Source organism: Jaculus jaculus, chromosome 8 (genome assembly GCF_020740685.1).
Source record: "Jaculus jaculus isolate mJacJac1 chromosome 8, mJacJac1.mat.Y.cur, whole genome shotgun sequence".
Taxonomy (NCBI): Eukaryota; Metazoa; Chordata; class Mammalia; order Rodentia; family Dipodidae; genus Jaculus; species Jaculus jaculus.
The window spans coordinates 14,464,548-14,536,636 of record NC_059109.1 but is presented as its reverse complement, the minus strand read 5'-3'; the positions used below and the strand labels follow the sequence as shown (position 1 = coordinate 14,536,636).

The 72,089-nt window shown below is 42.3% G+C and overlaps 2 protein-coding genes across 6 annotated transcripts; both read right to left on the bottom strand.

Annotated features, from left to right (window-relative positions):
• Positions 1–24,162: 24,162 nt before the first annotated feature.
• Tfap2b (transcription factor AP-2 beta) lies at positions 24,163–53,621 on the bottom strand. 5 transcript variants are annotated; one of them, XM_045157732.1, is made up of 10 exons: positions 53,329–53,620; positions 50,080–50,106; positions 48,431–48,889; positions 43,584–43,644; positions 35,604–35,823; positions 33,766–33,884; positions 31,552–31,693; positions 28,392–28,651; positions 27,266–27,328; positions 24,163–26,063 (listed from the first exon to the last, which is right to left on the bottom strand). In XM_045157732.1, the coding sequence occupies exons 1-9, from the start codon at positions 53,407–53,409 to the stop codon at positions 27,267–27,269; spliced, it is 1,431 nt and encodes a 476-aa protein (XP_045013667.1). In that variant the 5' UTR covers positions 53,410–53,620; the 3' UTR covers positions 24,163–26,063; position 27,266. The 5 variants fall into 5 exon arrangements, with proteins under 5 accessions (XP_045013667.1, XP_045013670.1, XP_045013666.1 ...); XM_045157735.1 differs by lacking the exon at positions 53,329–53,620 and adding an exon at positions 52,320–52,337 and having other exon boundaries at positions 24,163–27,328; XM_045157731.1 differs by lacking the exon at positions 53,329–53,620 and adding an exon at positions 50,494–50,670 and having other exon boundaries at positions 24,163–27,328.
• Positions 53,622–63,168: 9,547 nt separating this feature from the next.
• Positions 63,169–63,622, bottom strand: LOC101599697 (60S ribosomal protein L22-like). The gene has a single exon (XM_045157227.1). The coding sequence runs from the start codon at positions 63,605–63,607 to the stop codon at positions 63,221–63,223; it is 387 nt and encodes a 128-aa protein (XP_045013162.1). The 5' UTR covers positions 63,608–63,622; the 3' UTR covers positions 63,169–63,220.
• Between the last annotated feature and the right edge of the window lie 8,467 nt (positions 63,623–72,089).

Below are 72,089 nucleotides of genomic sequence, written 5' to 3'. Positions count from 1 at the left end.
TGACCAGGAAGCTGCAGCTTTGCTGAGGTGTCCTAGTACTCAGGAAGACAAGCAGAGGATGATTTATGACACTGATAATGCAGAAGGAAATGATTTGCAAAGAAATATATTATCAGATAAATACCCAAAATGGATTTGCCCTGCATATCATTTAAAGAAGAAGAAAAAAAAAAAAACAACTTTGTCATAGGAAAATTATTTTTATATCTCCAATCTTGCCTGCCACATTTCCATTCCATTTACTGATAATTTCACACACTTTTATGAAGAGTAATTCCAGGCCTCATTATTGTTTCAAACCCTGACACTCTCATAGAAAATGAAGTGTCCATAACCTTCCCACCCCCGCTCATAAAGTCCTAGAAGAAGTGGATAATTCCAAAGGATTTTCTAACTTAAGGCTCATTTTTATTTTATATAAATACCCCAGGCAGAAATAAGGAAGAAGTATTTCACACCCAATTCCAAATACCTCATGTGGAATTTCTCCCTGAGAAGAATGGAGCAGCTACTAATTAGCATGTCTCCATAGCTTCTGGAAAAAAAAAAAAAAAAAAAACATCCATTCACCAATAAATTGATTGAATAAAGCCCCCAGCAGTCATTTGACAAGAGAATAAAAATTAACAAAGGAAGCTAGATTATTATTTATGAAAATGCTTTCATAATGCATGACATTACAGAGTGAAAAGAGGGTGCATTAAGTCCACCTGGCTTATGCCAACTCTTTCATCTAACAGGTGAAAAAGCCAAGGTGGTTAAGAACACTGCAGAGGGCCTGTGGAGCTGGCTCAGTGGACTGAGTACCGGAGTTGATGTGCCCAGCACCTCAGTAACAGCTGAAGCACCAGCACATATCTGCAATTCCAGTGAGCCTAGAGCAAGACATCCATAGACACAGAAGACCCAGAAGCTCCTAGAACAGCTGTCCTGGCAAATGTAACAACCGACGGAAAGAGATCCTGCTCCAAATGAGACGGAAGGCGGAACTGAACCTGAAAGTTGTCCTCTAACCTATACGTGTGCACCCTCACACATGCATGTGTGTGGATACACACAAACACACACACACAGAAACACACACTACTAGGTCATGTGGTTACTTGTTTTAAAAGCCAGCACTGAAACCCAGGTCTCTGTATTACTGGCCTTCGTAGGATTGCTCTCATCCTGGAAAACTAATCTGGAATGTGCCATTCATTTTCATGAGTTAGAAGATTTAACATAGTAGGTTGTTTATCTTAAGAGCTTAACTGTACTTTGTAATTGCATATCATGGAAGCATCTATAATGTTACTAAAACATAAGTGTTGATGTCTCATTTACTTTCATTTTCTCACATTGGGCTGCTTTGTAGTCCAGTGGGGAAGAACTTGGAAAAGAGCATCCACAAAGCTCTGAGTCTGGTCACAGCACTGGGAAAAATAAATGAAGAAAAGGAAACTATGTACGATATCATTGGTGGTGGTTTGATTCAGGTGTTCCCCATAAACTCAGGTGTTCTGAATGCTAGGTTCCCGGCTGATGGAGATTTGGGAATTAACGCCTCCTGGAGGCAATGGATTGTTGGGGACGGGCTTATGGGTATTATAGTCAGTTTCTCCATGCCAGTGTTTGGCACACTCTCCTGTTGCTATTGTATACCTTATGTTGGCCAGGGGTTGATGTCCATCCTCTGCTCATGCCATCAGTTTCTCCTGCCATCATGGAGTTTCCCCATCAAGCCTATAAGCCAAAACAAACTTCTTTCTTCACAAAAGTTGCTCTTGGTCGGGTGATTTCTGCCAGCAATGTGAAACTGACTGCAACACCATAGCACTTTGTTCTCTGATGTTCTCATGGACTTCCTCATGCCATGATCCTTTCTTCACGTCCTCCCTTTCTTGCACTGTCTCTGACCTGTAATATATATCCTTTGCCTTTGTAAATCAATCGGATTCTAACAAAGATGTAACTGGCGGGAAATAAAAACAGAGTCTGAGATTCAAGAAAGTTTTGATATTCTTGACTCACTGAGCATCAGACTAGATAAGGAACACACCCAAACCCTTGAAAAATCTTTGAAGCTGCTATGAAGTTAGCAGTCCAAATGTTAAGCTTCGAAGCAGCCCAATTGGGGAGTGTCTTTCAAATGACTCATGGACAAAGCCATCATGAAGGCTGGTGTAAAAGAAAGATGTCACAAAGACAAGCTGCACCATTCTGCAATGTCACTGAACATTTGAAAATGAAAACTAAGGGCTAGATGTTAAGTGGTATAAGATGCACTCAAACTTCAGCCAAAACCCAGTCCTTACACTTAGAAATCACACAGTGGCTCTCTATCTTGACTATCCACTTCTGTGCACTTCACTTCCAGGATTTCTATGATAAGCAGGGGAATCCAACCCACCTGACACCCCTGGGCACTCTGAACAATAGCTCTAGCTCCATGTTTCAGCATGGAGCACATCGAAGATGGTCTCTCTAACCATTTCAAAAAGCAGGGGAGTTAATTAGGGCCCACGAGGTACCAACTCCTAGCATACATTTGCAGATTCTAGAAGGGAAATTTAGTGTGGGCTTGGGTTTTAAAAGGAATACCTTAGGGAGTGTTACTCACTGGGGAGTGTTGCTTCATTTTTCTGTTGAGTATCAAGTGGACAAACACTTCCAGTGAATGTGCCTTACTAGTTCTTTGAGTTCTTTGGAGAATGGTGAAATTTTAGAACTTAAACCATCACTCTCCAGAATGAGAATGTACTATTATCCCTTTGGGCTTCATTAAATTTCTGTCTGCTCTCTGCACTTCAGTTTTAAAGCATGACCAATACATTCTTATGAACCAATTCAATCTTCTGTACTTCAGACATTAGTCATCATCTGCTCCAATTTGAAATCCGTTTATTTGTACATATCAGTGTAGACAGAACTCGTTATTGGTTGAAGCTTTTTTTTCCCCCTTTTCAAAAAAAAAGCATTCATACCTTTAGGACAGAAAGTTGAAAGTATTTTATGAAAACTACAGGAAAAAAAAATTAAAATATGGCATGGCAAAAATCATATTACAAAAGTGTAGGGACCTTCAATGTGTTACACAAAATATTAACCATTTTCTTCTGGTACATATTTCTGGATTAAAAAAAAAACATGTCTGCAAATTCAAATAGTTTCTGAATTGCCCTTTGATGACAGACATCACAGGCTGAATCGATTGGATGTTAGTGGCCATAGACACTGAGATACTGTGCTATTGGGAACAATAAAGCAGTCCCTTCTTTTAACAACATCCTCTCCTTTTAACTTAGTGTCAAATAAACACAACTCCTGGGATGAAGATTTAACAGGAAAAAAAAAATGAAAATCTTCTCAACAAATAGCAGTAGCACGTAAGGCCCATCAGGAGTTAAGATGCCCCTCTGACATCAGATTGGTAATGAATAAATAGGAGCTCACTAATTTTTACTGTGTTTGCAGTAAAACAGACCACACATGCTTCCTCTTCTGAGGTCTGTAATCAGTGCTTTAAAGTCTGTACATGTCTTTAGCACCTGTAATGGCTTAGGATGTACAGGGATATCTAGAGGGAAAAAGGGTCTTGGGAATTTTCTTTTACACACACACAGTAAAAAATAATTTCCTGGCTGCTAGCTACCATGACCCAGAGGACAGCTTCAGGGCCAAACACCAGAGGTACTAGTCCCTACTCATCTATTATCTACCTTGGCTTTATTTTTAATGTGTTTCATCAATTACACCCATATAAATTCATCCTCCAGCCCTAATGATTGATATAAAGGCTCTCCATCCATGATAACATAATTTACAGCACTAACTTCCTTTCATCTACAATTTTGCATAGGTTTTGACTTGTATTAAGATCCCATACCACCTTAATTTTTCATATTGAATTCATTTCAAAAGCTGTACCCCAGGATGCCTGTTACACGACATCTCATTTTTAGAACAACCTGTAAACACTGTGGCAATTTGTAAACCAACTGGATGGAAATCTATGTATGCAGAGACCCCCAAGAAACTGCTGCTACAGAAGGGGTTCTCTCAATGTGACCCTATTGCCACATATGTGAGTTCCACCAAATCATTGTGTTCTGATCCTGGTACAGAGCTACCTCATATGCAGCAGAGTCCTCTGTTTTCTGGAGGCAAGGACAGGTCTACAGCCTATAGGAGTGGACAACAAGACAAGGATCTGACTGTTCATCTAGAGGCAGAACAAGCCCTATGTTCCCTCTTCTGGATCCCAAATTTCCCAATACCATTGCACTACATTCTGTATCTTGTATCAGGACAGATGTCTGACAGTAAGGAATTGGAGAAGCACCCTGTGGGTTATACACACTTGCCCCCATTAGCCTATAGCTCAATTTTAAACCTATTTTTACAAACAGTATGTGTCTTTACAGATTACAAGTTGAATCTGTGACCTTCGGGAAATCTCAGTGAAATCATGGGGTATATGTATGTGTGGCATATTTAAGTGAGCATGAAACAATTAAAAAGCAAAAGTCTATGGGGCACCAAATGGGCAGCATTTAACCAGGGGCTGCTGACGTCCTGGGGGTTGTTGATAACACAACACAGGAAGAAGAATGAAGTAAATTACTTTTGGGTAGTGGGGGTGAGATTTCATAATGAGAGCTCAGTCTGTAATTTGTGTTGTTCCCCATGCCTAAACTTCAAGACAATCTTTAAAACTTCTCCATTGCTTCAATGAGACAAATAAATTTATTTCTAGACAGCTATACAATAATCAAGCAAGTCCAAAGTAGCATTCTAAACCACACTTTGGCATTAAAGTGATTACACAGATTTGGAAGTAGAAAGCAAATAGCTAAAACCATGAAAACCAGCAGGTTAGGGCTTGGCCCTTAAAATACAGAGCTGTTGTGGAAGGTAGAGGAACAAAGAATTTGACATAATTCATAGGTATACATGAAGGCGGAAGTGGTGAGATCATCATGGGCCAATATAAGGCTGAAGTGCAAAAACATGGATATGACCTGGTTTGGACATCAGGTGGTCACAGATCAAATGAATGTTTGCACCAAAACCACAACCAAGGAATTTGCCCAGCCATACCTGATGTCTTCAATGGATATGATAAGAAGAAATTGACAAATAACACATTTACAGTTATGTTTATGCAAGCACATGATTTAGATAACAAGCCTATTACATTCAATTCTTAATGTTTTGAATTTGCATAAATATTTTAAACAACTCACTGCACTTAATCTTTTTTTTTCTTTTTTCTTTTCTCTTTTTTTTTTTTTTTTTTGCAGTTCTAGGGATTGAACTCAGAGCCCGTAAATATGATAGGCAAACACTCAACTACTGATCTATACTTCCCAAGCCACTTATTGTTTCAATTTATCACTTTTAAGCTATTTTGCTTGTGTAATATATAATAGTTGCTATCCAGTAAAGTTTACATAGTTATTTTCCCCATACTCTAATGTATTTCCATAAATATTTAAGTTTAAATTTTATAGAGTTTTACATAAAGAAACTACACATGGATTGGAGAGATGGCTTAGTGGTTAAGGTGTTTGCCTGTAAAGTCAATGGACCCAGGGTGGATTCCCCAGTACCCATGTACGCCAGATATAAAATAAAAGGTGGTTCATGTGTCTGGAGTTTGTTTGAAAGAGGCCCTGACATGCCTATTTTCTCTTTCTCTCCCTCTCCCTCTCCCTTTCCCTCTCCCTCTCTCTCTCTCTTTCTCTCTCATAAGTAAATATATAAAATATTTTTAAACACACATATTTCTTTTTATATGTAATGCATTAAGGGGTTTGGATTATAAACCACTGATAATTGAATCATAACACCATATAAGTGCCTTTTAATAGGGAAGAGGCTTTAAGCATCATTGCTTAGTCTTATAAAATGATGAATTGTAGACAGATTGATATTCCTATAATTTTAATTATATTTCCTATACTCTTAAATCATACTGCTTATGAAGTAACATAGGTGCTATGAAGTTTTCAACTTAAATTTAAATGAGTTAATATTCATTAGCCAATACATATAGTCTTTTTTTAACTATAGACTTTCCTACTTCAGAATTACTCCTCTAGAAAAAGTTGCAAGGAACAAATAATACAGAACTGCATCTCTTCCTTAAAGACCTTGAAGTATTAGCAACACAAAGATCCATGAAGAAACTGATTGAAATGTTGACATTTATTGGAGCATGTTTACTTGTGGAATAATCGCAAGTTGAAAAAAAATACAAAGGTTACATATCTCTTCTCTTCTTTCCATAATATTATTTATACTAAGAACCACTGAATCTTGTCTATGAACAACTGTTCTGCTTCTTTATGTATGAGACACGATGATGGTTCTACCATTGAGGAGAACTGGATAATCAACATCATGGAACTGAGAGAAGGGGATGGAAGAAACATGAAAAAATAAGCTGGCTTGACTTTTAAGAACCTCATGGTAGTCTGGAGAGGTTTCTCAGTGGTTAAGGTACTTGCTTGTAAAGCCTAACAACCTGGGTTCAATTCCCCAGTGCCCATGTAAAGCCAGATACACAAAATGGTACATGCAGCTAGAGTTTGTTTGGAGTGTCCCTGGAGCAACCATGTATTTTTCTCTCCCCCTCCTTGCAAATAAATAAGTCAATTAATTATGTCTTTTTAAAAAAGAGCTTCATGATGACTCCAAAATGTCATAGGCAACACCTTTCTTGTGTGCCTGTTCCTTTCCTATACTTGGTTATAGTCAGTCCCAGGCTTTTCGTCCACATGGGTTTGGCCTTTTTTGTCGTGATCAATTCAATCTTTCCTGCAATTACTCATGCATAACTTCACACCCATCCCCCCAAACTCTCCATCCAGGATTCAGTATGTATTTCACAATTAACTTGCTACTACTCAGATTCATTCTGGGAGTGAATTTTAGGTTAGACTGAAACAGTGATTTCATCATTAGTTAGGTGCATAGGGAGCACCTTTTTCCCAGCATCCTTTTGGTTCTTAAATAATTTATTTTTATTTATCTATTAGAAAAAGAAAGAGAGAGAGGGAGCACACCAGAGCCTCCAGGCACTGCAAATGAACTCCAGACACATGTGTTACCAAGTGCATTTGCCTTACATGGATCCTAGGGAATCGAACCTAGGTCCTTTGGCTTCACAGGCAAGTATCTTAGCCACTAAGCAATCTCTCCAGCCTCTAGTGTCTTCTTTAGTTAACATGTGTTTCTCTATTGCACATCCTTCTCTGGATAAGAATGTATTAAAATTAGAAGATTTAGGCTGGAGAGAGGCTCGGTGGTTAATGTGTTTGCCTTCAAAGCCTAACTACTCAGGTTCAATTCCCCAGTACCCACACAAAGCCAGACATACAAATTGGCACATGTATCTGGAGTTCATTTCCAGTGGCTACAGACTCTGGCATTCCCATTCCCTCTTCTTTCTCAGCTTGCAAATAAATAAATAACTAAAATATTTTTTAAAAAATAGAAATTTTACTCTATATCAGCCCTAATATCTCTTTTTATCTAAGAAAATATTTATTTCAGAGTGTTATGCAAAGACATCTTCACTCTGTCAACACTGATATGTCTTTGAACACCCTTCATTTTTGTGAGGCCCCAATTTAAATCTCCCTACTATTTTCTTTCCTACTTCTTTTTTATTCCCTGACAATAGTTTTGTCAAGTGTGCGATTTGGGGAGGTGGATAATTTTAAGTTCTGTTTTCTTATTGGCTCATCTGTGTCTGATCTTTTCATTGCCTATACTGATTTAGAGGCTTGAATGGTTTACTCCCAAAATCTTGGTTACAATTCAGAGAATTCGTTCTTCTCAGTAGTCTTGACTTTAGACTTGACTACGTCAGGTGGCTCCTCATTATTAGCCATTTCTTTTGTGCAGCCCACAATGCTAAGAAATCAGAAAGATCACTGCTTCTTCTCCTATAGTAAGGCCAAATATGATGCATCATGAAAGGGTGTTCCATCTTGGTTGTATGGGAATTCATGATTGGGATCAAAGAGCACTTCAAGGCCATTTTCTTTTCCCACCATGATAGCAATGGCCTAAACACTCATAATAACAATTCTCATTTACTCATTTTTAAAACAGATAAAATTCCAAATAAATATTCCTAGACTATGTGTTCTATCAAGATGTTTATCTCAACAACTTCAAGCTAGGCAACTATGTGTCCACTGGTGTGATAATGACCTGACAGTTTGGGGGTAACCAACTGCTCTCTGACTGGATATGTGGCCCATGCTCCATGGAAGGAAATTCCTACCTGTACTGAAAACTTAGTAAAAATACTGTGCTTTGGGGCTGAGGAAATGGCTTAGTGGTTAAGGCGTTTGCCTGCAAAGCCTAAGACTACGGTTTGATTCACGAGGACCCACATGAGCCAGATGCACAAGGGGGCACATGTGTCTGGAGTTCGTTTGCAGTGGCTGGAGGTCCTGATGCACCCATTCTCTTTCTCTCTATCTACCTCTTTCTCTTTCTCTCTCTTTCAAGTTAATAAATAAATATATAAATTTTAGAAAAAAAAATACTGTGGCTTAAAATATCACAGGCCTTATTAGAAAAGAAGCTACTATTCTTTTTGGCTAAATGGATATGATGTGCCCACCAAATTACCCTCCAAATACTGATATTTATGTTCCTTGATAATAATCTTTGTCAGAAATTATTCTTGTTTAATATATATTTTTTACTGATAACTTCTATACTTACAGACAACAGTCCATGGTATTTCCCTCCCCTCCCCCACTTTCCCCTTCATAACTCTGCTTTCCATCATAACCCTTCCCTCTCTCCATTAGTCTCTCTTTCAATTTGATGTCATCAGCTCTTTCTCCTATTATGGGAGCCTTGTGTAGTTATTGCTAGGCACTGTGAGTGGTACCCTTCCTTTGGCTCTTGCATTATTTCTGCCACCTCTTCCATGATGGACCCTGAGCCTTGGAGAGTTTGAGATATTTCAGTGCTGGATACTCCTTCATCCCTTCTTCTCAGCACTATGTTGCCTTTTGGATCATCCCAGTGGTCATTGCCATCTGAATAGAGAATCTTCTCTAACTAGAAGTGAGATTTAGCATTAATATGTGAGTATGAACAATAAGTACAGTGTTTTCAGGGCAATTTGGTGAGAGGAATATATGCTATTATCCAGACAAGAGCAGGTTTTGTACCCCTAAGCCTCATGACCTCCCTTGCCATAAACTTTTGATTAGATTTTCAGTACCAGGTATGTATTCCCTCCTGTAGAGCAGGCCTTACAATTAGAGAGCAGTTGGTTTCCCCCAGAGCAGACATGTCACTATTGCACTCATTCAGTCATTTAGGCTATCTGGCCAAACTTGAAGCTTCCAGTGTCCACTGTTTTCACCACTAATGACTTCTGTCTCCCATAAGGCTGCACACAGTGCAGGTTTTTCCAGCTTTCAGTAGGCTGGGCTACAGGGAGAAGGTTTTCTGCTCAGCACCAGCTTGATTTCTCAGTGACTTTGCCACTCAGGCATGTGAATCTTCAGCAATGAGATCTTACCATCTTTTTCTCATGGGAAACCAAGGGCCTTGGCAATAGCCTGTAATGTTTTAGAGGCAACAGGGACTTCCCTGTGCGGCAACTCACTGGAAGGCATCCCATCCCCTGGCACTAAAAATTTTTAAGTAACAATCTATGGCTGCTGGATATGCTATGGTTCAAGAAAGTAGATTTTCATATGTCTTATTAAAATTTAATTAATAAAATTTCATATGTCTTATAAATTTTGAGTGGCCCTGCCCTCTACCCTTCTTTTATACAATCTCTTCCCCTGACCTAGCTTAGGCCTTTCCCCTCCCTGTAGTGAGATCTTCTACTTACATATATACAATACCATCCCCTAAAGTCCTTCCCTCTCCTCCCTCTCTTATATCCTTTTTCAAGCTTATGGGCCTCTGCTACTGATTTTTGGTTCCAGTTCACGCACGTCTATACATTTGTAGCTAGGATCCACATATAAGAGAGAACATGTGTTTGGCTCTCTGGGCCTGGGTTACCTCAGTTAGTATAATCTTTTCCAGATCCATCCATTTCCCTATGAATTTCATAATTTCATTTTTCTTTACTGCTGAATAGAACTCCATTGTGTAAACATACCACATTTTTATTATCCATTCATCTGTGGATGGACATCTACACTGCCGCCATTTCCTAGCTATTGTGAATAGAGCAACAATAAACATGGTTGTGCAACTATCTCTAAGGCAGTGAGAAAAGTCATTAGGATATATGCCTAGGAGTGCTATAGCTGGATCATATGGTAAGTCTATTTTTAGCTGTCTCAAGAATCTCCACACTGGTTTCCACAATGGCTGTTCCAGATTACATTCCCACCAACAGTGTAGAAGGGTTCCCCTTTTACCGCATCCTCGTCAACATTTATTGACATTTGTTATCTTGATGGTAGCCACTCTGACAAGAGAGAGATGGAATCTCAAGGTAGTTTTAATTTTTTTTTTTTCAGATGATGGTGAATACTAGGGAGGCTCAAAACTTGTACAAGTGCTGAAAATAGGGGGATATTTTGGGGGCCCAGTACTAAATGAAACACCTCTATCATCTCCAGTGTCTGCTTCTGTACCATCTCTGAAAATAGCCATTAGAGGAAAAGGACAGTCTTGACTGGAATGACAAAATTTCAAAATATTGGAAGTATCCTAGTTTCCCCTGCTGGATTTCCTGGAGCCCTGTATCTGAAGAAAAAAATGAATATTTGGTAGGCTTGGTGATCTCTTTAAGGGGTAGAAAAAATATGGAGAATAAACATGTATGAATATATGAACAGGTACACACCTCTCATGATTTCAGTCATTAAGTTTACGTCTGAAGGAGGAAAATAAAAGAACAAAATATTCCTAGGTCTGGAAGTTCTGATTAAATATTCAAAATATTGTGCTACTCCAACAGAATTCCTTATGCCCTCCTGTCTTCTATGAAAATTACTTGTTTATTCAGTTGCTTATTTTTCTCCCCTAAACAGTGAGACCAAATGCATCCTCTGTGTTTTGCCTTCTTTAATGCCACTATTGTTCAGGGATTCACTTAAGTCAGGGCAGTAGTGTGTAGGTACTGATACAAAAAGGCATCATGTTCCACATGTAACTTCCAAAAGTCAGGGCTATCTCCACACTCCACATGGTATGGAATGAAACCAGACTTTGTCCAAAATTAAAAGCCCTGACCTGTGGGTCCGTCAAGGAGAGCAAGACTTTCCTGCACCGATGACATCTGCATTCTCTCCTGGATTTTGCTGCTTCTCTTGTCTCTACCATTATTTTTCTATATTCCCTTCTCTCTGCTGTAACTCTCAACATTAAGTTTGAAAATAGTTTCTCCTGCTTGCTTATGATTAACAGTTCAAAAAGAGGGAAGCTTATAATTTCTCAAATGGATATAGTTATATTACTTTCATAGGGTTTCAAGGCCCCTCCACCTCTGCCAGAAATTTTAATAAGCATATAGAAATAGCCAGCTGCCTAATCCTGAGAATATCCCCCTCCCTCTTCATTTTATGGAAAGATCCTGTGGTCAGGAAATATAAAGCTTTCAACACGCTGGCCGCAATTAGGATCAGAGACTCACATGGGAGAATTTTTTTCTCACTGTCTTATTCCGGGTGTTAGCAATATCCAGTCATCCCTCTTAAGGGTGATAAAGTCACCTTCACCCTTCTCACCAGGGAGAACTCAGAGACCAACTGTACTAATGAGAGAATCTGGAATTGAGACATTACATGCAAATCCATCAGTGTGATTAAAGTTAGCATGCACACTGTGTGTGCTCCGTAGTTTCAAAGAGCCTGGCTATTAAAATGGCTTCATATTTTTATACCTTTTGGCACCCTCATAAAAGGACTTAAGAAAACAGACTTTTTCTTCCAGTCCTACAGACGGACTATGGCAAATCTATGTCAAGAAGCTATAAACTAATTTGAAACATCCTAGGCTCACTGATAAAGCGGTCACTGTATAGAATACTTCCGAATATATAAAAATATAAATTAATAAGGTTGTACATGTGTGTGAAAGAAGCTATATGGTGCAAAGCCTATCAAGTTGTGATTAAAATATGACCTTATTAATTCAAACACACTTTATTAGAATTTTTGATCGGCTAAAGGTCTGGCTAAGCCAAAGTTTGTGTTTACCATATCAGTGGAGACAAGACTTGCCAAACAAATCACTAGTGCAAATAAGTAGAAGAAACTCATAAACCATCCAAGAAAAAACCCTTGTTTCAGTGTACTCACACACATGAGAAGCACCCCATTACACACAAATATGTATTCGTACATATTAATCAAAGCAGGCACTCTAAGAACATGTAAAAGGGATCTTTAATTAATTTAAGTCCACTTTTTCTTTATTAATTTTATGTAGGAAAAGATGCATCTTTTTCTAAAATTCTATAATTCAATTTCCTTACAAATAGAAAATTTTGTTTAGATAATGTAAGTTAATAAGCTGTTGTAATTTATATCATGCTATAATATGTTAATATGCCTGTCTGTTTTACTCTTCAGATAAAGAAAACAGTATGTAAATATTTGTGTGATATGCATAGACACAAGATTAAATTCAGAATGTAAGCATGGCAGTTTAAAATGATAGATACATCACTGAATTGGTCAGCTCTGGCACTATCCTGCAAGCTAGGATTCAGTCTCTACTTAAGGGTAGACTTACTCCCCTATGTAATGAAAAGTGGTGCCTTTGCATCTTGGCTCTTAGATTTGTTATAAGAATCAAATTGATCATTTTTAATTAATAAAACTTCTTCATAATGTAGAATTCAAACATTATAATTTTGGGACTGGAGAGAGGCTTGGCTGCAAGGCCTAATGACCCAGGTTCAACTCCCCAGTACCCACACAGAGCTAGATACACAAAGTGGCCCATGCATCTGGAGTTCATTAGAGTGGATGGGAATACCCAAGGCATCTTCACCCCACGACCCCATTGAGACTGACCAAGGCCTTTGAGACTCCACAGTAAATCCCATAACCCCACAGAGGAGAGCCCAGGGAAATGCGAACAGGGGAGAGGAAATAAAATAGTACAATCTGTTAAAAGAAAACAAATAAATGTAAATTTAATTCACCATGGTAAAATGTTAAGAACACAGGTTGGAAAAGAAAAAATGTATGCCCCAACCACTTCCCTGCAATCTGGTTTATCAGCCCTAATGTAGTCAAAACCTAGGATAAACACGTGATGCTAAATAGTTATGTCGTGTGTGTGTGTGAGTGTGTGTGTGTGTGTGTGTGTTGCACATGGAAATGCAGATGATATGCATGGAGAGGTTAGAGAGAATATTGGCTGTCCTCTGCTGTTAATCCATGTGTTACCTTGAGGCAGTCTGTCACTAAACCCAGAGCTAATTCTTTGTAGTCAGACTAGCTAACTGTGGGTCCTGGCATGAGTGGCCTTGCCCAGTTATGTGGGTGCTGGTATACTATGAGTACACTGAGCCATCTCCCCAACCTCAACAATTATTTGTTTGACTGTGATGCCTCTTGGTGAGCTAGCGCCAACCCAGTAGAATTGCAAATGCAGGGACAACCTCCTTGCCTTCAAGGACAAAAATAACTATGAGTTCATTGATTAATCCATACTCTTTACACTTAGAGTTCATTCATATGAAGTGGCCAGAGAGACAAATTTCTATGGAAATATAGACTCAATGAGGTCAGCAGGATGCTAGGAAATAAAATGCTGTGAAAACAGAGAGCATTGTTTTACTGTCTTAGATTCACAATGGAATCCCCAAGTAATCATTTGAAGCAATATTCTGCTCTCAGATCAAATATGTTATATGATAAGACTTAAACAATAGTATTTTCCAAAGCTCTTCTTAGGTGCAGCTAATGTATGTACCCGTTTTAGTACTGTGAGCAGAAAGTTAAAGAAATATTATACTAAGAGGCAAAGAAGTTAGCAAAGAAAAGTTTTTTTCTCAGACGAGTTTCATGCATCACTTTATACTGTATATATTTGTTTTGATAATTCACAGAGCCCTGAAAAAAAGTGTATTTTTTCCTTTCCATATTTCTAACAGAGTGCCTTCTTTGGAGGCTGTGAGAACCAGCCATTCCTAACCTTTGAAGTTCTAAATCCCAAGAACTTTAAGTGGTATTAGAGAGTCTTAAGAGGCCAGATCATGCTGCACTTGGGGGAAAGATTCAATATCTCAATCTGAAGTAAGGCTAAAAGTTAAAGGAGAGCAGGGACTTCGTGGTTCCCAAGTGGATGAGTTGCCTGATATTATCCAATTTTCTTCACCTTGGGAATTCTTCACATGCAGTCATATCCAACAGTGTGAAGTTTCATGAATATATAGAGGTCTGGTAAGATCTAAGAAGCCAAGGTGCTACATTTATGTCTTATTTGCAACCATATTCCCTGAGTTATGTTATCATTATTTTTATTTGTAAAAACAAAAAATAAGTAAACAATCTGGTGTAGCATAATGGGTAGGAATGCAATGAGTTTATTAGCATATTATTCTGATCTTTCTTCCCAACCAAGTTGGAAAAACAATTTCTGTCCTCTTCCTAATAATACAAAAAGCTGATGCTAACAATGTTTTTAAAATATTGTACTTAGGTCCTATGATATCAGAACTTTTAAGGTCTTCTCCTTCAACATTACCAAAATATATTTGTTAAAAACAAAACTGACACAAATATTTAAAGTAAAATCCCAAGTCCTGAAATCTATTGTAGGGGAAGAAATTCTGTGGAACCAAAGCCCTCATCGTAGTTCCACCAGGACTGATGTGCATGAGGCTAGACATTCCATTCTCTAAGCAAAGGCAGAATAATGAGTTTGGGTTGGTGATGGTAAAGTTTCCAAGAGAACATTAAATTCAACATGTTAGCAAAAGCACCAAATGCATCCAAAGCAAGCAAGATAGTATCTGAAGCTAAGTCGAAGCTAAGCATCCCCTAATGCTTCCAAACATGACTTACAGATGCCGACATTCATTATTACTTGAAAAGAGGATAGAAGCAGAGCCCACTACTCCATTGCATGTGTAGCATCTTTGCACAGTTCTGGGTTTGATCGACACCACAAATTCTAACAAATAAAAGTAAGTTGAGGGCTGCAGAGATTGCTTAGTGGTTAAAGTGCTTGCCTGCAAAGCCTAAGGACCCATGTTCGACTCTCCAGAGCCCCAAGTGACCCAGATACACAAGGGGATGCCAGCACACAAGGTCACACATGCGCACAAGATGGCACACTGACTGTAGCCCAATTACAGTGGCTGGAGGCCCTAATGCACTAAATCTCTCTCTCTCTCTCTCTCTCTCTCTCCGCCTCCCTCTCTCAAAAAATGAAAAAATAAAAAATGTCCAGTCTGTTGGATTTGCTTCAGAAAAAGAAAAATGTTACTTGAAGCTTGGGTTTACCACCAACCTCTCTGGGTAGAAGGGGCTTTCCAGTATCAATATAAGTTGTCTAAATATTGAGGCAGTTCTACCTGGGTAAGTTATACAAAATCCTAGAATAATATTTCATATTGGATGAGTTTAGTTAGCCCATATGGACTCCATTAATTCCCAGAAACTTTGCCCTACACCCCTATCATTCATCTCAATGAAAGAGCCATAGCCCCAACTAACTTACATGTGTATAAAATGAACAGATTGCTAGACAGTGGAAGGCAACATTAAAAATAAATTCTATCACTGCTATTTTAGGTGCCACCATAATTATCCAAGTTTACTCAGTGAATTAATAAGGTTCATAAGGGCTGGAGAGATGGCTCAGCTGTTAAGATGCTTGCCTGCAAAACCAAAAGATCCACTTTTGATTCCCCAGTATCAACACAGAGCCAGATGCACAAGACGGCACCTGCATCTGGAGTTCCTTTACAGTGGTTAAAGGTCCTGGCATGCCCATTCATTCTCCTCTTTCTTTCTCTCTCTCTCTCTCAAATAAATAAATAAATAAAATATAAAAGGAAAGCATGAGTAGAATGGCAGGAAAGCTCAGTCCTGAAGACTGCAAAGTTTCAAGCTTCCAATGAATGGATCTAGCAAGCGTATTCACCTATAGGTCTAACTAAAACCTGAGAGAATTCAAGACCACAGTTGCCTGTGTTAATTCTGAAAACTTGCCATTGGAAAACTAAAAACTGTCCCTTCCTTCTACATGTATTTCACATGCCCTTCTTTGAGATTAATGAGATATAAATATATTATCTATAAGCTCCTTCTTATATCCCCTGTACAGCTAGGTGCTTTTGACCCAAAGATTTGTCAAGAAATGGAAAACCAGTATCACATGCATTTGATTGGCATCGTGAATTATATTATTAAACCAGCCCAGGGTATGGGTGATGGCAGGTCCAAAAGAGCATTAAAAATCACCCCTCTCTTCCCCATAGCTGAAAAGGGCCACAAAGGACCTAGCTGATTATGAGGTTAGAAATTATGTTTTAAAGTTCCCATCTGGAGGCATGTTTGTTTCTTGCTGTGTAAGTTTGCTCCAGAGTTCTTCAATGGACTGTTTTGAAAGGGTGCATTGAAACAAATGTCTCTGTCTTAAGGACTTAAAAAAAAAAAAAATCATTGAAAACAATGTAGGGATATAAATGTCTGTGCCCACAGCCAAGATTAAAAAAAAAAAAAAAAAGCTAAGTCTGGGCCACCTTGCCTTTAATTTTCTAACTGCTGTTTTGTAAGGCTGTGTCATGCTTCTCAGTTCAAACACACTTGGGCTCTTTATTATTCATGGGCCTTTTTCTCAGTCAGTGGTGTTGAATAATAAAACAGCCCAGGATCAAATGGGCCAATTCTCCACGCCTGACACCAACTGCTACTGTTCACTGGGCTCTGCCAAGCGTTGCCTCTGATAATGAGTGGGATTTGGTTAAACAGTAAATTAATGAATAATGAAATATCCAGGTTGATCAGTTAGAGAGCACGCTTGCTTTGCCCTGGGCTAAACGCTTGGGGCAGAAATTACTCTCAAACGGCACTTGCCTGGCTGCTGGTCTGGATAACTATTTTACAGCCTATTGCTTGACAGAATGCTGGGGAGGGGGAACTCAGTGGGGAAGAGAAAAGGAAGGACAGAGTTATTAACAGTGGGAGAGAGAGATAACCTAGTTATCACCTTGTAGGCTTCTAAACTGCATGTGTGAGAACAGATTCACAACTATGATCTGGGGAAGTCTGAACTCCAAGATTCCCAACACATGTTTAACATCAAGAGGAAATGATGAGTGAGAACAATCTTTGTGTGCTTGTGCACACACATGATTAAAAGTAGAACCAGTCAACTGCAAACTCTGGTTTTTGTGTACACATTGGGGTGGTAACAAGGAGAGCTGCCATCCAGAACACGGGTGACAGACCAGCTCCAGGTTCTAGTTCTTGGACACACCCTTTTATATAGAGTTTAGAATATTAAAACTAAGATGGCTTTTCCAAATGTCCTCCATTAGGAAAGTAGTTTCACAGTAACTGAGATTACTGGAGACTTATACATACAGAGATCCAGAGGAGGAATGATGTTTCTACATTAACTTTACTGGGAAGTTTTTAATTGTTATATAGTTGCATGCATGCATAATGTCACAGCACTGCTCTGTGGAGGTCAGAAGTGTGTCCTTTACAGGAAATGGGCTTTGGATCAACAAAAACCCATAGTAGTGTTGTAAGAGCAATATGTACTGAGAAACAGGGTTGTTTTTTGGGTGGGGGGGGTCACTATTGACATTAGTTTGGTACATAAATTTCTATAATAGGTTATCTCTGGAATGTCTCATTCTATCAGGTCTTTGACCCTCTCAGCTCAACTCAAGATTAGTAGACTTTGCAGTTTTCCACCCTGAAGAGTAATGTATATTTCAATGAATAGCATGTGGTGCATGTCTGTGTTTTCTCCACATGTTTTGGTTTGGCTTGTGGAGTGTATTTAGATAGAAGAAAGTGAGGTGTACACTAAAAAAAAAAAAATTGGGGAAAGTGAGAATATATCTGGGAATTTACTTAGCAGCTATCACAAGAATAAAAGCCAGAACAAGGCTGACAAGGGGGGGGGGGGCATTGCTTTCTGCTCGTGGTGTAGAAGTGACAAATGAATGTTTAAAAAGAAAAACTAATAATAAGAGAGACTAATAGAGAAAAGGAATTTCTCGTACCTTCTGTGTATATAACCACATAACCATTCCTCTGGGCATGTGAGGTTGAAAGTCTGTGTGAATGCTATTCCTCCACCTACATTCTGCAAAGCAGTGGCATCCACTAAGATTTAACCTCCCTACTCTAACACCTAACCCCTTTCCAAGAAAAACTAAATAAAATGCTCTAATTGTCTTTATTACTTTCAGACATTGGCCACCAAACACAGATGTTCACTACTGAGAATTAAAGAAAGGGGAAAAGGTCACTAGGACCCTGATCAGTTTGATCCTTTTTGGGATTACATGGGACTATTGTCTTGAGTGGCCCTTACCATTGGAAAAGGAAACAACACGTAGATTGAACATAAAATCAAATGACTCACACAGTGGACCCATTTTGTTAGTAAGGCTCAAGTCTATAACACCTTCCTGCACCTCTGAAAACAGCAAAAGGGAAGGTGTGTGAAATACAGATTTGTTTCTGATTCAAATGTTGATAGGTGCTTGTCTTTAGAAATCCATAGGCAATATTGCCAAGGCCCTTGGTTTTTCATAAGAAACAGATGGTAAGACCCTATTGCTGAAGACCTCACATGCCTGAGCATCAAGATCACTAAGAAATCAAGACAGGACTAAGCTGAAAACTTCCTCCCTGTAGACCAGCCGAGTGAAAGCTGGAAAATGCTGCACTGCGTGCAGCCCTATGGAAGACAGAAGTCATCAGCAGTGAAAACAGTGACTGAATGAGTGCAATACTGGCATGTCTGCTCTGAAGGAAACCAACTGCTCTTTATTTGGGCTGGAAATCAGCTCTATGGGAGGGAATACATACCTGGTACTGAAAACCTAATCAAAACCTATGGCAGGGGAGGCCATGAGCCTTAGGGGTATAAAGCCTGCTCTTGTCTGGCTAAATGCATATATTATGTTCACCAAACTGATGTGTAAGCACTATACTTACTGTTTATATTCATATATTAATGTTATTCTCACTTTTGGTTAGAGAACCTTCTCTTTTTATTTGGCAGTTGACCACTGGGATAGCCCAAAAGGCAACATAGTGCTGAGAACAAGTGATGGAAGAGTGTTCAGCACTGAACCATCTCAATCACACCCTCCAAGGCTCAGGGTCCACTGCAGAAGAGGTGGCAGAAAAAAAAGTAAGAGCCAAAGGAAGGGTAGGACTCCTTACAATGCAACTGTCCAGGCAGAAATTGGCCTTGATATCCATGACCTCCCAGTACCTAGCAATACCTTCACAAGACCCACATAATAGCAGGAAAAGGTGATGACATCAAAATAAAAGAGAGACTAATGGAGGGAGGGAGGGGATATGATGGAGAGCCAAGTTGTGGAGGGGAAAGTGGGGGAGGGGAGGGAATGATCATACTTTATTGTCTATAAGTATAGAAGTTATCGATAAAAAAGTTAAAAGAAGAAATCCATAACCAAAAGAATTCTATCTTAAATAAATATACCCAAGTATAACAATTTTTGTTTTTAATGAAAGCTTTCTTGGGCACATGGCACTGTCAGGACAAAGAAAATTCCCACTGGTAAACACTGCTTTCTTTGTGGGGGCTGTTTTATGTTTGATCTGGATAACGGGGAGTTACAATATTGGGCCAGTCTGTTGCATACAGTTGCAGCAGTAAACAGTCCTCACTACAATTTCCAAAGTCACCTGGCAAAATCGTTTGTCAGGGATAACATTTCCACAAAATTCATTCTGGTCCCAGATTGATACTTTGGTCTGATAATTAACAGTGACTCTGTGTGTGTGTGTGTGTGTGTGTGTGTGTGTGTGTGTGTGTGTGTGTTTGGTTTTGGTATTTGTTTGATGAGGGATAGCCAAAGGAAGGTTGAAGTTTGGTTGAGTTTTAGGCATGCTTGTTTCCTTTGCACTGGCATGAATTGCCCCAGACACTTTATACAGTCCCTACGTGCCCCTTTGTACGTTTAGAATAAGCAGTGGACAAGTGAGAAGTCAAAATCCAGTGCTGTGTAGAAGCTGTCTAAAACCCCATTCCCTTAGAAACTCCATTAATGGGTCACACTCTCTGACCCCCTGAACAGCCAGCAGTCCTTTAACGCAATGAGGGATGTCCATGTAGGATTCCACGGTTCCGGACCTGAGGGTTTCTAAGGTACCACTGGCAGAGTTTGATCACACAATCCTGGCTCCCTCAGTAGACCTCAGATTTGGGGAGTTTCCACCGAATGAGCATTGGCATGACTCTCACACCAGTCTCAGTTGGAGTGAAGTTCCTCTCCCCACACCTCTGCACCCTACTGCTCACAGGACGGCTTCCTCATCGCAGCCATCTGATAAGTGTCCTTAGGTGGGACACTTGTCCATCAAAGTGGACAAATTCTGACACCCTCCCATCAAGTATTCTACGCCCATGTCCTATGTGCCTTAGCTATTCTCTGAGTCCATGGCTCAGCGAAGTAACGGGCCAACGACATCCGACATCAGTACCCTTGAAACGTTGCTAATATCTCCGCTGATCAAACAAGTCTTGGACTTTACAGAAATGCTCTTCTGGCGGCCTGGGCAGGTCACGCTTTGGTAAGGCCACTGGCCTTTCTATACCGCTTTTCTAAAAATGTAAAGAGCTTTATTTTTATTTTTATTTTTTTAATGCACAGAGGTTTCTCTCCAGCAGCAGGTGTGTGACCCTCCTATTTGGGCCTCTAAGCTTCTCAGCCTGAGTGAGCTGTACGCTGCAGGCTGCAGCCCTTCAGAGAAGAGGGAAAAGCAAAGCGGGCAGGAATTAGTACGTTTCAAACAAGCGGACAGGAAAAAAACAAAATCACCTCCAGAGTTTGCTAGCGTGACACCATCGGGTAAGGCCTTGTCCTTGCGTGACAAAACTACTCCAATCATCGTCCATGCCCAAGAAGCCTGGGGGATGGAGCCGGGGATGTAGGTGGTGCCTTTGCAGTTCACGAGCCTAGGGGCTCGGATGCCCTGGGCGCAAGTGAAGACCCTATGGGTGGCGGTGGGGGACCGCGCCCGGAGCCGTCGCGCGGGTTGGGACGGTCCCGGGGCGCGTGAGTGGGCGTGCGTGGGCATGCGCGCGTGCGGGCTGATGTCACCAGTCGGACATCCCGGGGAGCGCGTGCGGGTGCTCGTGGCTGGCGGCGGGCAGAGGCGCGCGCGCGTGTACACACACACACACACACACACACACACACACACACACACACACGAGCCCCGCAGTCGCTGCCCGGGACCCTTCACAGCTCCGGGTGACCACTCTACACATCCCTGTGGGCTGTGGCGTCCTGGAAACCTGGGGTGTGGGGGGCAAGGCATTGAGGAAAGACACTGGGGATGAGGGCGCCAACCTGTGATCTTGGAGAGGACCATGGAACGCCCCAAACTGCAAAAGTGGGCAGGGAAAGACCTTTGACTGGATGTCACCTTAAAGCAAAAATTCACGGTGTCATTTATGAGAGCTCTCCCCAAGCTATGAGACAACGTGCAGTCTCAAGAAAGCTGTTTATGACTATATAAATCAACGTGGGCTTGAGATGGAGAAATTTGGGGTAAAAACAAGGAAAAGTTGAGGCGGGGTGGGGAAAGATTTCCACCCTCCCTTTTCTACACCTCCCTCCCCAACCTGGCTGCGTGCACTTATTTATTTATTTATTTATTTATTTATTTATTTATTTATTTATTTATTTATTTATTTATTGTAGGAAACCACAAGTGTAGGGACAGACAGAAAAGTGTGCACACCCCTTTGGAGATGGAACCGGTCAGAATCAACCCCCTAGTTGACAGGAGAACCAATGGAGGGCCAGGGATTACATGTAAATAAACAACTAGGAAGATTTATGAGAAAGACCTGAATTTTATAGGACTGTATTTATAGAACCCTCGCTGGCTCACTTATAAATAAATTAATGGGAAGCTAAAATGAATGGACTTGTGAGCTGCACGCTTAATTTCGGGGTGGGGGGTGGTAGACGTTCGCCCTTGCCCTCACAGTCCAGCACGGAAAGCAGCTTGGGCACCAGAACCCGTAAGAGTCCTCAAGAAGGGAGAAGATCCCATAGGGCCCGATTGTTGGTGCCTAGCGTTGAGGTGACAGGTCCCCAGGGAGCATCCCAAGACCAGTGATTTATAAATAAAGAAAAGAAAATACCCTCGTTTTAAAATCTTTTTTAAAAAGTCTTTCTCCTAGTCCATATCTAAGCGGGCCCTTGAAGCTGCTAATACTGGCTACCTGGAGGGTTGTGGGATGCTGTAAACTTTACATTTCACTTCCCACAATTCTGACCCCTCAGTACCTGGAGTTTTACCTGTAAAGGTTGTCTCCTTGCCAAAAAGGGAGGAGCACGGTGGTCTGAGGGTGACTTGTGGGATAATAGGTGACGTGACTGTTTACCCAGGACTGGTGTTCACCTTCTGCATTAAAACCTCCCTATGGGATGTGAAAATTACCCACAGCTCTCATGATACAATCCCCTCCCCGCCCCTCCCCCCCCCCTCCGTTGACCAACCTCCAACTCTGCAAAACAAATGAAAAAGAAATTCGATGTTAACACGATTGACCCAGAGACTGGGGCTTATGAAATGCCTTCTTTTAAACGATGTGGCCTCACGATCACAATTCCCTTGGTTTTCTTTACTTCGTTTCATTTCCCTTCCCCTTTGACTGTTCTTGTTCCATTGACAGCAGTCCTGGCCATGACAACTCTCTCCTGTAAATTAATAGATACTACAAGGAGAGAGCCCCACATGCAACCAACTTCACGGTCCCTTCAGCTTTTCCCTATAGGGAAGTTGCAGAAAAAAAAAAAAAAAAAAAAAAAACGACTGGCTTGAAAGCCAGAAAACGTATATTGTATGCATGCTATTAGTTAGCTGAGCGCCAGCTACATGTGAAGCCCTCTTGTGTAATAACATTTCCGCATGCGAGCATGTTTCCCTGTTATAATTAAGCCAGTAGACAATGCTGGTCCAGAGAACAGACCTTAAGTGGGCTGCATCTCACAGATAAAATGCAGGAGGCCCCCCAAAGAAGCAGAGGTTTGTACAAAACTGCATAGTATCTGGCTTTCCTGACCTCAGGGACGATACCCCCACCTTGACATAAAATACAGATTGAGATGTTTAATCGTTTAATCACAGTAGCTTATGAGGGTTCGGCCAAAGTCCATTAATCCAAGTGAGAAAAGATGATTTTTAGGCCACGTCTGAGCCTTAAGATAATAGGCAACCTCCCAAAGTGTGTGCACCTCTGTCCTCTTTTTGGCCAAAGGACCTTTGTCCTCATTTATGTTTGAACACCCCTATACTACTGATGAGATCAGGGTCAGATGGACCCCCTCTAGATCCCAGGTTATGTAGCACAGGAGCCCACACTCAGGCCTGCACACCACCTGGGAACAGCTAGCCCACCCACCACTCTCCTAGCAGTGAGAGGTCAGCCGTATGTGTGTGTGTGTGTGTGTGTGTGTGTGTGTGTGTGTGTGTGAGGTAGGGTCTCACTCTAACTCAGGCTGACCTGGAATGCATTCTGTAGTCTCAGGGTGGCCCTGAACTCATGGCCATCCTCCTACCTCTGCCTCCCAAGTGCTGGATCAGCCATATCTTTGACTTGGACCTAGAATCCTTTAGTGATGGGAGGTAAGTTTAACACCTCTTCTTTTAAAAGGGCAAAATAACCAAAAGATGGAGTTACTATGAACTTTTATTACAAATCTGATTGGGAATAAGGGAGAAAAATGGTCTTTCTGGAATTTTAATGGTAAGAAGACACCTGCTGAAAGCCAAAAGCATTTTTTCTTCGGATACGAAAATTTTATTATATTTCTGTTATAACAAAAACACTATCTACTTCAGTAAGGAGAGCAAAAAGAAAAGTTTAGGTGGTTTTTTTTTTTTTTGTTTTGTTTTCTATATCTCTTTTCTGGCTGTAGAATTAAACAATGCCCATTTGTAAGAAACTGAGGATGAAAACACAACAAAAACACAACAATCTTTTTATTTATGTAAATCAGGTCAACACTGGACAATAAACCATTTTCTACCCAATACCATAACAGCTTGTCTATAAAGAACAGAAAAACTCAGATAGGAGTCTACCTAGGGTCTAGTGGTTTTGTAACCACCCATTCACAGAGGTATAGATTCACAGATAAATAATCCCAAACTACTTGCTCGCCATATGTACACATTCCCATTAAATTAAGCATAAATAAATATATACAAACTTAACACAGATACCCTCCAGAGCTCTTCTCAGGAAGAGTCAATAGGTTGATAGTTCTTGATTGAGTGTCCAAAACAATGTTAGTGAATTAGAAATCGACTCAAAAGAGGAGTCAGTTTTGGCATTTAAAGAAGGATAGTGTTCATTCCATTAAAAAAAAAATTTCAATATGTCTCCTTACATACTCCAATAATTTAATATACATCGGCAAAAGAGGGGAAATACGGTTGGCTCTTGAGGCAATGTCAGATGGCTTAAGGTCATTATTTCCCTTCTACATAATGGATTATGAGTACAGGATATCAGATGTGATGACAAATTTTTCTATAAACACTAACTAGGAACGCGTCATACCAGAGGAACAGTGTTTTAGTTAAGTTTGAGTTTCAGGTTTTCCATTCAACCAAAGTTTTTCAGAGGGTAGAAAATAATCTCTTAAGAGAAAGTGATTTCCTTAGCCAATGAAAACAAAAGTGAGGGCTTTTTGTGTGTGTGTTTGTTTTGTTTTGTTTGAAAACCTATTAGATTTGTTATGTGGGGCTGGGCAAAAATAAGAATGCTGAGATTAGCAAGAAGGGAAAGGAAATGCAAGATAATTCAAGGAAGAGGAGAGAAGAAAGTCACTTTAGAGTTGAGAAGAAAACTAAAGGACCCCACACCACACAGAATAGAGTCCTCATAGAAGCCCTTTTCGGGCTCCCAGAGAGCAGAATAGAAGTGAAGGACCAGGACCGGACACCAGTCTTCCTAAGTTCCTGTCCTGTGAAGGAACTTGCGAAGTTTGAGTGCTTCCGCCAGGTCCTGACTTCTATCTTAGCTATTTTTGTTGAGGAGCATTTAGTAGTGGGTCCACCAGCCTGGATAAAACGTCTTAAGAGTGCCAGGGAAAGGGCCACGCTGCAACTCACCTGTTTAGTTTGAAAACAAGGCTCAAAGGGTTCTGCCTTCACTGTTTTCCCTTGACTTAAAAGGCGAACTTCCTTGCGTTAATCCTACTGTTTATTGATTTATAAATGCAAGGAAACCAAATCTTCTAATAACTCAATTATCAGATAAACTTAGAGGGGCCTAGCTAACGAAAGCAAAGGGAGGGGAGGGGGCTGTCTCACGTGAAAGTTGAAATGAGGGAGGGAGAGGGGAGAGCTGGCTCAGTCTACAAGGCAGGGCGGATTGGGGAGCGTGGTAAGGACGCACAGAATAGGGCACCTGGCAAGGAAGGGAGCCAGCCTAGCCAATTGTGCCACTTGCCATTCTGTAGGCACGCTTTCAGGCAGTGTGAGGGTGGGGAGAGTTTCCATCCTAGCGGAAGAGAAGAAGACTTCCTAAACCCCTTTACGGCCGTACACTCTCTGGGAATAACCTGCCCCTGGGTGATTACGCATAGCCAAAGGCTTGCTCAGTGTGGAGATCCCTCCCCGCCTACAGTCCCCGGGGGAGGACGCCCCTTTACCTAGTGGAGAACAGGGGCTTTCTTGGTTGCCTTATCCCTTAAGATGAGACTGAGAGCTGGAAGGGCTGGCGATCCCTGCAGCGGCTGATTTTATGTCCTCAACCACGACTGGGCCCGAGTGGCCCACACGTTCTCAGGACCTGCACAGTAAGAGCAAGGCGCTTCCATCGCGTCTCTCGCGGTCACACGCGTGGGGCGCGTTGCCCTGCAAGGAAAGGATGGTTTTTCAGTGTGGTTTCTCCGGGCCTTGCCAATCAGAACACAATTTAATGCAAGCGTCCAGGCAAAAGTGTGAACATCTAAACTGGGGAGAGAGGCTTTTTCTACACTGTCCAAAATATCTCTTTCCTTGTCCTTTGTATTCCTTTCAGCACATTCAGAGCTACAGAAAGAGAAGTAGAAGATGAGATGCAGTGTGACGTCAGCTGTTGCTTGGACTCTCAGGGTAACTAAAACCAGTTCCATAGCAAATACCCCCCCCCAAAAAAAAAAGATAAAAAGAGACGTCTGAGCAGGTTCCTAAAATCCTGACCCCCTCCCCTTGGCCCCAGGCTGTGGAGAGGAGGGTTGTAAATCCCAGAGTCCAAGCCATTTGTAAGGTGCCTGTCTGTACCTCATGAAGAGCATGTGAATCTTTCTCTTCCACGGATTCTGCACAGGGCCTGCCTACTTTGTTGAAAAGCAAAGTTGGTATCTACACTAAATTAAGACCTACCTCACCCATTCTGTACCTCAGGGGAATCTCACTGCTTTGGGAAAGCTGAAAACATGGATTCCAGATTTTATTTCGTGATAACGTTAAGAGAGATTCTGAGTAAGAAGCTAAGTCGGGAGAAGTGAGAACTAGTAATCACATGACATTTATCCGCTGGGAATACCCCCCCCCCAATATATGTAGACCAGAATTGAAAATTGAACTACATGTGTCAGTTTGCATTTTTTTAACCTTTTTATGCCAAAACAGGTGCATGTCTGTGTCTGACAAAGGAAATGCTACATTCATAAAGCATTGTGTAGGAAAAAAAATTGTTGCAGAAGTATTTTGTGCAATCTTCTTCCCTGATTCCACCCACAAAACTGCTTCTTTTTCCCATTAAAACAGCAGTCACCAAAGAGATCAGGAAAAAGAAAGAAAGAAAAGGGAATCCATTTTAAGTGAGGACAAGCTCTGTTTAATGCAGGGTTCCCAGAAACCTTTCTCCTTTTCCCTTCAATTTCATGCCGCACCCCAACCCCTAGCTGGCACCCCAGGTTGAGGTGTGTTGGCACCACTGCCTCCGCCCTGTGGCCTCTTCCTAAGTCACTCCCTTTGAGCTTCTTTAAAGAAGAGCAACTGCAGGATTCTGACACCGGCTTTGATTTAAAAAGGTTCTTTTTTCATTTTATTTTATTTTTTTTTCTCAGTACCTTATAGATTGTGTAGGAAGCCCAAGTCTTCTTTGAAGAAGCTCATAAACCAAGCGGGTAAAGCTTTGGGAAACAGAAGAGAATGAAATGGTACATACCCCTCCGAAGAAATTACATACTAATCAACGTATGCATGTGTTTTTTGGTTTTTTTTTTTTTTTTTTACTATACTTCTTAAAATGGACAGGTGACACAAATATAAGAAATGCAAGGTTCTCTGTGAGCAGGTGCTGGCAAGTCTGGGAACTAGCAACGTTTCTGAAATGAACCGATGATGAATCAACTTATTGGTCTGCGTTTCCTCGCCGTGGCCAGAGCCCCAAGCCCGAGGCAGGCCTCGCAGCCCCCGCCCCGCGTCTCCGCAGGCCCCCCGTCCCGCCCTGGCCCTCCCGGACTCAGGACCTCTGGACGCTGCGCGCACCCCCAGCTGGGGACCACGCGAGGCGAGGGGATGGGTACCAAAGGAAGAAAAGCCAAGTAAAGGAGATAACCCCACTGATTTTCATCCCTGTAGATTCCCGGAACAGTGGGGGCGGAGGGGGGTGGGGGAGGGTGCGTAGGAAAGGGCGGGAGCGGCCAGGGAGAGGGGTGGGGGGAGAAGAGATGGAGGGCGGGGACTGGGAGAGTTTCCTAAAAAGTAAAAAATATTAAAAATTTGAAAAGTTGGTGCGTCTCAGTCAACCAGCTCTCAAAGCAACGTTTCTCCAATTTTCTTCCAATAATAAGTTAGCGTTTTCTCAAGATTAGTCTTATGTTTATTTTCCAAAGGGGGTAGGGGAATCATAGTTTTCTTTTATCATCAGTATTACTAAAGAACCGAAGTGGGTAATCCGGACGGTTGTTTCCAAATGTATCTTGAAACCGACACTGAGAGCCCATATTGTTCCGTCGTATGCCTCAGGGTTTTTTTTTTTTTTAAGTTATTTAGCTTTCTTTTTTTTTTTCTAAAATTTTTGATTGCATATGTATTCTACCTAATATATTTCTTCCAAAGCCAATCCAAATATGTTAAAGCTAAAATTAATTTTTTCTGTTTTTCTTTTGTATTTAAAACATTTTTCCTTCTTTTTAATTTTTTTTTTTTTTCATTTCCTGTGTTTCTCCTCCTTGTCGCCAGTTTTACTACCTGGGCCTTCCCCAGACGTGTGCCTGTTAGTGCTGGCGGTGTTCAAGAACATCTTGTCCATGCCTTTGAGGGCCTCCGTAAGATAGTTCTGCAGGGCCGTGAGCGCCGCGCAAATGGCCGGGGCGCCGAAGCCGTGCGTGATGAGGCTGAAATGCGTGAGGCAGCTCTGGATGCCGGGCTCCAGGATGGGGCTGGGCCTGCTGTTCCCAATCGGCGTCCGGTCCTGCGCCAGCAGATCCGTGAATTCTTTACAAAGTTGCCTGCAAAGGAGTGGGGGGGGGGGGGGAGAGACAGAAAAATCATCCTCAGTGCCCTCATCCCTGACAAGAGAAAGGAGATGTTCGCACAAGCCCAGAGGCCAGGCTAATGAGGGTGAATCCGCTCTATTTCTTGCGGGTAACACTCCCTCCCCGAGCAGCTGGTACTGGAAAGGAAGTGGGAGAGAGAGGGAGAGAAAGAGAGAGAGAGAGAGAGAGAGAGAGAGAGAGAGGGAGAGACGCACTCCTCCCACCCAAGCCTTGGCTGGTTTCTCCTTTAACTAATTCCCCCTTTTCTATTTGGAGAGTTGGCTTTTCTTAGTATTTGATTTTATATAGTCTTACCTGACACTACTTCCCACCTTCTCGCCCCTGTCTTTCCAACCTCTTGGTGATCAGGCTCAACCCCCTCTCTCCCCGAAAGATTTTAGCCCCCTCAGCCAAAAGCCTGTCCCTAGCACCACACCACCAAAGCAGATTGCAAGAGTCTTGCATGGCCCAGGGCAAGAAACTGTTTATTCTGGGAGAGAAAGCTGAGTCCATTAAAGCAAAATCTGTTTACCTGCAGAATTTCATAACTGAGATATCTTTCTCATTCTTAAAAAATGAATTGTTTCCCCCCCCTCCTAGTTTTTTTTTTTTCTTTGCAAGTGTGGGCTACTGAAAAAAAATCTTTGTATGGCAAAATTGTCAATATAAGAGGATTTCCACATAGTTTAAATAAAACCCAAAGGGAGACTATTAAGACACAAGGGAGGGTGGATTCTTATTTGTTGAAGGCTTTTATTTCCACAAGGCACCTACAATTTAGAGAAATCTCTTAGCCTTAGGAATTCTGTGTGCCTAACTATGAATTGAGCTTATTTGAGAAATTTTTAATAAAGGAGAAGAATGGGAGGGGAGTTTGGCCCTGAAGGTCAAATGGCTTGACCCTGCTGACAGCCAAAGAGGCATGGTGTTCCAGAAGCCACAGTCAGCCAGAATCCTCCTGTCCACCTGCGCCCACCCAGCAAACCTAGCCCACCTACTTCTAGACACCCATGGGAAGGCCTGAGAGACACTTGACCACTGAGACTTGGCCTATCCATCAGGTAAACAGGACAGGTTCCTGGGTTTGAAGATGCCTTGCAGCGTCCTTTCCCATTGTACTACTGTTTTGCCCAGGGTAGTAATTAAACGAAAATGGGGAATCCCTTCTTCTCCACTCACTGGCAGTAGCTGACAGATTGTTGTTTTCAAAGCTGGTAGACAAACACTAATATGTCCTCTCTTTCGACCCTCTCATGACTCCACTCAAAACATACCCATATACCTTCACAGCTAGGAAGAAATAGGTAAATGTTCTCACCTTGCAGGGCTGTCCCTCAAGAAAAAGTTTCCTTGAAATCACCAGTAGTGTTCAAACATGTTCTCCTGGGCTCCATGCACCTCCCCCCCCCCCCACCAAACACCATTCCAATTTGAAGGGTTTGGGGATAGGCCCAGGCACAAGTACAAGTACATAGAGAAACTTCCTAGATGGCTCTGAGACCACAGGTTAGAAACATAATGGCCCTAAAAGTCACAGGGCTTCAAGGTGAGAGGCAGTTAGAATCACCACCAAGGAAAGCAGGGTTTTCAGAATACTGCTATCTACTGGACATAATTGAGTCTTATTTTCATTCCTCTCTAAAGTACCCTGCCTCCTTGACTACACAAAACTTCCTCCACCTCCACACCCCAAAGCAAGGGGTGTGAGAGAGACCCTCTGACAAAGATCTATTATCCTGCTAGCTGTGCACTGGAGGAAAAGAGGAAAACCCAGTACAAGGGTGGCTGCCAGGTTTTGATCATTGGGAAGGATGCTTAAAGTCTTTCCTTAAGTTTGTACTCATTACCAAAGTGCCAAAAAGGAAATTCTGTAGTGGGAAGAACAAATGCTTATGAGTGAAACATTTTAAATCTTCAAAGCCTAAACCAGGGTCTGTAAGCAATTAAAGTTCTGGGACATTAATATTTTTTGACCCTGCGGAAAGGGGCAATCAAATTCCAATCACGTCTCCAAAACATCTGGACAAATTTGAGCAAATGATTTTTCAGCCTTCCATATATTTCTTTAAATTACGCTGTCAACGGAACAAACCGCGTCCCCGGAGCACTAAATAAATGAGCGCTGCTGTTTAGGCAGTGCCTGCGAGAGAAACGTGCGGGCGGGCGCATACCCTTAGCACCCGCCCGCCTGCCCGCCCTGCCCGCCCACTGCAGGCCTGAGCGGGCCATAAAACACCAACAATATGACACCGAAGCCAAAGACAGGAGTAAATCAAATAAATAGAAAACCCACTGTAAAAGTTCAAATGAGCTCTGGACCTAAATTTAGCCAGAGATTTACTATTTTCCCCTCTGGAGTTGTAGTAAATTTTACAAGTCTGTGGAAGATGACAAACAGGGACGTTGGAAAACGGAGTAATTAGAACTGTGGGTAGAGAGATGGGCACACGTGGGTGACATATAGGTACCCTGAGCAACCATGCAAGACTGCAAGGAACGTGACAGGGAGAATGATGTGAAACTCAGGCAGAAATATGCACCCAGGGGTTCAGGGAAGAGAGACTGTGTGACATTCTCAGGGTTGTGGAAGAGAGCTGTAAAAAGCTTGCCTTCGGATTATAAAGATAGACTTGGAAAGAGAGAAAGGGTGACAGACAGACAAACCCGTAGTCCTTCAACTACGTGGGGCAAGGGGGGGGGGGGCGCTAGGATGGCTTCCTAGCTCTGCTCTGCTATCTCAAGACAATTCCCAGAGCTTTTCAACCACACAAAGAAGATGGACCCTGCTCCCAAGTTCTGCACAGCTTCCTAAACCAGAGCTGGCCCAGCAGGGTGGGAGACTTGGAAGTCAGCCTGGAGCCTGGGGCACTCACTTGGTGGCCAGCAGCATGTTCTTTCGGGAGTGTAGGTCACTGGGGTCCGTGTGCTGCCTGTTCAAGTACTCGGACACAGCTTTTGCCGGAAACTCCGTTTCACAAATGTACCCAAAATCCCGAGCTAAGTGTACTGCTTCTCCTGAAAACGCAAAAGCAGAGAATGAGCACCCTGTCTGTAAACAGTGCAGAGCAGGAGCCGCACACTGGTCATCTCTGTTAGCATGGCCAGAGGAGACCAGGGGTGGGGCAATGCAAACATAGGACAGAAGTAACTGAAGAGACCGAATGAAAGCGAAGGAGACAAACTTTACTATTCTTTCTAGCCTCTCCCTGAATCAGGACACACAAAGACATCCCCTGACCCACTGTCAGATCTGCTATAACCTATAACCTATTCACTTTGGCTTGCCTATAGAGTCAAGAGCCACATGACAACTGAATCTCGACATTTGACTGGATATGCAAGCTGGACTCGCTCCTGTTTAAAGCTTCAGTTATATCTTCTTTAAATAACATTTAAAGGTCACCACTATCTGTATAATTCTATTAGAAATAATCTCTTATTAATAACCAATATCATAAACAAATCCAGACATGTTAATGACCACAAATATGATGACTACATAATTATAATTACTATGTAAATAAAATATGTAAGGCAAAAAGAGTATTTCTATTCAGCAGGGAAACAGTTATTCTCCTTGCACTATTCTTGCAGTCTTCAGAGTTCTTTCATAGGTTCCTGTCATATTGTCAACACTTTAAAAGTTTCTACTGTACAGAGATGTAACCAGGGCAAAAAACCAGGGCATGCAAAATATTCTAGAGTCTGTGAGCCAGACCCTTTTGAATAAAGCATTATTTCTCTTTAAAGCAATGCTTTAGGGGTTTGAGGAAAGATCACAAACATGAAAATGAGGTATGTTAAATTATCCCATAGTTACACTATTTTTAAGGAGTATGACTTATTTTTAAAGAACATTATCATAATAACACAAGACTTCAGACATGGTGCTTGCAAATTCATAAACCAAAAAAAAAAAAAGAAGAAGAAGAAGAAAAAGGTGCTAATCAAACATCCCTATTTCAGCGGGATTTCCAGTTTCTTCCCTTCTCCACCAAAATCCCTATCTCATGCTAAGATTGCCTTGACTATTTATCAAAATGAGGACTGTGCTATTAGCAATTCCCTAAAGGGCAAAATGTGAAAAACCCCCACATGATATTAGTAAACTGCAAATAAGTGGGGTCTGGAAATTTGATAACTGAAGCCCCTTGGAGGATAAGTTGGGGGCCAAATAACTTTGCCTTAAAAATGACAAGGTGCAAAGACCTCTAAGTCTTTGTTGACTTTATGGCTGTTGTTTAAGTAGTCCAAGACACCCTCCTCCAAAATTCAAGTCACTTCAGGAGTGTCATAACATCACACCCACTAAAAAACAGAATTACAAACAGCACCAACAAGCAAAACACCAAGGAGACAATTCTACCCCTTCCTCCACTACCATGTCACCATGGCCCCTATCTCCCATCTCACAAATTCAAATGCAGATATTCTTGTCCTAGACTATGTAGATCCTCTCATCTGTCACACATCATACATATTGTTTCCAAACCCAAACTGACAAGCAAATTTAGAGGCTGATTCTTATGACCATTGCATCCATGGCTGATGAATCTACACTGAATAAGCTTACTTGAGGGTGCTTCCTGTTTTCTCATAGCTTCCTTCCCAATTTTCTCTTAGGTGTCATCAGTCTTCCTAAGGTTATCAATAATTAAATAAGTCCCAGGAGACAGAGCCCTGGGACTGACATGAGCTTAAAAATAACCATTTGAGTTCATGAATGCCATTGGTTTTCTTTGTCATGACACTTCAGAAGTGAAATCTGGAGAGGAGAAAGGGGTCAGGGTTGCTGCTGACAGGACCGCTCCTGCAGTAGTTCTTACAGACGTAGGCATTCCCTCCTCCGCACTGACGTCTGATGGGGCACAGGAACCTTCACACCCATCCCATCACCTATCCGCTATTGCTGGCTCCGTCTAAGTAAAAAGACCTTTGAACTTTTCTCAAAGAGTCGCTTGACACCCAACTCATAAGGGCACAACAATCACAGTCATTTCCAGTTAATCACGAAACGTGTAAAATGTCAGCCTCAAGCTGACAGTTAAGCCCGGCCACTTGGAGAAACGGCCACACATCTAGCTTACCTTCCACCAGGGAGGTGAGTAACGTGACATTTGCTGCTTTGCGTCTGCCCGCGGGTAAATTCAAACCGATTTTTTCTAGCCTCTCTCGCAAAGATCTCCCCCCATTTTTCGATTTGGCTCTGAAATGGCAAGAATTAACATTCTGATTAACCTCAGAGTGTTCCTGAAACAAAGTTTAGACTTAGCAATCTAAAGCCCAGTGGAGCTTGAAGAGGTTTTAACTTGAGGTTAGCACTCCTCCCTCCCCTCTTTTTTTTTTTTTTTTTTTTTTTTTTTTTTTTTTGGTTATTTGCTGATAGTTGCTGAGGTTTGCTAGATTTCTGCAATACAGAGTACAAAAAAAAGGACAAGTCATTTTCTTCTTGTTTTAATCTTGTGAAGTAGAAAAATGACAGCAGATGGGAATAATTAGGATGTAGGTTGTAGGTCTAGAGAAGGTAAAAAATTACACACACACACACATACACACACACACACACCTTCATTCCTTGTCACGGAGCCAATGAAGAAAGTAGATTCTAGGCACAGGCTGTCGGAGAAGAGGAAATTGACCAGGTGGTTCTTACAGAAACAGGTGAGCTTGTAAGGAAGGGCTAGAGAGGTGCTGTTTTACGGAGTTCTTTGTGTTAGAAGGGAAAGAATGCTGACATTTGGGATGGCTAATGCTCACCACCATAATCACAGAGAGCGAGCTTGTCTGAGATGGTAGTAAGATGTTAAGGTTTCTGAACAGGCTACCTAGGTGCATACATTTGATACACAAGTGCTCAGAGTGGAATGGAGAGCTTCCCCACCCTGAAGCTCAAGGGGACTCACTTGAAAACTAGACCAAAGTAGAACAGAAGAGGATTCAAAATAGGAAAGTCCCCGGGTGTGTGTGTGTGGGGGGGGAGTGCGGTCATATCAAAAGCCTTTAGTTTCTCTTGAAGGCTTTCCCTGTGTACTAAGATCTAGTTGTTGTTTTTTTTAAGTGGAGGGGGGGGGCAACTCCAGGTACCTCTGTTTCATTGTAGCTCATCAGCCACTCCGTTTGGGGAAAGAAAGGAAAACCTAAAATGGGTTAACTTTATAAGTTTTGTGTCAAGCATAGTCCCTTCAGCATTTGAAAGGGTTTCAAGTATTCAGGCGTTAGCAAGGATCGTGTAGAATTTTAAAAAAGTTTTTAATAGTCATTTCCTCCCCAGTTTCACCAAGACGAATAAGTCCGTGGGTTGGAATATTTGGGGGCAACTACAGAGCCCCAAGTAGTGTGTATGAAAGGTTATTACAAGGCAGTGGTAGTGCTGGTGTTATTGAAAGAGGGAAGTCACGAATCCAGAAAGGACTTTTTTCAATGGGCGGAGTGCAAATGCATTAATTAGTGAATTGGTCTTGAGACCCGATTGAGCTGGTCTCCGGGTGGATCTTAAAACGTATACTAAAATAGAGACGCGTCAGTGTATCTGGAAGGCATGCAGAATTTCTGTTTTAGATGAGTGTGATGGAAAGAGGTAGGGTTCTGGTTGCACTCAGGCCAGAGAATACCCTGCAGGTGTGTTGAGGTAGGCAGGAGCTCGGTGCCATGCGCAGACAGGAAATAAGATGGTTCCCAGGACTGAATTATCCAGGGGCAAGGGAGACTGCGCGTGTGCGAAGCGCCCCGCGGGGCTCGAGTGAGAAGGCGGCTGCGTTGGAGCTGCAGACTGCGAGCACGTGGCGGCCGCATCCCTCTGCACGCGCTGGTCCTCCGGGTTGCTAAGCAACTGCATTGAACTCCCTCCGTCCCCCCCTCCATCACCCCCGCCCTATTCCGCCAGAGCCTTCTTCCCCAGGAATAGAAACTGATTTGGGAGTTTTACCTTCTGAGGACGCCGCCAAGGAGAGATGCATTGAGGCATTCAGGCGGTGAGAGTCGTCTCTGAACTTCTCCCACAGTGACTTTGTATTTTGAAGTCGAACTAAGCAGGGACAAGCGGCCTGGGACTGAGCAAAATACCTCACCGGTGTTAACTGACATGCCTCCCAAGAAGCCATCTTTATTCATCATTAGAGAAGTCACAGATTTGGGAGGAACTGGAACTAAAGAGAAAAACAAACAACAACAACAGAAAAAAAAAAAATTCCATAAAGGTGACCGGTTTTTGACACTGCTTACCAGCTGATGGGATGTGTCATTGGGTGAAGCCTTGGGGCAGATGCCAAGGGCAACCTACGACGGAGGCGGGGACAGAGAGGTGGTGTTTGCTCCAGCCGAGCACGTTGAACAGAAATACCACCTCTCTGGAAACTTACCCCAGATGAGGGGACACATGAGTGTCATTTGCCATAGCCTTGCTGCAGCACACAGGTCAGAAAAACATTCAGCCCAGAGCTTGGATCCTGCTGAGAAGCTAGAAGTTTGGTCACGGGCTAGCTGTGTGACCTTAGCCACCTTACTCCCAATCTGTTTTGTGATTCATCTCCTGAGGAAAATACTGGGACTGCTTGGGTGTTGGAGTGCAATATGAAATGTTAATGTCAATGGTCTTTATAGAAGCTCCTTCCTCCACTCTAATTGGACCCAAATCTGTGATCATCACCCAAGAAAATCGGGCGGGGTGGGGAGAGGCATCACCATCGGATGCTATGTCCAAAAAAAGGCAAATCATGCTTGGGAACTGGGCCCCAAAAGAGTAAATCCTCACCTTAAAGTGAGACCTATTCTCCTGCCTTAACAACAAAACAAAAAAAAAAAAAAAAAAAAAAAAAACAGCAATCTATGTCCTAGCCCAACCTTTAATCCCAGCATTGGGTAGGCAGAGGTCAAAGAACTGCTGGGAGTTTCAGGCCGGTCTGGATCTAGACCCTACTGGGGGGGGGGGGGGGAGCGGGGAGGGGTGCAACAACACAGTCATTTACAAATGAACCCAAAGGCTCATCTACCGTGAAAACAATTCTTCAGTGACATGAATTTTGTTTACAAAATAAAGAAGCACCTGGCTGGTGATTGTTTGGAACTGTCAGGATTTACAACAGGTGCCCTGATCAATCAACCAATCACTAATTCATATGAGTGGCGGTGGTCTCGCCTTGCCCCAGTTGTTTCATTTCGGCAAGTAATTGATAACAAACCGCACTCAAGGTATGTTTTATGCAGAAGTTAATAAGATCTGACAGCTGCTTGCCACTGCTACCCTGGCGCACTCAGCCTCTCCAGCTTGTATTTCTGTTTAATTGTGTTTCAGAGTCATCTGTGTGTCAAGAAGAGGCTGAGTGGGTGGAAGGCTGGGGAATGGGGAACAGTGAACAATCAGCCTCCCAAGTTCCTGGAAGTCTTTACCCCTTGGACTCCCACACTGCCCAAGCCCATTTTCATTCTATAGACTCATAAACCATTGAGCAGAGCCCTATGCGGTTTAATCCCAACACTCTGGAGGCAGAGGTAGGAGGGTCACAGTGAGTTCGAGGCTACTCTGAGACCACATACTGAATTCTACGTCAGCCTGGGCTAGACCCTACCTCACAAAACTAAAACAAAAACAAGCAAAGTAAATAAATCACTGGGCAGGTGTCTCCTTGTGACTTGTCTCTCCTATATCTTATCTTTTCCCATTTGTAAATGAAGCCCCAAGTCTTCAAATAATTCAATAGTTTAAGAAATTTATTGAAATGTTATGTCCGGTGTGGGGGGTGGGGGAGAGGGGGTAAAGAAGCAGCCCATTCTTGACTTTTTAATAAATGACACTGGCTCACCCTGTACACCTGATGGGAAGACATTTACTCTCTCCCATCTGGGGTTTAGAACTGTAAATGTGAGAAAAGGGCCTAACATCCTTTGTGTGGAATACACAACACAGCATTTTTGTTGAAGTTTTATCTTTCCACCACATATTCCAACTCTGGCCTCCAGGATAGCTAATTTCAGTCACAAGCCTTTTATTTAGTATGAATTTCATTTGACCTTTAATAAACACCTTGCGGAAAGAACTTTCCTGGGAGAATGAATTTGGACAGTTTTACCATGTTTTGGTATGCATGTAGGTTCTGCCCCTGTTCATGACGCCCAATATCTTGTCCACATGGATGAATGATATTGGGTATCAGAGTGGAGCTTCTGTACTGACTTGAAGTGGGGGATGGCAGAGGGATTTTCCTTTTTTGATTCCACTCGTGTATTCATTAGTGACACTGCTTTCCATTTGTGAATGAAGGAAAAGTCCAAATGTGTAAATCATATTTGAGTAAAATCTGGACTTAAAGCCACTTAGTTAATGGATGATTAGTACAGAAGCACCGTGTCATTTATTTATTTATTTTGCAAACAATATCCATGTTGATTTTTTAAAATCTTCTTTATATTCACAAGCAGAGAAAGAGAGAGAATGAATATAGGCACACTAGGACCTCTTGCCACTGCAAATGAATTCCAGAAAAGTGTCCTTTGTGTATCTGGCTTTCCATGGGCACTGAGGAATCGAACCCAAGCCATCAGGCTTTGCCTTCAGCTGTTGAGACATGTCTCTATACAATGATTGTGATCTATTTTCTTTTGATAACATCCCTGATGTCTATCTATAGTTTACATCAGTAGTCAAGGCACTAAAAACAAGCTATGTCCCTGGAAGTTGGTATTAAGTAATTGTGGAAAAAAGTTCTCCAAAATACAGATAACTCTTGAAGTTTGAATATGATAAGAACTACAGATATAAATTGTGTGCAAATCTCACCTGTGACACTCAGCTCCTTATGTTTAAAATTGCTCAAAGTAGTTTAACAGAAGAAACCCCACAAACCTGAACATTACTAAAACCAGTCAGCTCCTGCTTACTTAATGAACAACCAACATCTCCTAAGGATTGAATTTTACCTGCTTCTCTAAGTCCCAGATGGAAAATCCTTGAAAATCCAGGCCTTTGTAAAGACTCTATCATCTGTCCTTTAATTTCACTATTGTTAATTGTCTGATATTAGCTGGTAAGTGCTGGTTCCTTTGGGGGGGGAGTGAATCTATATCACTCCCTTCCCTGGGCTGTGCCTCTTGATATACATTATTAGTTAAATGTCCCCAGTGTTCTCCACTCTCTATGGCACACTGCCATCCTGGGTAGATTTCCCCCAACAATATGGACAGAGGTGTTTTACATTATAGTCCCAATTTCTAACATAAACATCAAAACCGTGTTTCTACATTCTACATCCTCCCTCCTGTATTTCACTTAGGGCTCTAAACCTCCCCACCGGTGGCACACTCATTAGTATTGATCCCATAGACCAGAGTACACATTCCTGCTTCCAACTTCCCTTTAGGTTCCTCGAATGGGCTACATTCCATTCCACCCTCTCACCTGCTTAGCTCAGCTGATTAACCCCGTATTTTGTTTTCTTTGTCTTTTCCCTTCTGCTTTCCTCCAGCTTATCAATAAACGCAGAGAACAACAGGGCCCGGTTGATTTGTTAGTAATTATGAGCCCACTGTTCCTGCTCAAGGAACTCAGAGATGACCGAAATAGGTTTAAAGCGACAGCAGGAAATGGCAAGGAAATGGAGCATAGCAAGTCTCAGCATGCAGTGTTTGGTTCTTTACATGTTGACAAATTCTCTGTGCATATATTAAAAGTGCATTTTCCCCTGTTCTGATTTCAGCTGGATGGCAAAGTCAACTTCTGGAAGTTACCACCCACACAATTCACTCCCCCTCCCTTTTCCATGCAGGGTTCCAAGAAAGAAACAAAAAGGGGCTTACAAGTTGATCAGTATTTCCTCACAGTGACTGAAGTTTTAAGAGAGAGGAAGGAAAAATGATTAGAGAAAATGTTATTATTCATTAGTGGAATGTAGGGCGATTAATAGGCTATCTCTTCATCTTACATAAATAAAAAAAAAATCTCCAGCGTAAAGCCATAGCTCTGAGAACTTTTGTTTGACAGGATCTGCTAATGGACGAGGGGAAGAAATGAACCTGCCTCCCAGATTCAAGGAGCGAGTTTGAGTCTTTCGGAAAGACACTGACTGATTCACAGTGACATCTTAAAATGACATAATTACTTCTCAACAGCAGAGAACCTGCTCCTGAAAATGACATCCTTCATCTACCTGGTGGCTTAGTTTTAGGCCACATGTATATAAATGTGGGCACTGAAACACACACACACACTTTCAGTTTAGAATCCTTAGGGACAAATTTGGTCTCATCGTTTTCTTGTTGCCTTGGACTTTAAGATACTCATCCATCTTCCACAGTCTGTATGGTGGGGCGGGGGGGGGGGTCTGACCATTGCAGTTTTGAAATTCTTTGGACTTTGACTATTCACTGTGTGCCTAGAAGGTATCTCTACAGCTTATGGAATCTAAACTAGCTCAAGAAATGCAAGTTTTTTTGAGAGAACACAAACTTTAGGGGGTGGTAAATTTGACAGATTCATGATGCTATATATCTTCCAGGTAGGATGGGAGAAACTCAGAAGAAAACACTGGAACTGAGATGTGCCCCTTTATACATACATACATACATACATACATACATACATACATACATATATAAATTCTTTCTACCTAAGAAAATCCACATCAAAGTGTTCATGTGGAGAAGGGGTCAGAAGGAATGCAGGAAAATGTGGGAGCAAAACTGGAGATTGAATTGAAACTCATCAAACAATATTCCTAAGACCAGTGAGAATCCCCACAGTCACAGCCTTTGAATCTTGGATGTCCAGCCTCACTACGCTTTCTTAGAAATCCAGGCATGTGCTCTGATATCTAAGGTGTCAACCTGAATGTATATTGGTCTCTGGTTGCTCCCAAACCTTCTTTACACTTGGGTAATCCTTTTAAGTTAGGCTATATATGAAGGTTGCCATGATCGTTTGTAATAGCAGGACACACCCTCTCCCCCGTCCTTCCCACATTCCTAATCTTAATGGAACTGAGAGTTAAGAATGATTTTTTAATGTCTTGTTGGATTTTTAGACTGTTAATGTACCGAATCCTTCTCATTATTACTTTATTGATTGCTCATTGACCAGCCCCCTTCAAATCGTATTAACCACCCTCTGCCGGTTTAGATTAGGAGAGTTTAAAAAGCACCTTTCATTACTCCCCTCCCCTCCCCAACTCCTACCATGGAGTTAAGACTACGCAGCTTAATGGGAGCTCTAATGGGGCAGCTAAGAAGAGAGGGGCCACGGTCCCTGCCGATTGCATTAATAGCTCAAAGGGGGCCAATACAGAAAATTAGCCGTAAACGAGCTCTGGAGATCTTCAAATGAAAGAGCCATTTATCACGCTGGCTACCTTCACTCCACTCGTTTGCTCTCTCTACTGGGAACAACTCATTTCCTCTTAACTAAATTACTTCAGAAATGTCAGCTAAGCTCAGATACAAAACATAACAAGAGAGGGAGTGTATCATCTATGAGGTGATATCAACACCAGTGAAAAATTAAACAGGGTAAATTTTAGGAGAGGTCATGTCCTAATTGAACACAGAGACACAGAGAAATAGATCCTTTATGCCTAGGTCCTTAGTCTTCATAAACATAAAGGGCAGAGACAGTCACTCCTGGGCCTGTCATTGCCTTTTGTTAATGAGGAAGAATTTTCTTTTCAAACTTGTTTAAATGCCTGTTAGAAACAAATTAAGTAATTAAGTTTCTGCACAGTTGTTGAATTTTATATTGTTCAGTTCAGAAAATTTTCTCAACTCTCTATGAAATAAATCTCATAGAGACATCTCTCATGGGAATGGGAATAGGGTATAGGCAGAGGGGAGACTAGAGGCAGGGAAGGGGCTAATAAACCCACAACTTTATTTTAAGTGATTCATGGTGTGTTAGAAAAATAAATCATACACTTGTTCATATTCTGCCTGCGGCTTTTTGAAGATGAAAATATGATACTAAGATCTTCAAGTAATAAAGCAAATATTTCAAGTATCAAATAATGGAATTGACCTAATTTTTGTATTCATACCACTCTCATTGAATCAATTAAGGTGACTTGGGTGGTACTTAGATGTTTTAGCTGTTCATATATATTTTTAAAGCTTTGGGGATGTAAAATTTACTCCTGTCTATCAGAAAACAAAACTTGAGTCAATATTCTTTTCCCTATTTAAGAGAACCTTATGCATATACATAACACTCATGTTTCTCTGACAATCATATGCAAGTACTACATCCAACCCATGCATTCCACATCCAAGAGTATTTTGAGCCCCATTTTGCTAGACCAGCTGAGTTCCAAATATTCTTATTGGCTTGGCTATCAATAACATTTCTGATTGGTCATCTGGTTGGGCATGTCCCACTGCCAACCCAAATGAGGTTGCTTGGATACAGAACCTTAAGCTAAGTGGTTCTAGCTTTCCATGAAAAGGGAAGAAGAACTATAATAAGACAAATAAACAAACAAAAAGGGAATGGAGAAGCTCCTCCCTAGCCTCACCCCACCCCAATCAGCCAGCAATTAGCTAAAACAGAAGATCTGAGAGTAAATAGTAAAAGTGAACGGTCTGCACAATTGCCAGTCTAAGCACCCATCCTCCGGGTCCTAATAAAAGCTGGTATTAAAACCAGAAATGATGGTATTATCTAAAGCACAGAGGGAGAGATGTTGGGAGCAACATTTAAAATACATGGTTTTTCAGAATACTCATTCCAAAATTAAGTGGTGTCATTTGAAATACTGTTTTCTGGACCTGCCGCTCAACGCTACTTTTCCTGACTTTGCAAAGGGAGAAAATTCAGCAGCACTCACCTATTTGGAATCCTCATTCTCCTACTCTTGTACTATCCCTGTCTGAGTCAGGGTAGATTACATCCCAGAGTATCTTTTCTTGTAATTATTTTTATGGATGTCAAGTGGTCCAAGTGAGTCATAAGTGACTGAACCTTGGGATTGTTGACACCAAACACAAAGATAGACTTTTTCCAGCACCAGTGAAAAAGGGTCAAAGTAGTTAAAATTATGTTTTCCATTATCAGTTATTGGGATAATTAAAGATTGTACATTCAAACTCCTAAATTTGTGAGTGACATTCAAGCCTCTTAGAAGCCACATTTATTGCCAGACATTCTCTCAGTGACTGTCAGAGAAGAGCAGACAGAGAGAAAAAATAAGCAGCTGCAATACGCCTGAAATGAGTTATTGTAATTACATTTAATTAGTTTAATTAGTTAATTATTTTGCTTACAGCTGTACAAGAGACTGCAAACATTTGTTAATATCACATGTCCTTTAACAGTATGGGGTGATCCCATAGTCACACTAAATCATGAGTGTATGTGTGTAGGAAGATTTAGATTTGTGCATAGTTCGTCTGAGCTTCTCAGGATGCACATACTTAGCAAAGCATTTGGCACAATTAAAAAAAAAATAAAAGAGATAACCTAAAAGATATGGAGAACTGGGAACAACATTATCACGGCGGGGGAGGGGGGAGGGAATCATGGAAAAAAAAAGCAGTTTCAATGACAGAATCTAAACGCAGCCAGCTCCAGTTATCAATGAAATAATTATAGCACTTTTTTTAAAAAAAAAAACACAGTGTTTCCCAGGCCATTCCACATGGGGCTTATTCAGTTATGTGAGATGCATTAAGAATGACTCCTGTGGCATTATGAGAACTATCGCTACCGTCTGGGTTCTTATTTTATCCAGATTTCTTGTTGCGGTCTTCACTCTGCCTTGTCCCATTTCCCCCTTTCCCAGCATGCCTTTTACCTCATCTGAGAGCCAACGTACTTATTTGAACAAACATTTGTATGATATAAAGATAGTGAATTCATCCAAAGTGAAAGCTCACCATAAAGATATCAAAACACACGACAACTTTGTTCACTTTGGGAAGGGAAAATCCATACCTTTTTTAATGACAGACTGGTCCAAGAGATTCATGCCGCTGTTATTGGCATCTTCAACAGACTGTGAATATGAAAACATCACCATTCAAATTGACTGGTTATTAAAGAATTGCACACATAAATCATGTCACTCTAAACGGGACTTTCTGTTATTTCCATTTATATTAATTCACAAAGGGAGGAATCCTTATTATTATCCTTATTACCTCCAAATCGACATAGAAATGAAATCCACCCAAATTATAAATTCTTCCCAGGGAAGAAAAGCAAAATGAAATCTAAGAGAGACATCTGGGATGCAATATTGGTTCAGTTATTATCTGAAACATAGATATTATACAGGCACATAAAACATTTATGTCATTTTCTCCTATGAGTTGTGAAAATGTTAGCAACAGCTGAAAGATTTCCACCAATATTAGTTGAGAACAATTTCTGTTTTCCGTTCTATCCCAGAGCCCTTAACCTCAGAGCCATTTTACAAATACATAATAGTTTACATTATGGGATTTTAATTAAAGTCTGAGCAATTTGGAATGGAATGCAAACAGTAGCACACGGGAATACATTTGCAAGCCTCCAGGACCGACCGCACACCCACTGCAGTCCATACACGTTCCTGTGAGCTATGAGCCTCTTGCTATACAATGACAGTCCCTGGAGGGGCTGGTGCAGTGTGACATGGATGGTGCTCCCCCTCCCACGTCTGCTGGGGCTGCTTCCCAGCAAGAAGAGCACACCTGTTAGAAAGTCTCTCCCTCCCTCCCCCACCCTCTCTCTCCCTCTCTGGATCCTCCCAGCCTCCCAGGGAATCCTCACAAGACACACTCATTTTCCTTTGCCACAGTTTCATCCCAAAGAGGGGAATTTCAACTTGGTATTGGCAACACTTCTGAGGAGAATGGCTGTTGGAGCTCTTCTTACTGTCAGAACGCACATGACCAGAGTTCTGGCTGAACATCTAGGGACATCCAAAAACAGATTCTCGTCTACCCCTCTTCCCACCACCATTGAAAATGAAGGCTAAATCTTTTCTGAAATGCACTTGGGAACTTAAATCCAGACCAATTTGTCACCCACTCTAGAAAGTATGAAAAAAAGGGCTGGAGAAAAGGTTGTTTTCTTAGCACCTCCAGTTCATTGGAGTTACATCCTCAGACAGGGTGTGTGTTCAACACAAGAAGGAGACTGTCTACCCCAAACAAACATGGCTTGGAAAACCAGATGATGTAATCATCGGGGGTGTTTGTTTCGGTTCGTTTTGAATAGACGCTCTTCTGCCCTTGAGAGAGGTGAGGAAAATGATTTCCTTCATACAAACTCTTTTCTATGTTGTAACATACCATGCACATCTTTACAAATAGGGGAACACTGTTTTAAAATACATTTCCTGTGACTTGTTCAGAAGGATAAGGGGATCCTGTCACACGCAGGCACGCACACTTTACTGGAGGCACCTTCCTCTAAGTTCATGTGTCTGTTGACAGTGGCCATGGGTCTACCCGGGACAGAAACATTTGCCTGTGATTGTGGGAGCAGAACCTCGCTCACAGAAGCCTGGACCGGTGAGCCCCCACACCTCACCCTCATGTGGGTGCACAAATATGTATCTACGCCTCATCAGCGACGAAGGGTAGTTGTGGTAGTTAATGAGAAGGCTCTTGTCTGATTTTCTATCTAATTACGGCCGCCTGCTGGGTTTTCGTACAGGATATTCACGCAGCATGCTGGCGCTTAATCGTCACAGGGAGGATCGTAAAGATTTAATTAGGACTGCATGCGGAAGCGCAGAAAAACAACTCAGACTCATAATTACTAGACTTCTTTAGTTAAAAGTGATACCAGGGGTTGCTTTAAGACACCAGGGTGTGTGTCTGTGTGTGTGTGTGTGTGTGTGTGTGTGTGTGTGTGTGTGTGTCTGGGTGGGTGTCTGTGTATGTTGGGGGTGGGTTCACTTAACAGCTTTATACGTTGGTCAGTGGTAGAGGCGATGGGAGAGTTAGAGATCCAAGATGGAAAGAGCAGGAAGTGCACATTGCAACTGAAGAAATCCACCCAGGTGTCATCTCGTCCTTGTTCCCTATCTTTATCTTTTTCCCTGAGTTTTGAACCCACTCGTGTGTGTGTGTGTGTGTGTGTGTGTACGTGCTCGCGCATGTGCACAAACACACACACACACACACACACACACACACACTCTGGGTGAAATGTAGCATACCCAGAGCCCAGACAGCGATCTGCTAGTTTAATAGCCCCTGAGAGTAAATTGAAATAGAGATTGACAGGGTTTTATAGTTTCATTTAAAAAAAATATTAGAAGCATTTGGTTAATTAGCTCCCCTCCTTCTTTTCTCTCACAGGGCGGTGGTCCCCATGTGTGAGCCTCTGCATCCCACAAAATGCTCCCCCGCCCCCAACCCTTGACCCACAGGCCAGGCCATCACCCTCCAGAATGCACACACACACACACACACACACACACACACACACACACACAGGACTCTTTGGGGTCGAAAGAGTGAGTCTGAGGTCCAGACTGAGGTGCTCTCTTGTCTCTTCCACATGCTGGGGGGCCACTGTCAACCCGTCCATCCAGGTCCATCCAGATAGTCGCTGGGTCTGTGAAACCTTCACAGACTCTGCCCTCCACATCCCTGGCTTGGAAATTCATCCTATGTAACGAGCAGCTCTGGTGCAGGGGCTGGATTCTGAGGTGCGCGCCTAGCTTCTCTAGGTACAGAGCGTCTCCCGTCACTGGCACTTTTCCTGTACCAGTCATCCTCATTCTGGCCCCAGGAGGTCTGTCACTGAGATAAGACCGGGACTATCCTCATGCAGTTGTTTCCCTCATGAGATCTGCAAGGGGGTGTATCCGCTGTACTCCTTACACTGAAAAGTGTTTGCAGAAAAACCCACAGGCCTCTCTACCTTGGCCAGAATACCAGCAGAAGAAGGAACAGGGAGGGAGCCCTGTGTTCTTTTCCTCAGCTCTCTACCCCAAGCAGTCTCTATCCCAAGCATCAACAGCTCAGCACAGTTCTGAGTTCACATCAACCCTCTAGGCCCTTTCCGCCAGCTCCAGGAGAGTATTCTCCCAGTGCACACTGGCCTGGCCCCGTTCGGGCCTTCTACCTTTGCAGTTTTCATAACACTAGGATATCCTTACAATTCTACCTGGAAAAAAAAAATCCCTAACTAAAACCAAAGAAATCTGCTACCTCTTTTGGGGAGAAACTCCTGTGTTCAGTTGAGCCCCTCGGCCTGCAGGGTGCTGGGGTGATTCTAGTGGTAATGATGGTGTGTTGATTCACTTTCATCATCCAGCACTTTGAACCATACTCGGAAAGGTTAATTTAAAATCCTCCCCTCCCCAGACATTACTCCAATGCATTAAAAGAAAACTATTAAATATTTCCGTTCTCATATGACATCTCGAAATAAGCAATATCTCCAAACGGGCACAGGCAAGCTCAGCTCAATCAACAAAACCATCACTCTTATTACTATGGGTAAATCCAGTCACAAATCAGGTGATATCTTTTTTTTTTTAAATTTTAATAATGAGGTTCTTTAAAACAATAAACCACCATGGATGACAGAGACAGTATTTGCTGCTATCACCACATTTTAACTATTATTATTATTTCCTAAGGAGGTAAGGAGGAATGATTTTTTTCCCACCCTTTCCTCTTTTCAATTTAATATTTTAATTTTTATTTTTTGCTTCAGAGGTATTCCTAAAAATGATGCATAATATACACAAGATGGCAAGGAGATCAAAGTGTCATTTAAATACCTTTTAACTATATTTATCCCTTCCTGGGGACTATTTAAATTGGGGGGGGGGGAGGGAGAACTGTTCAGAATCACCCTGACAGTGTTTAGGAATCATTTCCTTGACGTTTCTTTGTTTAGTTTAACCAAGTATTCTCAACCAAACCAGCTCCTATTGCGTCCTTTGCAGATGGGATCCTGGCTGGGTAGGAGGAGTGTTTTGAGCCTTTTGTTTTAAGAAATAAACACGTGACGCCACTTCAGCTGGTAAGGAGACCCTGAAGGGAGGGAGTTTTGTTTTTATTTTATTTTCCTTTTTCTTTTCTGTGGTTGGGGACGAGGTGACTGAAGAAGGAAGTGGAGAAAGAACATTGCTTCAGTCTTTTGAAATGGACCCCAAAGTGACAAGAATTTTTAAAGTGGCATCAGTCCTCAGGGACTCTCAAAAGGAATCCTGGCTCTCTGGGCCTGTGTCTACAAATATCCCATTGTCAGGCAATGACTCTGGAACTCTCTACTTTGGAAAAGGGCTCTGCAGTTTTTGGGACACTTTGAAGCAAGACCCGCATAGCCAACGACCCTCTTCCGGCATGCGCGCTCGCGTCTAGCACCAATTGTGGATGCAAACAGCCCGCACTTCACCCGCCACGTCAGAGGGCCAGACTCACGTTGGGGCGCCCCCTGAACCAGTCGTCATCTCAACAAAACAACAAAGAATATGCCAAGAAAAAAAAAAAAAAAAGGTCCGATAGGGGAAGCAAGACAAAAATATTAGCCCTGGCCATAAACGATCCAAACTAGCCAAACGCATGTGTTTCTTCTTCCCTGGTTTAATTCCGAGCCATCCTGTCATTCCGAACTGAGCAAACCACCACCTTGCAGTCACACATGCAATACCCCAGACGACACGTCCTGCCCAGTTTGTCCTGTTTTCTAAAGATGACAACTCCCCCGACCCTCCCAAGGAGACAGCTGCACCCGGCACCCCACCCCTCCCCTCATCCCTCTTTCCTCCGCGCGCCCCAGGCCTTTCTTTATCGTCTTTTTCTGTTTGCTTATTTGTGTGGGGTTACCTGGACGTCTTCCATGCCGGGGTGACCGAGGCCGTGCAAGGAGAGGCTGTCGCCCATGCCCGCGTCCAGGCCGTGGTGCGCCGAGTGTAGAAGCACGTCGGGCCGGCGCACGGAGTGGTAATCCCTCCGAGGGTCGAGGCCCGAGAGCTGGGGCAAGGCCGCCCGGGGCTGGGGCAGCAGCGAACCGGCTTCCGAACCCACTTCTTGCCGCTGCCTTTGGCCCCAAGGGTGCTGCTGGGGCTGGTGCAAAGGGTTCAGGGAGTAAGGGTCGTTGACGTGCGAGTACGGGTCTTGACTCTGGTGGTAGGGGAGCGGCTGGTAAGGAGGCGGGAAGTAGGGTGGCTGGAAGTCCGAGGACGGGGTGTGGGACAGCGGCGGGGCGCTGGAGTACGGTCCTTGGGACACCGAGCCCAGCTGAGAGAGTCTCGAGCTGTGACTTGGGACGCCATCGTGCCGGTCCTGGGAGAAGAGAGAGACGGAGAAAGAGAAAAGGGGAAAAAGAGAGGGGGGGGGGAGGAAAAAAAAGTTCGGCTTCTGTTTAAACCTCGCCGTGGCAGTAGAAGAAAGAGGCTAAACTTTAGAGCCAAAGTAGTGTCAGGGCCCCAAGACATGTTTTCAACAATTCCTAAAGGAAGGCTTTAGAGAGGAAATCTAAAAAGAAAAGAAAAAGTAGATATAAAATAAAATAAAAGGAGGACCACTCACTAAGGAGCCCCTGAGCTTTTCGTTTGGGAAGTCAAAGAAGCTAGGCAAAGGACCCTTGTGAGCTGAGACACTCAGGACTCCCATCAAACATGCAGACCTCTGTAGCAGGGTGGGCCTTTCTCAGCCTGCTGTTGTTTTTAAGGGATACACCCCCCCAACTCTTCCAGAGACCCAAAGCACACCAAATAAACTTCCTAATTCGTGCTATCCCTCTTACAAAACCAAGTTCTGTCTCCCCTGGCAATGGGGCTGGTTAACCAGAGGCTCGTCACACAACCTGCAGAATCCCAGGGCTGGAAGGAATCTGCCTGCTATCCGAGGCTTCAGTCACCCCTCCCTCCCCAAGAGGAATTAAATGACTTAAACACTGTTTGATTGAAATAGATCTCATTCGAAATCACACCCCCTAAGCCCATGATAAATTAAGTTGAGTTGTGGTTTGCAGGAGTTATTTCTGAGCTTGCTTTCTATAGCAAATGTTGTTAATACTTCAGGGTGTTAAAATGAAGGAGCTGGAGTTGGGGGGGGGTGTCACAGAAATAACCCTTACAACTCGTTTTTTGGTCCTCTCTGCAGTGTAAGGCAAGTGAGAGGCAGAGGAATGTGGTAGGCACTTTAAGTGATTCCCCTCTCCTTTATAGAAATGACACAATAACGTCCCTAAGACGTTTCCCCTTAGAAATAGTCACCTACATTTCCAAAAGGCAATAGCAAAGAAAGTTTTTTTGGTTCAGCCACCCCCCACCCCCCAGCTGACTCACGGAGCTCAGAGGGAGAACACACAATGCAGACAGAGGCAGCTGCAGCCTCGTCCAATTATGGTGCTAAATTACCAAGCCAAAGGCGCCCAAAGGAGCAGGGAGACGGAAAGAGATGCAGAGACGGGAGAGAGACAGTGAGAGGAGAGTGCATGCAATTCTGGTACAACGTGAATCCAAACTCACCATGGATGAATAGGTGTGGACTAACATCTGGAAAAAAAAGCCTGGTTACTGCTCAAAATCAAACAATGAATTTTTAAAAAAATAAAAATCAAGGAGTCCAGCAGAGAAGCGAGCTGGACACAGGCGCTGAGCTCGAGGTGTTTCCAGGACAAGCCATCAAAAAAAAAAGATCCCCCCCCCAACAAGATTGGAGATGCCTGTCACACACAGCAGAACTGCTCATCTGTCTCCCGCTGTCTTTTTTTTTTTTTTTTTTTGGCCTCTTTTCTTCGGTCCTTCAACGGGGCAGTCCTCTTCCACCCGAAGCTAGGCTCAGACTGCTCGGACCGCTCCGGCTGCGCCCCTTCCTCCCTCCGCTTGCCTACACCGCCTCATAATAATTGATATTCATGACTATTAATATTACACGAGTACTTTAAAGGGAGAATGGAGGACAAATGGAGCGTGAAGCAGCGGCGAGCGCAGAGCTCCTCTGCTATTGTAAATGACGTTCATTCAGTGGAGAATTAGTAGATGTAATCAGACGAGGGGGCTGGCAAAAGCAGGCTGGGGAAAAAGTTTAGCAGCTAAGAGGCAGAAGTTCAGTTCACTGAGCTGGGACGCTCAGTCGGGGCAGCCTCTGCTCTGTGGACCAGGCGCTGGGGCAGAGCCGCGCAGGGGGCTCCCCGGGCACGTAACGTGTCCTTGTATCTGGAGGGAGACACTTCCCAATGGGAGGGGGGTAATTGCCCCGGGTGCTTGGCCTGCAGATTAATAAACAAAATACAGAAGGCCCTGCCTCGTCATCTGAAGGGGAGAGGGAAGGAAATTGGTGGGCCCCGTTGTTCACAGGGAGGTCTGCAGACTTGTACTTAACGCGGAAGGTAACGCTCGCGTCGTTAAGGACAGAGGGGAGGTTTTCCTTTTTTTGGAGGGGGTGGGGTGGGGGTGGGGTGGGTGTTCTGTACTTTGAACAGTCTTTTCCTCCTTTGTGCTTAAGAGTCTGCGATTTTTACCTCGCTTTAAAAATATATGCCATCAATCTTCAAGTACACCAAAACTTATCCTTTCCAGGCAAAGCCAGGGGCAATAGAAAATCTTTTTGGATGTTTCAGGAACCCGTTCAACTGGCCTGACTGCCATTTCTGTTAAAGTTCAACCTTAGTCCAGACTTTAATAGGCTCCTTCCACCAGGCTGCCGGCTCTCCTGGCTTGTGAGCAGAAAATTTAGGCAGCCAGGAATAATAACCTCTCCCTCCCTCCCTCCTTCTCCCTCCCTTTCCTCTCTTCCTGCCCCTGTCCCTCTTCTTTCCCTCCCCTTCCTCTCCCTCTCTCTCTCTCTCTCTCTCTCTCTCTTCCTACTTCCACTCCCCCCCTCTTCCCTCTCTCCCTCCCTTCTTCTCCCATTTAGCCTGTTTATTTTTCATCACTACGAATATCCAGAGCTGTTTACACTGTGGTCCCGGCCCCGCCGATGCCCGCGCCCTACTTCACATCGGGTGACCGTACTCTTCGGGACAATTCTAATTAATGCCGCGCACTTCAACATTATCCCGCCTGTTAAGGAAAGAAACGGAGGCCGAACCGAAACAAACCCCACCAGGCGGGGAGGCGCGGCTCCCCGTTACAGTCAATAAACAGCCACAAAGAGAAAGAAACTCTCTTCTCTCTCTCTCTCTCTCTCTCCCCTCCCTCTATTCCCTCTTTCTCTTTCCGTCCTTCCTTTCTTTCCTCTCTCATCTCTCTCTCCTCTCTCTCTCTCTCTCTTCTATGCTCTCTTCCTCTTTCCGCCCTTTCTTTCCTCTCTCATCTCTCTTCTCTCTCTCTTCCTTCTTGTAGATACAGCCCCCCCACCTCCCCACGACGGCGCAGGGCTGGCTCATCCGGGACGTGAGCCCCTGGGCGCGGGGCTCCGCTAGCTGCTGGCCCGGCCTTCCCCCCCACCCGGAGCCGCAGTGGGTTTGGCGGGTCCGGGCCAGTGCCATTGGGGTGGGGGAGGGAGGATGTGGGGAGTGGGGGGAAGCCAATCGCTCGCTCTTAGCTTCGCGAGGCGACCCCACGCCTGGCCAGGAGGTGCGCGGGCGCCCTCCTATCCTGACCCAGTCTGGCTCCTCTGATCCCCAGCTCCACCGCTGGGTCCAACCGAGTTAAGTGGACGCGTCTCCCTTGGCTCCTGCTCCCCAACTTTTCCTCTCTGCCGTCTCCAGGGCCTCGCGCCTTGTCGGCCCTTTTTCCCTTCTCTTACCGCCCCCCCCCCTCACCTTTTCCCCCTTTTCTTTCGGTCTGTGTCTCCTTGCTTTTCTCCAAGCCTTTCTTTCCACCCTCGACGTCTCCGATGAACTTTGCTTTCCCCCTACTTCTTGCGCCCATGTGCGTCTCTCCGGCTGCGGCTCGGGATCTCGTGGTTCCTGCCGGGTCGGCGCCCGCTGCCGCCTGGCCTCGCCGGGGAGCTGCACCGCCGCCCGGGACGTGCGAGCTGAGCGTACCCCGGAGTAGCGCAACGGGCCGGCGCGGTCCTGCCCCGCCGAGGCGCCGCGCGGAGCCCCGGACGCGCTGCGCTCTCCCTGTTGGAGGGAGCCGGGCGCACCGGAGATGGAAAGATTTCGTTTAAAGAAAAACAAAAACAAAAAACAAAACAAAAAAAAAGCCCCGACACGAGGCAGCTGCGATCTGTGTTTGCATCTACTGACCCGCAAAGAAGCAAAACACACACATACACACAGAGTCATAAAATAATAAATTATCCTCGACCTCTCCTGGTTTTGTAACGTATCCATTCTTATATCTGTCCGCTTGCCTATATTTTCTGTCCCCCACCTTGGATCCGTTTGTTTCGATTTCAGTTTGTTGAAAGTTAAAAAAAAAATTTTTTTTCAAAGCTCCGGTCTGAGGAAAGACCGAAAACCCAGCTCCCGAAGAAAGTGCCTGTCTTAACCAGAGTCTAATTGCCTAAATTCAGTAGCTCCATGTTCCCCATCGCCGCACGTAAGGGAAGAGGAGAGAGAGAAAAAGAAAGAGAGAGAGAAAGAGAGGGAAAAAAAACACCTCCTAAGTTAAAATCTCCAGATTTCAACCTTAAAAGTCCTTTCTCGGAATACTGAAATCTCCCAGAGCCAGCTTCAGTAAGTTAAAAAGAAAGCTCAGAAAAACCGACCGGAAATCTGCAAGTAAATAGCTTAAAAACATATTTATCAGTTGGGGGGTGTCAAGAAGCTCAAAATTTCTCACTGCAAAGGTCTAAAAATGCCTCTGAGGGGGGTGTAAGCTCACCTCATAGATATCTTCGTATTTGACATTCTCCACCAGTTTCCAGAGCATGCTGGCAGCCTGATCTCTAGGAGGTGAGTGCATTCATGTGAGGAGCAGATGTCTGCCTTCTCAGGACTCCGCTGTCTGTAATGATCCATCTATAATTGGAAATGGGGGATACACACCAAATCGCAGCTCCTCTCCCATCGCAACTTATATCTGCTGTCTCAAACAATAGACTGAAGAAGGAAACCCCAGCAGAGAGAAAAACAGCATCGCACACACACACCACACACACATGGGACTTAGCTACAACCTACACAGACACATATAGATTATAAACAGCTTAAACTCAGATTTGCACTCAGATACCGGCGTTACTTATATAAGCACCTCTCCTGCTCACGGAGTCTGTGCACTCTAAACGCACATTTAAAGGACAGCTAGCTGCTCAGGGTGACTCACAGAGACACATACATTAAAAAAAAAAAATCTCTACGTTGAAAATGATGAATCATTGTGAGCACTAACTGCAGCCTTTAACAATTCATAAACCAGAACCTGAGGCCAGCAGTCCCCTAATTTTCTACCTAGATTTTTAAAAGGGGACCGTGCCTGAGATTCTTTAACACACAGAATTCCTCTTCATGGGTGTTCAGGAAGGGAACGTGTTTTTTTTTTTTTCTAACTGGATTTGCTGATTTCAAGGACTATATGCATTGACAGCTATGAAACTTTTCATATATAAAAACTTTATCTCAGTTGCTGCAGATCAAAACAGCTAGTCACCACCACGGTGATTTTTTTTTAGATTTTTTTTTGTATTTTTATCTATTTTGCCTAACCATTTGGAAACTTAAATATCATAGGAACACCACAGTCCACACTGCTGCTTTGAGGGGTTGTTTGTGTTTTCCTCTTGCCTGAAGTCTCCATTGTATGAAGATTCACCCCCCCCCTTTCAGATGTTGGAAGCACGAAATTGTGCATTCACACAATGTCAGAATTTTGCGCCTTCTTAATGGAGTTGGGAGACAGTGGTTTGCATCTGTTGTCTTTCTGTAATTGGGGTTTTAATCTTGGAGACTCAAGGAGTGGTTACCTGAACCTTGGAGGATGTCTAAGGTGAATATTAGATAGTGGGGAAGGTTTTACAATGTGCAAGGGTTATTTTTCTTTGCTTGATTTGGCGTACTTGGTTTTAAGGTAGATTTTCTTTTAACAAAATGATTCCTGCGTAATTTTACAAGAAAACATTAAGTAACAAAAATAAGAAAGTTAAGTAAACCTCAAACAGGGGTACCCTTCCAAGCACAGGGATTCTGAACTGCGCCAGGAATTCTAGGTTCTCGGAGCTCCCCTCCACCCCCTCTTCCCACCCACTCTACTATTCCCTTTCGGGGTGCGGTGCCGAAAGCTTCCCCAGACCAAGGGGGGATCACTGAGGAATATCTTTGGCCCTTGGTAAGAAAATATATGACAGGAAGGCATGAAGGGGCAATTTGGGGTGGAAGTTATTAAACCTGATAAGAGCGAATCTGCAACGGGCGATTGTCTTTAAGCCCAGGACTTCAGTGCGCTGTGGTATTCCGCGGGAGGGTCGGGGACCTGGGCGGATGAGGATTCAGTAGAAGCAGGGCGGTGGGAGGGATGTGAGCTGTGGACACCTCTTCATTATTGCTAATTATTTCACCATCAATTAAATGGAAGAAACTCAACGGTGGCTCTGAACTTCAGCAATAAAGCCTTTCTTCTTCTCCATTGGATTTGTTTGTTTGTTTGTTTGTTTGTTTTGCCTGCCTCTTCCTTCTTTGGCGCTTCTTTCCCTCCCTCCTTCCCTTCCTTACTTCCTTCTTGTCTTCCTCTTTTCCATCTCATTTGAGTATCTGCACCTTAAGTCCAGCGATGCGGGGTTTTCCAGTAGGAGCAACAAACAGCAGGGATATGCTCATGGGCCCTAGAGCTCCTTAGGAGACAGGAATGCCTTTCCATACCCGCGTCTGGAAAGGAAACCTTCCCAGGTGGATGCGCTGTCAAAGGTAGATAATGTGTACATTTAGTATTTCAAATTCTTCACGCACACACTTATCAGTGAGAGTCAATTCCATCTCTCTTTCACATCAACACCCCAGTCTTTATTTTCTAAACATCACCTTAACTAGAACAAAAATGACTTTTTTAAAAAATCTAATTTTTGCTTTTACTATGTTTTCACCGCTTTTTAATATGTCCTTAATTATTCTGAAATAGACTCTGATGTTTAGCAAAAGCAAAGCACCTGAAGGGACAATTGTATTTATGAAACTACTTAACAATGTACTGTAACTATGTATAATAGAATACATTAGTGTAAAATTTTTGTAGCCTTATTTATATATAATTTTAATTTTGTATGTAATTTATCTTATGTTAATATGAGGTGTTTAAAAAAGTGGAAATATGTTCTGTATTTGGTTCAAATGTATTAAGTTCCTTTTGAAAGTTAAATCAGGTCTTAAGAATGAAACAAAACTAAAAATATGTGTACACATACAGCAAGAACCACCGAACGAATTACATGAAGATAATAAAAATCCTGGTTAATTCTCAGAAGTGGGCGTTTTGTGAAAAATCCTAGAAATTTCAAGGCAAACATTGCCCAGCAATTATTCCCCAAAGTCATTGAACGGGCAACAGCGCCCTCTGTAGGGATTTTTTAGAAATAAAAGCCGAACAGCCTTTGAATTTCTTTTTCAGCAATTTTTTTTGTAGGTTCTTGAAAACATGTTATTGCTAAGTGGGTTTTTAAAAATTAGCTGTTATTGCCCTTATTTTAGAATCCATCTAAAAACTTAGAAAAATTTCGAAGTTGTGCAAACAAAATCTCCACTTCTACTAAGATATGTTCTCTTCTCCTCCTCCTCCTCCTCCTTCTTCTTTTTTATTGAGTTAGGGTCTCACTCTAGCCCAGGCTGACCTGGAATTCACTATATAGTCTCAGGGTGACCTCGAACTCACGGCGATCCTACGTATGCCTCCGGAGTTCTGGGATTAAAGTCGTGCACTACCATACCTGGCTGCGATTCTTTCCTTTCCTTTCCTTTCCCTTTCCCTTTCCCCTCTTTTCTTTTCTTTTCTTTTCTTTTCTTTTCTTTTCTTTTCTTTTCTTTTCTTTTCTTTTCTCTTCTCTTCTCTTCTCTTCTCTTCTCTTCTCTTCTCTTCTCTTCTCTTCTTTTCTTTTCTTTTCTTTTCTTCCTTTCCTTTTCTTAAATTGAACGGTTCTTCCTCCTTTCCAGTCTTTTGAATTTTGCTTTAACATCTACTTACGGTCTTAAAAAAAAAAAATCCTTTCAGTAAACTCGGTAAAATGTGCAAAGGCAAAACAACTCTCGATTCCGAAGGGAAGTTCGAAGGTACAATATGCATTTTCATCATAACGTTGTCTTGCCTTATTTGCCTTATGCCCACTTTATTTATTTATTTACTTATTTTTTCAGGGCAAACACACGCTCACCTGAATGCAAACTCAAGAGACAGCCCATATCCGCACACTCACAATTTCTTTGTTGCTTATATCTGCCTCAGTTGGTAACCACGAAGAAGAGTTAGCGTCCTCCTTTTTCTGAGATACGAAGACAGAGAACGTTGTCCAATAAACTTAAGAATCCATACCTGAAGGCAAGCGAACCTCGCATGGCGCCCTCTGCTGGCAGTTTACGGAGTACGTTCATGGCTTTTTAGAATGTTACAAAAACATTTTAACAGTCAATATGCAGTATTCTCCTATTTCCATCTTTCTAAAGCTCTATTTAGTAACTATCGGAGTTTATTTAAATACAAATATTCTTCTCTTTGATTTGATACTTCTTTAGTGATGCAAATTATTACATAATTTCCCTGGGTTTCTCTCTATCAACTTCCCCACACATTTAAAAAAAAAAACAACACAATACAATAAAAGTGATACACTTTTAAAAATAGGATAATTGTGCCAGGATTAAACCCTGGCATTCTTCATTACAGGTCTTGTGGAAGATTTAACAGCCCAAAGCTCCCATGCAGTCAATTATAAAGTGGAAACAACTCTTGGGATGGATATTTAATGCCATTTCTTTGGAAACAATTTAATTTGCCATCATCTTAAACACCGAGTTGGGTGTCAGAAAAGCAGATGCCTCCACCAGGCAGAAGGGCTTAGAGGTGAGAGCCTCTAGCTCCATCTTCCTAAAATAGACATGAAACTTTACCCAAGGCGCTTACTTCCTTCTGAAAGTAGAAAACATTTTTTTTTTTAATTATTAAGGTTTTCCAGGAGTATTTTTGTCTTGGGCTTTTATAAATAGGCAAAGGAAAGGAAAAGAAAGGAAACCCCAGCACAGTGTAACCTGTTCCAATCTGTTCTTGAGTAGATGAGTAAGTTAGGGCTGTTCCCTATGTTATTACAACACTCTGACTCCCAACTCCAACCATACTTTTGTCTCAGAACCTTTTCATGATCACATTTTTGGAAGGTTTCATTACATATCAATGTTGAAAAAGTACTGTTGACTGAGTGAAACTAACATTATTTAAGCACCCACCCTTGGATCTATAGGGCTTCCATACCACATAGGTTTCAGTGGTTGTGGTACGAGGAAACAAACTATGTGGAAGAATATTTGCATACAAATACTTTTAGAGATTAAATTTGGGTAGAATTGTCTCTATATTAACAGTTCATAAGTATGCATATTGAGATAAACCCTGAAAAAACATTTCATATCTTAGTCATAAGGTAATTTTTTCTTTAAATGAGGCAGGATCTAGTTATAACTACTAGTATAAGCCGGCCTTGAACTCATAGCCAAAGAAAGCTGGGATGTCAGGTGTCATCAGGCCTAGTGCATTTGTGAATTTAAAAAATCATTTGAAATCACTTGTAGAAATTAAAATAACTGCAATTGAAAAGGCCTACTTTCTTTTGGACTTTTGAGCACTAATAGGGAGACAGAGAGAAGGAGGTAGATGAGTGAGAGAGATATAATAGTCATGCCAGGGCCTCTAAGCTACTGCAAACAAACTACAGATGCATGGGCCACCTTGTGCATCTGGCTTTACATGTGTATTATGAAATCAAACGTGGGCCCTTAGGCTTTTCAGGCAAGTGCCTCAACTTCAGAGCCATCTCTCCAGCCCAATAATAGTGATTTTATTAAATCGTTTTAATGTTCTGAAGTCCTTAAACTTTTCTAGTAAACTGGGTGGATGTGAACTGGATAATGGGATAGTTTCAAACTTCTATATGCTAGCATACAGGGCTAAAGGGTTACATATGCCAGATTGGAAAAAAATATGTCACAAACATTCATAGAGCAATGGTTTCCAGTACCAAGAACATCGCACATACAACGTGTGGGAGCTGTGTGTCTCTTCTGCCATCGCTAATGCAAGGAGACTGGTTCTTCCATCACGCTCTTCCGTTACTGTTGCTTTAAGAAGGGGCAATCTTGAAGGGTGACAACACTAAGCAATTTTGTTTCAAAATGCAACCAATAGACCAATACATATGTGTGAGGAAAATTTGCAAATAAAGACTGGGAAAGATATAGAGCAGAAATATAACCTTTAAAGCATGAATAAACACATACAATGCTTAACATCACAACTAACCCATCTCATACGAACAAGAGACATTTGGAAGAAATTAATGTTACATTGGAAACACTTCCTAAAACTCACATTCATCTAGGTATTTTGATTAAAAAAATAGAGAAAGATGCTTATTTTGTGACTGTTCTTAACCATAAGAGAGTCTCTCACGTGTAAGCTTTGATTCCTTGAGCAAGTCCTTTGGCCTTTTGATGGTATCAGTTTTCCTGGACAGTTTCCAAGGTTCTTTCCTAGAAATATACTTTTATGAGGGTTTTTATAAGTGTCATTTATGAAAGTTTCAAGCAATTATTAATGAAAAATTTTAAATGGAAGTGTTCCTTTCTACGTATGCACAGTATCACAGTCTCAGCTCCCTGAGACCCTGGAGTGGAGATATCTGTCCCCAATCTTTTGATAAATACCGACCATTAAACAAGCTCTTAGTAATAATGATTTTAGAAGTAAATTAAAAAGATAAGATTATAATATTTCAGATCACTTGGGCTGATATAGCAAAGTACCTTACACAGGTTTGTGAAAGTATCAAGTTTGGGCAGGCAGCAAGACAGTTACTTGTTCCTAATCATCCTGCAGCCGGTGATTTTCACTTTAGCATCCATGTATGCCCTAACTTTGTGCTTCTGTCTTCTCTCATTCCTTCTCTCATTTTAATTAATAATCAATATAAGTTCCTATGAGCAATTTTAAAAGGCCACATAAAACAGCTCACATTTATCCACATGGACTTATTGCTCAGGGTTCTAGCTCTAAGAAGTTCAAGGTCAGGAAGCTAGTAGGTTCTGTGTTTAGTGAGGTCTTCTTGGTGCTTTCAGATTACAGAAAGGTCAAGGGAGTCAACAGCCACCTCAGGGCTTTCTTATGAAGGTGCTAATTCTTTGGTTTTGGTTACCTCCCAAAGGTTCTCCTCTTAATAAAAACATATTGGAGGCTACATTTTCACACAGGATTTTAGGATGACTCATTCTCCTTTTTTTTTTGTTGTTGTTTTTGTTTTTGTTTTCTTTGAGGCAAGCCCAACAACAGACTGGTCTTTTTTTCTTTTTTTCTTTCTTTAATGTGAGAGGGAGAGAGAGAGAGAGAGAATGAGGGAGATTTGGCCTAGGGTCTACAACCACTGCACTCGAACTCCAGACATGTGCGCCCCTTGTGCACATGTGCGACTCTGTGTTTGTGTCACTTTATGCATATGGCTTACATGGGACCTGGAGAGTGGAAAATGGGTCCTTAGGCTTCGCAGGCAAGCACCTTAACGGCCAAACTATCTCTCCAGCTGTCAAACATTCTTATAACTAACTATAACATGCATTCAGACATCTAAGTCTACATTTGCATCTTAATGTACTGAAACACTTTTCATGTGTTATCCTAAAAACTATGGCCAGTAACATCTGATGAAGTAGGTCAAATTCAAACCTTGTCCAATAACACTAAAATTTTCAGAAATGGGGAAATAGAAGAGGAGACACTTCAGAGGAGGGATTTTCTCCCTGGGGAAGGGAATAGGTAGGTTGGCAGTTTGCTAGGAGCTCTTCAGCAACCATTCATATCTTTTGGAAATGGCTTTAATGTAGTGAATATTGGAGGCACAGTGGGTATGGAGGTCAGCATGGTTTTTCAACATTTTCTCATTTGCTCCACTATCAGGAATTACAGCTTCCATGGTCTACAGAAATAATCCTATCTTTATAAAAATATTGCATGCCTTCGTTGTACATGGTGGTGAGTTTCCTAAAGACTTTCATTCAAGTATATCATGTACTTTGAGCATATTTACCACTCCACCCTGTGAGGAAGGATATCAGCTCCAGAGTAGGTCAAATCTGTGTGAATTTAAGACCTGTCATTTACTGTCCTGGTAATAAGAAAAATTACTTACCTCTCTGAACAACTTTTATTAATATAAAATGTATTTTCTTTTATGAAATATATATACAGCTGGGGGTGGTAGTGCACACCTTTAATCCCAGAACTCTGGAGGCACAGGTAGGAGGATCACCATGAATTTGAGGCCAGCCTGAGACTGCATAGTGAATTCCAGGTCAACCTGGGCTAGAATGAGACCCTATCTCAAAAAAATAATATATATATATATATATATATATATATATATATATATATATATATAAAATGTCATGTCATGAGCCCCATGATAAGGAAACTACTCAGCATTTTGTACATACTGTTTACATCTCAGATTTGTGGCTATTTCAATAATTTTCCCCAAAGAAGTTGATGAACAAATTATAACCAACTTAAGCCAGTAGACAACAAGTTAGTTTACTACAAGAATTTATCCTTTATTCCTATTCTTTCTGCTATAAAAATTACAATAAAAATATATTTTAAAAGACACGCTAATTTTGGGGCTGCTAAACATTGTGAAGAATAGTTACTACTTTAAATTATAGGATGAATACTACATTGTTTCAATGAAATATTGTTTCATTGTCCACATATCTTGTTACAAATCTTGAAAACAGTAATGTAATAAAGTCGAACTCAGTAAAAGTACCAGCATCAGGGGCAATAGAGAGTGACATGGCAATAGTGTTCTCACAGTCCATCTGAGTCTGTAGCTAATGGAGAATAGTGACCAAGTAAGAATAATATTGAGGGCTGCAGAGATGGCTTAGTGGTTAAGCGCTTGCCTGTGAAGCCTAAGGACCCTGGTTCAAGGCTCAATTCCCTCAATTCCCCAGGACCCACGTTAGCCAGATGCACAAGGGGGCGCACGCATCTGGAGTTCGTTCTCTGTGGCTGGAAGCCCTGATGAGCCCATTCCCCCCCCCCCCCTCTCTCTCTCTCCCCACCACCGTCTTTCCCTCTCTGTCTGTTGCTCTCAAATAAATAAACAAACAAAAAATTTTTTTAAAAAAGAATAATATTGAGTTTTGGTTTTCTTGTTTTTTTAACAAGGTCTCCCTCTGTAGTCAGGGCTAGCCTAGAATTCATTCTGTAGACAAGGTTGGCATCACACTTGCAGTGATTCTTCTGCCACTGCCTATTGGAATTACAGGCAAGCATTACCATGCTTGACTCTGCCTGACATCGTTTTGAGACTGGTAAACCCATAGGTTGAGTGAAAATTCTGGGTTAAATCAGGACATCTGATTCAGACATTTTTCTCTGTGCTGGTCAAATTGAATTTCAGATGTTTTGTACAAATAAAGAATCTCAATTTAAGTTATCATGGATAAATCAAAAGTCATTAAGGTCCAGGGATGCCTCTAATCCCAGCACTTGGGAAGCAGTGGTACAAAGGTTGCCATGAGTTTGAGGCCAGCCCAAGACTATAGAGTGAATTCCATGTTAGCCTGAACTAGAAAGAAACCTTGCAAAAAAAACCCAAAAAACAAGCAAACAAAAAACCGTCATTAAAAGAAAGTAATGAGGCCAGGAGTGGTGGTGCACACCTTTAATCCCAGCACTGGGGAGGCTGAGGTAGGAGGATCATCTTGAGTTCAAGGCCACTCTGAGACTACATAGTTAATTCCAGGTCAGCCTGGGCTGGAGTGAGATTGTGGTGTTTCGAATAGATGGCCCCCAATATATCCAGTTCTTTATTGTTTGTAGTTTGCATCTGCTGGCTACCTGGCTGGAGGCAATGTCACTGGGTGATCTTAAGGTGTGGTGGTGGGTTTCTAAAGATATGCAAAGCATGCTGTGGCTTTTGACCTTTAGGCTTGTGCTTGTCTGTCTCCCAGCTTGGACCTGTGGAGGCAGGCCAGCTTCTTCTGCCATTATGGAACTTCCCCTGGATCTGTAAGCTTCAATAAATATCCCTTCCTCCATAACTGTGCCTGGTCTGGAAGTTCATCCCAGCGAACCTGAATCTGTCTGCTACAGAGACCCTACTTCGAAAAACCACACACACACACAAAAAAGAGGAAGTAATGAAACTAAAGGAAGTGCTAGAAATCAAGGGAAGGGAGACAAGTTCTGCCATGGAATGGTGGCATGTAAAGGTGGGGATATGAGTGCGACCTTCTAATGCTCAAGGACGGTCTTGCTATAGGAAGCGAGGACTGAAGAAATACCGGCTTTGTTCACTGGCCCTGCAACATATTGAGAAGCATCTGGATTGGGTGTGCTCAAGGTGTTTTCGGTGAAACAACTGTCTTTTTCTCTAGAGATAGAGTCTCAGACCAAGAAAAAGCTGTTTCCAGGAGACATTTAACTCACTATGAGAAGTGGGGGTGGGGGGAACAACTTGTAAAAAAATTTTTTTTGTTGTTCCTAAGTTTTATTCATGAATTCATACAAAATATTCCAGACCAGTGTTTTAATTCTCATCTTCCTCATCTTCTTCATCCTGGTTAATCTGGAAGTAACGCAATTCGTAACTCTCTTTGCTGTTAGCAACTACGCGTAACCAATCACGTAGGTTATTCTTCTTCAAATATTTTTTGGTGAGATATTTCAAATACCTTTTGGAAAAAGGCACCTCGGATGTTACGGTGATCTTGCTCTTGCTCCTCTTGATGGTTACAACCCCTCCACCAAGGTTCCCAGCCTTTCCGTTCACTTTGATTCTCTCTTGGAGGAACTGCTCGAAATTGGCAGCATCCATGATTCCATCTTCTACAGGGTGGGTGCAGTCGAGGGTAAACTTCAGAACCTGCTTCTTTTTTTTGCCCCCCTTCGCCACAAGCTTTTTCACAGGCGCCATGGCGGCAGCGGAGACAGAAAGGTAAAAATTTAAAATACTAGTCAAACAGACTTGGTTGTGATGAACTCCCTGTCTGTGCAGGATTCCAGCTGGGTATGGACAATCTCGATGCTGGGCAGGGGCTCTGCCTATGCAAACCCTCAGGGAGTTCCTTCCCACACCAAGGTGTTGGGGTTCTCCTGCAGGTGCACAGCTGTGGATCTGTCTTGTGGACTCAGCAGATTCATCATCGTTTGGGACGGCACTGAGAGATAGATGTGCAAGATTCCATTATTTCTGCATGGGTGTCAGTATTATCTGATTGGGGAATTGTACACATTTGCTGAGTCCTTGTTTCCATGTAATGCATATGTTATCTGATTCCTATTAGTGGAAACAACATTGTAATTATGTTGAATTGCTTTATTGGCCTGTCTCTGTTTTGCTTCTGTCATTATCACTTCTTTCCATACGTAATAAGATTTCTGTAGGTGGCTGCATAGAACAGCAACCACAAAAATAATTGAAGTTATTTACCTAGGATATGGCTGAAGAGCCTTTACTGTTTTCATCAGTAAATGTTCTTGAGGAACATATTTGATCTCTTAAGGAAACGTGTTTTGCAGAAGGTTTATGCAATGCTCACACTCAAAACCAGACTTCCTTTGCAAGATTTTTAAAAAATCTTTAAGTGAGTTAAATAAGCACATAACAAATAGAGAAACAATCCTTTCCAAGTCTTTCATTAGTTGCAGAGAAACAGGAAGATTCCTTTAAAACTTTTACTAGTATATATAAACAAAATATGAATGTTCTCTTCCTGCTGCATAATAAAATATTTTTTATTAACTCCATCATTATGACCTAAACAAAGAGCATAAAAAATATTTTTTTATTGATCTGTGCTCACGTGTGCGCACAAGCTTGTGTGTGCGCGCGCACACACACACACACACACACACATGTGTCTGGGTCTTTCTCTTTGTGTATATTTTGCTGGGCCTGTTGCTACTACAGAAGGAATGCCAGATGGATGAGCTACTTTTGGGGTCCAGCTTTAGATGGGTGACTGGTGAATTGAACCCTGGCAAGCAAATACCTTCAACTGCCAAACCATATATCCAGCCCCCTGTAAAATAATTCTTTCATCATCATCATCATCATCATCATTATTTTTTTGTGTGTGATTTAGTGTTTTACTCTAGTCCGGGATGATGGGGAATTCATTAGTATCAGGGAGACCCTGAACTCACAGTGATTCTCCTACCTCTTCCTCCTGAGTGCTGGGATTAAAGGTGTGTGCCACCATGCCCAGCATAAAATTACTGTATGACCAAACTAAGAATGAACAGTCAGCATTTCATCCACTCTTGCCACTGTTCTTGAGATTCGATGCATCAAATAGGATGCTTTCTACAAGAAAGATATAGGAGAATTTGTTGGTCACTGTTCCACCTCCTGATGCCTACTTGAGGCCTATTTTTTTTAAATAAGGGTTTCTCAAGTGCCTACATTTTGCAATGATTTCTACATGTATAAAGATATATGAAAGAAAGCATTGTTAAAAATATCCTCAAGGGAGCAGGGTGTGGTAGTGCAAGCCTTTAATCCCAGCACTTGGGAGGCAGAGGTAGGAGTGTGAGGCCACCCTGAGACCACATAGTTAATTCCAGATCACCTGGACCAGAGTGAGATCCTATCTCAAAAAAAAAGAAAAAGAAAAAGAAAGAAAGAAAGAAAGAAAGAAAGAAAGAAAGAAAGAAAGAAAGAAAGACAACAACAAAAAGAAACAAAACAAAAATACCCTCAAGGAATAGAAAACAACTCTCATATGCTAAAGTTTCCATTTTAATTTTCTTTCTTCCTTTCTTCCTTCAATCTTCCATTCTTTCTTTCTTTGCCCCTTTCTTTCCCTCTTTCTTTCTTTCTTTCTTTCTTTCTTTCTTTCTTTCTTTCTTCCTTCCTTCCTTTCTTTCTTTCTTTCCTCCTTTTTTGAGAAAGAGTCTCACTCTATCCCAGGCTGATCTAGAATTCACTATGTAGTCTCAGGTTGGCCTTGACCTCACAGTGATCCTCCTGCCTCAGCCTCCCAAGTGCTGGGATTAAAAGCATGTGCCATCACTCCTGACTCATTCTACTTTTTGCCACTCTTTCTTGCTTAGTATGATTATGAGGGCTTAATTTTTTTCCCCATCATGTGTGGTGGTGCGTGCCTTTAATCTCAGCACTCATGAGGCAGAGGTAAAAGGATTGCTGTGAGTTTGAGGACAGCTTGAGACTTCATCATGAATTCCAGGTCAGCTTGGGCTAGTGTGAGACCCTATTTGGAAAACCAAGCTAATTGTTTTTCCTTTGATTACTTTCTTTTAGGGACCTGTATTTTACCCATGATAGTGTTAATTCATGATGCCTTGGCAGAGCAAGAAAAAGAGTACTGCCTTAATAAAGGAAATGAAAAGCAGTGTGATGAGAACAGTCTGTGTCTTAAGTGAAATATTATGTTCTATCTTGAGCTTAGATGTTCTGATATTGGTAAATACTATTTGTTTTGCTTGGGAGTTTTTTTTTTTTAATAAAAACGTCTGGATTGGTGATTACTAAAATAAACACATGTATCTGTATGGGAATCTACAAGGTCCATATTAAGCTCTGAACTTCCAGGGTATTGCACTTACCTTTTCATTGCTGGGACAAACATTGGACCAGAAGCAGCTTAATAGGAGGAAAGAATTTATTTCAGGCCCTCAGATTCCATGGGAAGTTCCATCAATGACGGAGGAAGCCAGCTGGCTTTGGCATGCAGAGCAGAGAGAAACAGCTGCCTGTGGTAGCAAGTGCCAACAGCCAGAACTCAACTGTCTGCGAATATACTGGACTTACCTGCTTCTAGTGATGCACCTTCCATCAGGCTACTGGAAACGCCTGCCTCAGGCAGGCTGGAGAGATGGCTTAGTGGTTAAGGTGCTTGCCTGTGAAGCCTAAGGACCCCGGTTCGATTCCCCAGGACCCGGGTAAGCCAGATGCAAAAAACAGTGCGTTTATCAGGTGTCCATTTGCAGTGGCTGGAGGCCCTGGCGCACCCATTCTCTCTGCCTCTCTTTTCAATAAATAAAATGTTTTTAAAAATACCTCAGGCTTTCAAACCTCCACATAGGGACACGGTTGCATCACTGCTAGAGAAGACTTTTGTCATGACGTGTTGACTGGAGCACTTAGAAGTCATGATACGTGCGCTTGCCACTTGTTGATTATGAAATAACCCCCAAAGACTCATACTTTCAAAAGGGGCCCAACTGAAACTAAGGACAATTGGTGAAACAAGCAAGGGTGATGTTTTCCTGTGAACCGGATACCAGCACAAAGGGGAAGGAGACCAACGCAGAGAAAAATCAGCTCCTACCAAATCAGAGAGCCAGAGCCTCAGAGGCCCCCAACACCTCAGCACTGAAGCAGACCAAAAATGAATCCAACATGGCTCAGGGAAATTTTGCGGAAGAGGGGGCGGAAAGAATGTCAGAGTCACATGTTGGGTCATGATTTGCAGAGACATTTAGCATACCAATAACTGGGGACTAACCCCACAGTGCACGACCCATTTACATCATGAAGGAGGGTCCAATGGGAGGGGGTAGATCACAGATGAGCCTAAACAATGGTACCAAACTGCCTGTATTTGATGAAAAGAAATCTAATAAATCAAATTAAAAAAAAAAAAAAAACAACTGTTGGTCCCTGACATTTTTGGTGGTACTCTTGGAAAGCTGAACACTTAGGAGGCGGAGCCTAAGTTGAAGAAGCGGTTCACTGGGGCTTAGAGCTTGAGGTCTTGTAGCCCACTCCTCCTTCCGGTCCACTCTCGGCTTCCTGACTGTGGACACAACTGGGTCAGGGTCCTCAGGTCTTTCTGGTCATCATGGCCTGTGCGCTCCAACCGCGAGCCAAAGCCAACCTCCTGCAGTTGCCGCTGTCATGTGTTTTGTTGCAATAACAAGAAAAATAACAGTGTGTTAAACTGTTTTGTTTTCTTCCCAAATAATCTTTGTGTCTTTCTCTTCATAGAAGTCAGGAACCATTTTGTTTGGAATGAGTCTGATGTTGATATACTCCGATACCATAACAAAGAATGAAAGCATGAATTCCAGTGTGAAGTGATCATATTATGGGCATTTGAATTAAATTAGCAATTGGTAGACGTATTTGCCTACAAAGACACAAAGACATATTGCCACAAACACCACCTTTTACTCTATGTTTATTTTCCTTGAAATGCTTTGATAATTAACAAAAACAGCACTTTTTCTTAAACTTTTTTCTCCCCGCATAGAAATCTGCAGTTTAGAAGTCCAGAGCAGGAAATACGGCTTTGTACCATGAAATTTTTGACTACTAAGCTCCCATCAACTAACTGTTACTGACATGCCATACCCAGTAACTGTTCCCAAGGTGTCTACAATGGCAGCTGCATCTCCAGCCATCATAGCCACATAAAAGACAAGCATACAGTACAGTGTATGCCAGTTCTGTTTTAAGGAAAATTCCTAGAGAAATAGGTAACACATTCTTTGACTTCTAACAGGTAGAAATTCATCCTATAAACAAACCTACCTTCTAGGAAGGTTGATGTTTGCCATACTGTTCATGTCTCAGGGGTAACAGAGTTTTCTTAAAAATATTTACTTATTTATTTGCAAGGAAAGAGAGAGAGTGAGAGAGAAGAGAGAGACAGAGATAATGGGTATACCAGGGCCTCCAGCAGCTACAAATGAACTCCAGATGCAAGTGTCACTTTGTGCATGTGGCTATATGTGGGCACTGGGGAATTGAATGGGGATCCTTAGGCTTTGCAAGCAAGCACCTTCCCCACTAAGCCATCTCTTTATCCCCAAAGTAACAGGTTTTTATGATAGTAGTCTTATCAGCGCTATCTATTCTTCCAGTCTCTCCCTGTGATTGCAATACAGTGTCTTTCTCTCTGGTACCTGAGAATGAATATTAACTAACAACTCTTACCTAGTAGGGCATTTGACATTGTATCTTATTCAATGTAGTTTTCACAAGCTTTATATATTTTTATTAAAAATTATTTTAGGGGCTGGAGAAATGGCTTACCCATTAAGGCATTTGCCTATGAAGCCAAAGGATCTAGGTTCAATTCCCCAGGATCCGCGTAAGCCAGATGTACAAGGCTCACATGCATCTGGAGTTTGCAGTGGATAAAAGCCCTGGCATGTCCATTCTCTGTCTGTCTGTCTCTCTTCTATCTCCCCCCCCCTCTCTTCTTGCATGCTAAACCTATAGTCTTCCGGTAAACTACATTCTCATTCCTAATCTACACAAATTCTCAAATAAATGAGCAGATAAATGGGTAAATACATGAACATATAAAATAACACACGCGCACGCACACACACACACACACACACAGCACATAATTACTGCACTTTACCAAGTGGGGGAAGTGAAGACTGAAAGAAGTTAAACAGGTTTCCAAAACTGTTGTACAATTGCTATGTGACACGGATGAGATTGAAGCCAAATTTGACCTCAGATCCATGTCCTGGGTCCCAATACATAGCCACTCGATGTGCAAAAATCTCAGTCAGCATTTGGAATTCTCACAGGTAAGTTGTTTGGGAAAACTCATTGACAGCAGTAGAGGCAAAGAAAAAAGTAGAAGAATAAGGGTGGAGAGAAGTCTTGGTGGTTAAGGTGCTTGCCTATGATGCCTAACGACCTAAATTTGATTTCCCAGGACCATATAAGCCAGATGCACATGGTGGCTCATGTGTCTGGAGTTCGTTTGCAGTGGCTAGAGGTCCCGGCATGCCCACTCTCCCTCTCTCTCCCTCCCTCTCTCTCTCCTTTGGCTTTTCAAGGTAGGGTCTCAGTCTAGCTCAAGCTGACCTGGAATTTACTCTGTAGTCTCAGGGTGGCCTCGAACTCATGGCAATCCTCCTACCACTGCCTCCTGAGTGCTGGGATTAAAGGTGTAGGCCACCATACCCGGCTTCTCTCTCTTTATCTATGTGCCTCTCTCTTAAATAAGTAAATAAATAAATACAATATTTTTTTAAAATAGAAGAAGACAAGGAAGAGGAAAAAACAATGGATTAAATTGAAGAAAGATGAATGGAGCAGTAAAGTAGATAAGAAACAGAAAAACAGAACTATACATTGAGTATGTGATTATCTGTTAGTAATCTGGTCTTTACCATGGGGGTTAATTTAGTTTCCAGAGGATATTTGGAAATGTCTTAAGATTTTTTTTTTTTCTTATGTGATGCTATGGATCAAACCCAGGGCTGCATCCATGCAGAGCAAGCCCTCAAACACCTGAGCTCCATCAACAATGAAGAACGGCTTCAGTTGTCACCATAGGCAGAAGAGAGGGTTAAGGTTCCCAAGATGAAGTGGTTTGCTCAAGGTCATGGACTCTCTGCATTTGGAATAAACCCATCTCCTCTTCCTTCTAATTTTTAGTTATTCCCCCATCAGAGTTGCTTCTGCAAGTTATTGTCAACAGCCACCATCAGGAATCACTTAGAGATCATTATTTTAAATTTCTCTGGTCACAGAGATACAAGCACACACCCTGAAACAGGCATGAAACTTACTAACTTGAACAATCCACAGCACCTCATATCTACAATCCCAGCACTGGGGAGGGTGAAGTTGGAGGATTACATGAGCTCAAAATTTTGAGACCAGCCTGGGCAACATAGTTGTTATCATTATTGTTGTTGTTATTATTATGTATTAAGTCTCTTAAAAGTTTTTTTTTTTAAATTATTTATTTATTTATTTGAGAGCGACAGACACAGAGAGAAAGACAGATAGAGGAAGAGAGAGAGAGAATGGGCACGCCAGGGCTTCCAGCCTCTGCAAACGAACTCCAGACGCGTGCGCCCCCTTGTGCATCTGGCTAACATGGGACCTGGGGAACCGAGCCTCGAACCGGGGTCCTTAGGCTTCACAGGCAAGCGCTTAACCGCTAAGCCATCTCTCCAGCCCATCTCTTAAAAGTTTTTAAATTGGGCTGGAGATGTTGGTCAATGGCAGATTACTTATGTAATTTTTGTGTGATCTTGTATTCTACCCCCAGCACCACAAAAAATGTTTTGTGATGGTTGAAAACATATCTCCTTTATTAATAATGTGTGATGATATAGAAGAACATATGATGATACTGAATAATATTAAAGTTTGACATTTTATTGAATCAACTTATACCTCTGATATAAGAGTTTGTGAGCCCTGGCAGATGGGATTTTGCTAGGCAGTTAGCTGTGTTTTCTTGTTGTATTGATGGAACTTGGTTCTTCCATATTTTTGATATTACCTGTTAAAAAAAAAAAAAAAAGAAATGAAACAGAATCTTCAACCGAAATTGAGAACAGCATGGATTAAAGGGGAGAAGCCTAGACACTCAGATGCTAGATACTAGAGTTTCTCTTCAGAGTCTATGATTTTCCTATCCATTGTATTCTGGCTTGGTTCTCAGTACCAGGTATGAGTTCATTTCCAAAAACTGGGTCTCTTATCCAATCAGAAGCCATTGAATACCCCTATAGCCTATGTGCCACTACTGCACACGTGTGTACATCTTGTCCAGCTCGTTGATTTCATAGCTTGCAGGATGGCGTGCTTCTTTACACTGTTGCTGGCCGCTATCCCTCCACAACTCCAATAGCTCTTTCCAGCAGTACTGATACTAGCTCTCAGGGAGTTGGCTTGCTTCGAGGTTTCAGCGTGATCTCCCCGTGACCTGTGACCACGGCCTGTGGTATCATCATCAGTCGAGTCCTACCATTTATCTCTGTCAGGTAACCACTTGCTTTGGCAACAGCCTACATTGTTTTGTGGAATCTCCTGGGTGACCCTGACCAATGGCCCACTGTGGGAGTGTAACCCAGTTCTGGCCCTGGAGTTTACCAGCCAGTACTCATGGTTTTAGAATTAAGTTCTCTAATCTTCCCAGGGCCCTTCTGTCAGGGCAATCTCCTCCCAGCCTCATATTAACAGTTATATCTTTTAGTTGGCTACCCAGGAGGAAAGTTTCTAGGGTATTGGATATTGCTGTCATTGGTTTTGTGTATTCCTCCCTTCCAATCCTCCCTACCCTGCCAAGACCCTCGAATCCCTATATTCTGACCCTCAACTTGCTTGCCAAGTACCCTTGCCTATTTTCCCTCTCTGTTTCCCCTTTCTCCTAGCCTCATTCTAGATCTATATTCTATTTATTTTAGTCTAGGGTACTAAACAATAACCAAATCTCCCCTTTAGATATTCAAAGCCTATGCTTACATTTTTATATACAAAGAATCATTTAAAATATAACTGGCTATACCTAGCACAGAAGATTTAGAAACTTCAGGCTAGAGAGATGGCTACATGCCTGTGAGGCCTAAGGACCCATGTTTGATTCTCCAGGTCCCACGTGAGCCAGCTGCACAAGGGCATACCTACGTCTGGAATTCATTTCCAGTGGCTGGAAGCCTGGAGC

Bases quoted from the DNA above. Each gene is read 5' to 3' on its own strand.
- LOC101599697 (XM_045157227.1), bottom strand. From the start codon at position 63,607: ATGGCGCCTGTGAAAAAGCTTGTGGCGAAGGGGGGCAAAAAAAAGAAG.
- Tfap2b (XM_045157732.1), bottom strand. From the start codon at position 53,409: ATGCACTCACCTCCTAGAGATCAGGCTGCCAGCATGCTCTGGAAACTG. The intron at 28,652-31,551 runs GTGAGTGCCCCA...ACTCCTTTGCAG, and splicing joins AACATGCTGCTGGCCACCAA to GCAACTTTGTAAAGAATTCA. The intron at 27,329-28,391 runs GTAGTAAAACTG...TGTTTCCCAAAG, and splicing joins CACGTCTGGGGAAGGCCCAG to CTTTACCCGCTTGGTTTATG.